The 72089-nt window shown below is 45.2% G+C and overlaps 2 protein-coding genes across 7 annotated transcripts; one reads left to right on the plus strand and one right to left on the minus strand.

Moving 5' to 3' along the window:
• The first annotated feature begins 5160 nt into the window (after nucleotides 1-5160).
• On the plus strand, nucleotides 5161-44436 carry epb41l2 (erythrocyte membrane protein band 4.1 like 2). Of its 6 annotated transcripts, none has more exons than XM_079291480.1 (23): nucleotides 5161-5284; nucleotides 15217-15434; nucleotides 15535-15720; nucleotides 16751-17008; nucleotides 19530-19634; nucleotides 19766-19808; nucleotides 22682-22757; nucleotides 23836-23932; nucleotides 24042-24166; nucleotides 24368-24455; nucleotides 25611-25763; nucleotides 25918-26015; nucleotides 26519-26691; nucleotides 27570-27646; nucleotides 32653-32712; nucleotides 34658-34825; nucleotides 36426-36494; nucleotides 36857-37462; nucleotides 38650-38778; nucleotides 39088-39186; nucleotides 39468-39548; nucleotides 40688-40802; nucleotides 41146-44436. In XM_079291480.1, exons 2-22 carry the CDS (start codon nucleotides 15231-15233, stop codon nucleotides 40790-40792), a joined length of 3000 nt encoding a protein of 999 aa, XP_079147606.1. In that variant the 5' UTR covers nucleotides 5161-5284; nucleotides 15217-15230; the 3' UTR covers nucleotides 40793-40802; nucleotides 41146-44436. The 6 variants fall into 6 exon arrangements, with proteins under 6 accessions (XP_079147606.1, XP_079147609.1, XP_079147611.1 ...); XM_079291483.1 differs by having other exon boundaries at nucleotides 32653-32685; XM_079291481.1 differs by lacking the exon at nucleotides 5161-5284 and adding an exon at nucleotides 12626-12744.
• Nucleotides 44437-49119: 4683 nt separating this feature from the next.
• Nucleotides 49120-55072, minus strand: LOC306793564 (uncharacterized protein; the record flags this gene model as incomplete). Its single annotated transcript, XM_079291217.1, has 3 exons — nucleotides 55033-55072; nucleotides 52956-54884; nucleotides 49120-49274 (listed from the first exon to the last, which is right to left on the minus strand). Exons 2-3 carry the CDS (start codon nucleotides 54694-54696, stop codon nucleotides 49120-49122), a joined length of 1896 nt encoding a protein of 631 aa, XP_079147343.1. The 5' UTR covers nucleotides 54697-54884; nucleotides 55033-55072.
• Nucleotides 55073-72089: the final 17017 nt, after the last annotated feature.

Genomic DNA, 72089 nt, shown 5'->3' on the forward strand with positions numbered 1-72089 from the left:
AACAGGGCCTTGAGATAAAGAAAGAAACTGGGACGAATCATTCCATTTTTAAAGCAAAAACAATCAGCATTAGACATTAAAACATACAGATGGCTACAGGCCTTCAATGTATCTGTTAAAACCTGACTCATACATCTTTGTAGATCATTTAATGATCACATTTTGCTGTAATAACGGGGTTGCTGTAAGTAATAACTACTTGCTCTTAGAACAACTGATACTGATACTCATTGTGTGATGGAGGGTCGAATGAGCTAAATACACAACTACCCAGACCCTGTAAAGATACTGGCACACTGCTATGTTCTTCATTTTAGGACGTATACCTTTCAATAAACTCATTATTATAAACTTACTTGACGCTTTGGCAATATTGTTTTTGTTACATTTGTGCCAATAAAGCACATATTCAATTGGATAGAGCAGGTGTAACAACTATTTTATACAAACACTAACACTAACCCCATTTTATGAAAATCATTGATGCATCAAGAATCATATTCCAATAATATTGTATGCATTGTTCCAAAATTGGCCATACGGCAAAATGAGCACTTGTATTTTTGATACTTTAAGTAAAGTGCGATGTTAAAACGTTTGTGCATTTACATACTACTGTTATACTACTGCATACTTGTAGATGATATGAGTACTACCTCTTCTGTTGTGGTGCATTCAGGTCACACCTGGTCACGAAGTTACGAGATAGAGAGACGTGGTTGATTTCATTTTAGTTGACGCTAAATGAATGTGTAATTATATGGTTGAAACTTAATATGCTCGTAATTACAGGCTTCTAATGCATGTTGATGCGGTAACACAGGACAACACGGAGCTTCTATTGAGAGGCAGCTCGTGGTTTGTTGGTTTGAGGTGCTGGACAGCTGCCATACTCAAACTTGTGATCGTGCAAAACAAACTAACTTTTGTGTATTTTTCTGCTTAACCTTTTCTTAAGTCAAGACACTCCTCTTACTGTTTACTCCATCACACAAACACACACAAACACACACACACACACACACACTTTCTTTTGTCACATAGGAGGACATAGAACGGCCTTATATTAATTATCTTAAGCGCCACTCTGAACCTGATTAATACAAGTACACACAAAAACACAGGTGTAGTGATGGTTGAAGAACAAGTTTCAGAGTAACATTTGACTGTACTACCCTGTCCCTGTTACCGCCAGCGATAAGGATGAGGTGCCACCCATGGTGCACCCTGCAAAAAGCTCCTTCTCTCCATTGCGTGCCCACTCTTCCCTCAACATCCTTTATCTTTCTGACCAGGTCGCTTCACTTTATTAATAAGGTCTTTCTCTCTCTTCCTTTGGCTGACACCTGATCCTGGAGTTTAGAGTTACAACAAACACAAAGACATGCAAGAGGAAGAGAGAGAGAGAGAGAGAGAGAGAGAGAGAGAGAGAGAGAGAGAGAGAGAGAGAGAGAGAGGGGGGGAAGGTAGTCATGGCTGACTTTACATAAAGCAAACAGGTGTGTATTGAAAGGGAAATATTTGTTCAGTGTCTTGTGTTATTTGCGCGACACACGAGAAGACAGAGCGAGTGAGGGGAGCGGAGTCATGCGAGGAAATGCTCAAACCAGTCAAGCAGCTTGTTCCAGCTGATTATAAAGTGATAATCAGGTAAACTAGAGTTTGATGTGTGTGTGTTGTATTCATATATGTTTTGAGCGCAGGGGTTGAAAGTGTGTGTGCATGTCTTCGGGCAGGGTGTGTAAATTTGTGTCTCTTTATATATGAAGACTGTAGGCAACAGTGCAATATGATATTTTCATATTTTAATAAGGGGGTTCAGATGAGAGCACAGGCAATAGGTATCATGAAAACTGAGGAATGTGGTGAGAGTTTTATTGTGCTTCTGTTGAAAATGATTATCCCGATATGTGTTTATTTGTGCATCATTTGTGCAGAGTAAAAATAAGCTTTTGGAACTTTCACAGTATTAATAGTAAAAGAAAATATATGTTTTTTCCTGTGATACACCGATTACAAAGTAAAAATTAGACTTCACTCAAGTGAACAGGCCAGTGGGCAGTGAGGGTGTGGTGGCATTAGCGGAGTGATCTAATGTTATTTGAATGAAGTCAGCAAACTTCTTATGGAGCATGTGAAATGTACTGGTTGCATGTTCACTTCAATAATGAAGTTTGTAAATGTGTTTGGTATCCAAACTGGAGAAACGTAACTTTATAATCCTCAATTATTCAACCAAAGTCTCTTTGATCTCGTATCACAAAGCTCAGACTGATTATGAATTACTATTTATATTCCCTTTGTGAATGATTTAGCTCCCACGTTTCTAAAAACCAGAGTACAGGGTTGAAGGATTTGGCTGTTCTCAGGTCAAGGTGGAAGAATGGCCGCGCAATATCTGCCTGTTTCCATCTGTGCACAGACTTGGCTCGATGGTGCAGTGAGCAATGTTTTGCTGTCCAGATGGCTGTGTCACGGTAATTCCCCTCAGAAGGGCTCGCCACTAATCCTCTGGAGAATCTGCGCTGGCTTGATCTCATGCCTGCATGAGAAAACCGCACAGCCGGCCCTGCTGTATAGCTCCCTGGCTGCAGGACACTGTCTATCTGACAGCCAAGCCTGTTACGCCTATCCACACCGTTGGTCAATCTGTTTGGTTGACGGCGAGGGTTTTAAATCAGCCCCACTCTGAGAGACCAGGCGTTCAGCGTGAGGCAAAGAGGCAACTGTTGTGTGTGCTGAAGGGCTTCTGTTGGGGCGACACAGGAGGTGGAGAGACATAGCTGAGAAGAAAGAGAGAGAGAGAGAGAGAGCAGCAGAGATCTTAGATAAGGCTGATTAGGTCAAGACTTAATCTCAGTGTGGGAACTATTTCTGCAATATGGGACTTTTGATCAGTTACACCTTTCTGCCTTTCTTTACTTACTTTCCGTACATCGTAGAGATCTGGAACAGCATGCGGTAGCTCTGTGGTGGCCGTATATTTCTGGCTTTTGTGTCTTCATTGTGACCTTATCGGTGTTCTAGATGTTACAGCTTGTGCCTGAAATAAAGTGCAAGACGACCAAGATGATGACGTCAGTGCTCTACAGTTAAATCTACGTGGTTGTGTGAAGTCACACTGATATAATCGGTCTGTTATCACGTATGTAGCAGATTTGACATTTTAATATGAGTCTTCTTGGTTCTCTTTAGAAACTGCTCTCACGTGTTTCACTGTTGATGAAGTGATGCACGCCTCCAGGCAGCCGGTGTTGATTTTGTCATGAAACTGACTGATGAAGGTCAAGCTGTTCTGTTGTGCTTCCTCCTCAGAAGGTTACAATTCAATTTAAGGACTTGTGAGGCCAAAAGGGTCGATGGCTTCAGGGACAGATGGAGGAGACCTTAATTCAATCAGCCCTGTGTTATTTGTGTGATTAAATCCACCAGTGTGGGTGTGTTTCCTTTCACCCTCCTAACATGTGGATCTTGTGTCAATAGCGTTAGACTGATACCTGGCGGTTTGTTGTCACGCCACAGAGGAGATGTGCCGCGTGTTTCTTTTCTTTCTTTTCTTCTCATGGCCGGTCTGGATGCTCAGACTCATAGGTCGACGGGAGTCAGATGCTTCATGCCTCATTCTGTTGAGAATGTGGGGATCATGTAACTGCAGCCAAACGGTTTGATCTCTGTAATGTAATTGTGGGAAATTATATCAAAACCCCGTCATTCGGTTTGCAACTGTAGCGGATGCCGCTCATAAAATAAACATTTAAATGTGTTCAGGGTTCAAATACACGTCTGATATTCTGTTTTCCTCTGTGTGTTTGTGTGTGTGCGCTCGCTCCATTGGCCGGCTGTGCTTCTCTGCTGGATCCATGCTGCTCTACTAATGGTGAGTCCACTGAAACACACGCTACCTGCTGCACAATGTGATTCTTTCAGCTTTCAATCAAATTTTCTGTTGCCAGCTTTTGTCTCAAAAGATTTTAATGAGTAAGTATTATTGGTGTTTCACTCACTCTGTTCGTGTTAGTCTATAGATGATGTTCCTATGCAGTTGTTTACTCCACCGCTTTTACATGTCAAATCTCCACACTGCTTTATATAAGCCAATTACTTGAGCTAATCTGGGTGGGGGTGTTACAGTATGTAAGAGGCGTGTGTGTGTGTGTGTGTGTGTGTGTGCGCAGTGGCAGAAGCCATGCTGTATGTTGTGCAATGGCAAGTGTGTCCTTTGCGTGTGAGTAAGGATGAGTTCAGAAGAGAAAGAATAAGTGTGGAAGAAGTAATTAACATAGTCAGGTAATGTGCCCATCGTCAAGTGTGCATTTAAAGAGATCAGTGCTCCAAACTTAAAATGTCTCCGTACTGTGTGACTTACAGAACACCTAACGGTTTCCAAAGGTAGCTACATCAAGGGGTCACGGCTGACAAACCGACCGTAAATATTCATGTCACTGCACTGCAGTGTTTCTCAAATGCTGGCTTGGCACCACGTTGGGATTAAACTGTTTGTGTTGCATATTAATCGCCAATGTGTCTCGCGTGACCGGTGTGAGAGGAATTGTAAGTTCTGAACTGGTTGAGAAAATATCGTTAGCAAAGTCAAAGCAGACAAAAACGAACAAACAAAGAAAAAAAACAGATGAGCTTAATCAACCTCTATTAATACTGAATGCAAGTAAAATATGAATGAAAAAAATAAATATATATTTGAAAAGTAGCCTGCAAACAGGAGACCAAACAGACACCTGGGAATTCTGTTAAACCATCATTTTGGATTTATTCTGGCAAGAAATAAATTAAAGGACACTGATTTTAAAAACTAAATGATAATAAAAAAATGTAACCTGCTCTTCAGATCACCAATTTCCTGTTAAAATTCCAGACTAAACGTGAGTAAACAAAATAAAACAGTAAACCACATCCTCACCACATTGCAGTGATGCCATACGTCCTCTAGGGGGAGCTACCTCGCCAACATAGCACTGCCACATCTGCCTCCAACGTGTATGGACAGCGCGGGCGACCAATCACATCTCAGGATATAATACAGTGTCCCCTCTGAGCCAATGAGCGAGCGCTAAAAGATGTTTTTAACTGTATGGGGGGCGGGTCTTAAGGATGATGGTCACGTCTGCTTTTGAGCCCTGGCCAGATTTCCCGTGTGTGGACTGTAGTGGGAGATTTTTTTGGAGGTTGAGATAGTGGGGCGTACGTTATTTTTTGGAGGAGAACGGAGTGAGAGGCCACGTTTGGAAAAGTTCCCCAAACGCGCATCGTTGAAAATCACAAACAGGTAACGTTTGATTTTTTTTACCACGTTTTAAATCACGTGTTTATATATTAGCGACTGCTTCAATGCCTTTCGGGATATTTAGCGTTTTCTAATGTGTATTTTGTTGCAGTAACGTTACATATGTCGGTGCTCAACCTGCACGAACAACCACGGTGATTTTTCGGAAATGGTCACGTTTACCAATGAAATCCGTTATCTGGAGTTGCAGTCATACCTTGAATGCAGCGTTATTGTAGCGTTATTGTAGCGTTACCGCTCTTCATGGCGGTTACCATCACCTAAACTACTCCCACGTCTGTGTTTCATGTGGTTTGCATCACAGCTTCAATGGAGACGCGTAGCTGGAGTTAAACCAGCGTGAACATGTTTTAAAAGGTCGGTTTTTCCGAGTTGCTGGTTGCATTTCCTGGTGTAAGTTCTAATCACGCAAACGTAATCGTTGCGTTTAAAGACTTATTCAAACGTCCGTCATTTTCATTTTAAGCAGTTTTTTGGATCGTTGTTGATGTGTGTGTGTGTGTCCCGTCCCCATGCAGCAACACTGGAACACGCTCGTTTTTTCACTGATATCAAAGGGTTTTGGTTTCATGCACAGGGTTCATTCTGGAAATTGGTTCACAAAGATGTCTGGGAAATGCAGTCCTGTTTGTTTGAGACGTGTGGTTACTGCATTGGGATTGGTCCCAGTTGTGACTGTGGCAGCCGAGATATTCAGAGCATGAAGGGTTGACCGTTTTTGTATTTTTGGAATAGCATTATCAAATAGCAATTCGTCTGAAATGTATCTTATTGATTATTGAAAGCTTGGGGACACAATACCAAGAGTCAAAGATGATAATGGTAAAAATAGCTTTTTTAAGAAGTTGCAGTTAGCCAATATTTGACCTGTAACTAGCAGATTACGTTAACCATACCATGCATGGCACATTTCTGCTGCCAATGATTGATTTAAATTGCTCTAAAATGTAGACTTTGTTTCAGTTTTGGTGCGTCTGCCCTCGACTGCACCACTGTTTATGTTTGAACGTGTCTTACTTTCTCACAACTATTTGTCCACCGACAACATGAGTGTGTATTTCCCAGGCAGAGTCATACTTTGTTTGACAGACGGCAAAGGTTCAACTAGTTCCCAGGCAGACAGACAGACCAACTGACACACTGGACTGAGCCGAGATTGTGCTGACGTGTAAAACCAAATCCGTGTCACTTTGCAAACGTATCTGTCACATCAACCTAATTCAATTTTGATGAATTAAATCGATGTCCGCATGGTGCCACAGTCAGCCTTCTCGTCTGTTGTCCTCTGAGGGAAAGAAAGAAAGGAAGGTAGGTGATAGGGAAATGGAGGACGTCCGGGTAGGCGCAATGTCATGGACTTTATTGGTGTATGTGGGACTCCAGAGATAGGAAGTACATATTTTCATGGTTTTATTGTATGCCATTGTAACAATTTAGATTTTTGGTTTCCGCGAATAATGAGCACAACGAAATCACCAAGTCAGTGCCATGTTCATTCTCAGACTCTCGGGATGCGCAGAACAGTGGCGGCTCTGTGGAACCCACTAATGAGAGGCCTTAATTGGTTGTTCTGGTGGGAGAATCTGCTCATTAAATGTAGCTGGAACTGACTCTCCGTTCGCCAGAATGAGTGCACGATTTCCTCCTCTCAATATCCCCGTTGTCGTACCATGCCAACCCATACGTTCCCAGCCATTTGAGGATCTGTGTGTTTTTATAAAATTATGTTTTTTGGATGTTTTTTGTGTTTCTTCCCAATTCCCGAGCGCTAGAGATTGATCAAATCTTGAACAACAAAGAAGTCCATGTAGCAGTAGTGATACTTTACAGCTGAAAACTGTATTGATAATCAAGAATGATCTCCTGGAGGGGTCTACACTAAAAGACTAGTTTGTCACTGTCTTAAGGAGACAGTAAAACGGACTCGGGCTTCTGTTATTTTCATATTCTATAACTTCTTTGCAGTTTTTTTATGTGTTTTCACTGCTGCGTTAGTTAAAGGAAAACGCAACGAATGCTTGTGTGCAGTGCCGCATTTGTACTTTTCTCTCTCACCTTGTAAAGGGTTTGAGAGACGCGACAAAAAATAAATACCGGTAAATAGAGGTGGAGTGACAAAATGAGAAAAGAAAAGAATACTGATGGACGCAGAGAGGAAGTGAGTAAGAGTCGGACACAAGAGGAGAAAGGAAGACTGAGTGAGGGCGACGGGGAGAGAGAGATATTGCTTAACCATTCGGAAAGGCTATGGGAACATCCGTGAGTGAGTGAGTGAGTGAGTGAGCGAGCGAGCATGTTTCTTCCTGAATATGTCCAGTTGGTTACAGTGTTCATCCTGTCTTTTTTTTTGTCTTCTAGCATATCAAAGTGTTTTTATACCAAATCAAAGCCTTCATCTCCCCCGCGATAGCAGCGGGTCAGTCCCGGCCATTGCTAAAGGTGGACATATTGTACAGTGCAGCAGTCGGCCGTGACCGGCGGCTATTAGCCTCCAGCTCTCAAGAGCTGCTCGGCCAGCGGGCGCCACAGGACTCTCATTCACGCAGGGAAGATCAGAGGGGCACGCATGAATGGAAACTGCAATGCAATGTTCAGCTTATTACAGCCACGGAGACAGTGAGGGGAGGAGGGAGAGGGTGAGGTGGGGAGAGTGAAGGGGGGAGGGGATAGAGATGTAGAGGACGTGTGTGATGGAGGGGACAGAAAGGGAGTGGGAGGTTCCTCTGGATAAGAGGGGTCAGCTAAATGCCCAAAAATGTAAATGTCAAGTACTGTTGACGTTAACTTAATTGCATTGTGGAGATTAGCATCGTAATATGTTTTTTTTGTTCAACAAGAGGGTCTTTTAGAGCAGATTTAGAAAACACTTGTGTTGAAAGGCAACATTTGACATCAGCGGGGGATAAAGAGAGGGCAGACTGCAAGTGTCCAGCTCTGAAAGAGGCGATAGAATAAAAAAACAGAGAGAGAGAGCATGGGCCCGTGGCTTTGGCAGGGGGCCAAGCCTAGTTAAAAACAGATTTATCAGCATCGGAGGGTCACATTCTCCCAGAGAGAGGCTGAGCGTGGCAGGTCGGGGCGCAGCCTTCATCTTTTAAAAAAGCCACATCTTAGGGAGCAACAGAGGTTCACATCAGCAGAATAAAGGATAATATTGTCCTATAAATACTCGTATCTGATCTCAGTGTGGTGATAAAGGTTGGTAAATACCGAGGTGAGATGGTCAGTTTTTCATCAAAACCTACCGTGACTGAAGGATTCATTCAGCTGCTTTGTGTGTTCGCTATTCATTCGTTCGTTTCGGGTCGCAGTGAAAGTCAGCAACGTGGGGAGCAGCGAGGAGGTGGGACAGCAGGCCAGAGCGATGAGGAGGAAGGGATGAGGAGAGGGGAAGGGAGAGGAGGCAAGAGGGGTTGAGAGGGACCAGCGAAGTGAACCTCGTTAGTAGCCTTTGAGAAGCTCTGAAGTCTGTGAAACATCTTGGAAAGAGTGTAAAGAAGAAGCCAGTGAAATGTGTGTCAATAGTCAGTGTTTCCCACAGGTCTAAACTATGAGTACCTGTGAAGTTGGAGGAGATCGTTGAACTGACGTGGAGTGGGTGGGGTCTTGTTTCAAACGTTCAGCGAGGGCGAGAATCAAAATCACCATTCTACGGGTGTTTTGCACTCTTGTCACTTCCTGTTTTTATGTTGACAGCAATGAGAGCGACACAGATGCTATGTGCGGCGAAAAATGAGAATTGACGATAAAGGGGGAGCTAAACCGGTTTGAAGTTTTGGCCACACTTCCCGTTTCCTGGTTAGGGGTCAGAGGTCACTGGTCTGCGTTTAGCTGATACGAAGGGCCGCTTAAAATAATCTGTCTGGTCATGTCGTTGACCTATTGAGAAGAGCCGGGTCGCTGCAATATAGTTCACATCAGTGTGTGTGTGTGTGTGTGTGTGTGTGTGTGTGTGTGTGTGTGTGTGTGTGTGTGTGTGTGTGTGAGACGCGTCCTCGCGGTAATAGAGAAAACAGAGTGATGTTCTGAAAATGAGGACATCTTATGGCGTCCACAAGGGGAATGTCTTCTTTTAGATTCAGGGGTTAAGGTTAATCGTTTAGTTAAATGTGTGTGTGTGTGTGTCTGTCTGTGCCAGCGGAGGAAGATGTTATTCCCCTCGTGTGCATCGACTCTCCTCACCAGGCCGCTGTCTTAATGAGCCTCCAACGCCCCATGAAGTCATTTGTTTTGCCACGGCACCTGTTGTCGCCAGCCTCTATGGGATGTGGGTTGCCATAGCAACACCACACCCAATGCGAGAGAGAGAGAGAGACACACAACGTAGGGCAGTGCTCTATCGCCACAAGTTAACTCGCTCTCTCTTTCTCTCGCCTCCCATCTAATGCCTGCTTTCCTCCTCTTTTCTTTCCCCCCCCCCCCCCCCCCCCCCCACACACACACACAGCAAACTGTATCTCATCTCATGTGCACTCGTGTGACCCACCCATACTTTAGCTCTTTGTCTCTCTCTCTCACACAGACCTACTCACACACACACACTCACACACACAGACACACACACACACACACACAGACAGGGGCACTTGCGCCTGACTGCTTTAATCGCTGAATAGGGGAGTTTAGCAGCTAACAATAGTAGTTATGAGCTAACCCATTCTTCTCACACACATGCACACACATGGAAAGAGAGAGAGAGACTAGTAACACTAGAAGGGTTCATCAAATATATATTCCTTTTTATGATAGTAAGTCGTTTTTGCTCTTTTTTAATGCATTTTCACCATCCTACATTTCCCACAATTCTTGTTTCTTACCAATAATGCAAAATGAGATTGGTTGACCATTTTCTCTGCTTTAAGTAAAATGGTAATATTAGTTGTAGCCTGAAGAGCTGATTTGAGCATGCTGGTGTTGAAGATAAAACTCAAATGGTTTTGCTGCCGTATAGTTTTGCAGCTGACAACAGCAGTTATGAGCTGACGGTAATAGCACGGTAATAAAAGTAATGACATGGTATCGGTCATTTAAGCATCCCTCATGAGCTGACCAGTCATTTAAGATGAGCTCAAACTGAGAGGCAGCAAAGAGGCGTGTGTCCCTTTAAAGCGTTGATATCAGGTGTAGCTGGGAGAGGAAGATGAAGGGATGAATGTGTAGACAGACAGGCAGACGGAGGAAGATGAAGGGATGAATGTGTAGACAGACAGGCAGGCGGAGGAAGATGAAGGGATGAATGGACAGACAGACAGACAGACATACACAGGGATTATCCTTTGTGTAATCCTCAGTGTGGGGGTCAGAGTGCAGTGTAAAAGGACGAGGCGTGTTCAAAATGTTCACACCAGTGTGTGTGTGTGTGTGTGTGAGTAAACGTGCGCATCTGTTTGTCGTGTGATTGACAGCACGATCCAGAGCTGGCGTGTTTTATAAGTGATTCTCTGATTATGAGCTTGTGTGTGTGTGTGTGTGTGTGTGTGTGTGTCATTGCGTGACAGATGGCCAGATCGTAGAAGAGAACAGCACAGATTAGGATTCTGCACTCTGTGTGTACGCGTGTCGGTTATTTCAAAACCAAACCGGGCTCAGTCACCGTTGGCTGTCGTTCCGCGGTGGAATAGTCAGAAGAGCTGTTGGCTCGTTGCGTCGCCGTTTGGGACGTCCCAGCGCGATCGGCTGGATTGGATTTTTAAATTAATTTGTCCCACCTGAATGCCGGCCGATTTATTTATTTCCATCCTTCATTTATTGGAACTCATTGCGCTCAGTGTACACCAGCTGTCAGAAACAACCTTTGCGGCTCAATTAAAAACACTACACTTGTAATCAAGTGAACCGTGAAGCATCACAAACAAACAGCAATTAATGATATCGACCGCAAGCAATGCAGTTTTCAGGATAAAGTCATTGTTTTGCATCTATTTCTGTAAAGTTTTACAGGAAGTACTTCCACTGTTGGTGAACAAGTGTGATTGAAGTTTGATAGAGTTTGCAGTTTTGGGGGTCTTTAATGTAGGCAGTGTGTGTGTGTATGACATGTGGTTGAAAGTAGAGCTAATTCACTTGTTCCACACTGTACATAACCAATGTACACACACACACACTCACACGCATCCCTTTGTAAAGATTTGTGATGTTATGGTATAAAAATACCTTTTACTACGTTCACACAAGGCTGGTTGGCCTGTTTCCAGACGTCTGAATCACCGCCAACACCTCACATTTTATCAAGCGGTGTCGAGGGTTGTGTTGAATGAATGGCTTCCTCATTTGGAAAAACATCATCCGGTCCCAATCTAAACAAGTAGGATGTTTTTCCTTGATTAAGGATCGAGTAAGATGGTTGGTTAATGGCTACTAGAATATCACTAATAGGTTGTAAGCCAAGGACCCTTTTCGAGTGGGTGTGGAGCATCATGGGTGAGAGGAGGGAGGGAAGGACTTCCTGCAGGTCCAGCACGTAATATCTGCTGTAAATCGGATGTGGTCTGAAATGGGTTTATGCACGCTCTAATCTCTATTGTCACTTCCACGCTCGTCCACTAATCTGTATTTTTTGCTGTGGTAATCTCTTGTCTCCATGGGGATTTATTGTTGCAGCCCATGCATGCTGAGCGTTGTCTTCTCTGCTTTATCAGATGGTAACAGAACACCAATAAAGCCCCCCCCCCCCCCCCCCCCCCCCCCACGGAATTGTATCCCTCGCGCACAGACCAGGTCAGGAAGTCGTCGTTGCTTTGCCGGCAACCCATAAAACTCAGACAGACGGCAATAAAGTTGTAAGCAAGAGAGTGTTTGTATCTGTGCAGTACGCTGTTTATGACAGTTTGAGGGGTTAACACAGTCTCGTACGGGGACTCTGGTCCGTAGAAGTGAATATAAAAGTCAGCACAGGGATTATTTAGTAATAATAAATGGGCGGAAAAGTCTGTGTTCAATTTGTATTTCTTCTGTAATGTTTTCTTTCCTTAAAAGAATGTAATTGCAGAATATCAAGACTGTGAGGTAATGGCTCGGTAGATCGTCCATGCTAGTGTCCATTAGTAATATGGCACAGTAGGTGTGGTCTTTCGCTCTCTCTCTCCTTTCTCCTTCATCCACCCATCTTTCACCTCTTCTCTTCCTCCAGCACTCTCCCTTTTGCCTCAGCTCTGCTCCTGTCTTTCACACACTCTTCTTCACCACCTCCTCCCTCCTCCTCCTCCTCCCTCTGTTTTCCTGCCCTCGTTTCTCCGAGCGATAGTCCCGAGGGAGGCAGACGCAGAGCTCCGAGGGAGGATGGAAGAGAGAAAATGGCAATGACTGTTTGTAGGGCAGGCATTTGCTAAGAGGCGGGAAGTGAAGAGAAAAGGCAGATAGAGTTAAAGAAACAGGAGGTGAGAAGAAGAGACCAAAGGAAAGGAGTTACAGGGAGAAAGAGAGAGCGACAGAAGCACCGACAGGTAAGGCCGTTAAGTTGTGTCCATCAGTTCTTTTCATAGTAACCGATGTTAAAACTGGATTTAATGTGTTGTGTAGTAATCTTCGCTGTGACCGTCATGTGCAACAGCTGTTCGTCGAATAATTGCAGCAGGTGTGAATTTGTGTCATCATCTGATTTGAGTTGAGCAGAGAATACCATCTTAAACTAAAATGAATGCTGATGAGCTGCTTTCAAGAGCCAACGAGCCAGCCAATATGTAAGAGTATAGTTAGTGATCAGATGAGGAAAGAAGTTGAGATATGCAAAGGGAAGGAAACGGATGGAGAGAAAGATAAGTGTTGTTGAAGCAGAAGAAAAGCAAACACAGAAACGCCTCCTCTGAAGCCACTGGTTGAACCAGCTGTGTGTTGTGTTTCTCTTGAATCTGCAGGCTTTGTTTAGCACATTCATATGAAATACTGTCACACAAGAATACTGTTCTGTTACGACTGCCAGCCCCATAACACGGACCTACATTAGATGTCACGCTGGCGATGTTACTGCCATTCAGTGTGCGGATGTGTATGTATGAAGAGAGGCTGTAATAATGTGTCTGGTATTGTTTATAAGGACTGTGGGAAGAAGAGAGGCAGAGGAGGGGTTTTAGGGGGACATAATGTGAGCGGACAAGTGGAGGAGGATTTAAAAGGGAGGCCCGGAAGAAAGGGATCGAGAGAGGAGAGAGATGAGTGCAGAGATTTAGTGGTCGGAAAAAGAGCCACCCGGGTTAGAGAGTAGAGAGAAAGAGATGGAGAGGGTGAGTTAGAAAGCTGTGAGAGAGGTAGAACAAGGTTCCCGGTGTGTAGAGAGAGAGAGAGAGAGAGAGACGGTTTAAAGCGGGCCTAAGAGGCCGTGACGAAACATCTCGCAAAAAGCTGCACTCTGATGCCAACTCCCACTGACACACACATAGATACACTGCTAGTCGACTGAGTGTCTCAGAGGAGTGGGCACTGCAATAAGTAGGTGGTTACAGGCCTGTTTTGATTCAGGGTCGGAAGAATGCATCACAGAAAGATGCTCACGTTGATTAAAAATGGATTTGGATTCCCGACACAGATGGCAGCCCGCTCACTTCCAAACATTTCCCAAATTCTCTGTTTAAGAGTGTCACCGTGCCTGCTTTACACACAGCTACACTTTGGCCAGGTGGTTCGACGTGGATTCAATTCACCAGAGTCATTAAGGTTTATCCTCTTTGAACCATGAATGTTGTACAGAAAAAGCCCTGCTGGTGGTACACGATGGAAATTAAGAGGATCACCAAAGTCATTAAAATTCATCCTTAGGGGATGTTTATAAATAACTGGCAAAATTCGTGGTAATCCAGCCAATAGAAAGATATTTCCATCCCTACAGCCACACCGGCAACAGTAAACGCATCCCTGACCTGAATACAAATGAACATCTTTGATTGGAACCAATGGGCTTGTGAGTGCTGTTTGTTGTGCAATGTCCCCGGGATTCCCTCCTGCTAAAATGTAAGTCGAATGTATTTGTTCTCCTTATCTGCACAAACACACACAGCATTCCATTTCCTCTCTGACATTCACCTACATGCACACCTCTCTCCATCCATCGCCCCTCCTCCTCCTCTCCTCTCCTCATTAGCCGATCATGCGTAAGGAGACCTGTTCTATTTTTACTCCCGCCCCCTCCCTACACCCCACTGCTGCAGTGTGTGCGTGTGCGCGTGTGTGTGCGCGTGCGTGTGCGTGTGCGGGTGGACCACAGCTGCGGGGTAAAAGCAATGACTCCGATAATAAGAATTTCCCCTCTTTCTGTGTGTGTGAGTGACTCCATGTAACCAGCTGTTGGCCCAGATGAAACTCGTTGTGTGACATGATGACATGCTAAACTCTTGTGTTTTTGTTGTGTACTTTGTGTAAAAGAGACTTGGACGACGCCAACCCGAGAGCTAATGTTTCAATCAGCCGTGAGCTCATTTGCGAACAGCTGCGAGCCAAATGGCCAGAATTAGATAGCTTATATAACACTAAATATACATAATATTTGTGTTTATATTCCCGACATGGCTTGACTAAAGGACCAAATTACTTTGTATTTCCAGAGATGTTTTCTTTGTCTAACATTGGTCGTTCTCAAAGAACATAACATGGGACCATGCGGCTCATTTATTAAAGATACTCCAGACTAAAACTCAAGTTGCGTGCCATGAAAGATTGATATCTGTGCACAATTCAGTGGGGCAGTCACATTTTTCTCCAGCTCTCGGTGGTACACCAGCAGCCCAAAGAAAATGCTGTCATTATCAATGTATGAAAACTGAATCTAATTTAAATTGTATGTTTTGGCGTACCCTCCAAAGGATCCAGGAGATAAACCTCTAATATCTATGTATCATATATATACATATGATAAGAATACTCGTTAATAATTGAGTCACCATGTGATCAAATCAAATCTAACGCTCTCCTCCATCGCTCGGCAGGTTGACGTGTCATCATGACAACAGAAGCGGGCTCTGAGACCGAGGTGAAGGAGAAAGCCGAGGAGTCGGCCGCTCAGCCGGACCAATCGGAGAAGTCCACTGAAGAGACCCGGGAAGTAGCCAACGCTGAGGGAGAGGAGAAGGAGAAAGAGAAGGAGGGGAAAGGAATCGCTCGCTACCTGCCAACATGGCTTAAGAAGCAGAAGTCTCAGAGCCAGGTGAAGTTCTTATTATACACTATTGTTTTATGTTGTAATCATAACTGTTAGGAATGAATATTTTGGTTGGGTTATTAATGTCTGTCCTTGACCCATGAAGACCTCCCCGACCAAGGAGGTGCCCCCCACAGAGGACGCCGTTAGCAAGGAGACACAGAAAGAGGACCAGTCTGCCTCGGAAGTGAACGGCCACACAGAGGAAGTGGAAGAGAAGGAGGCGGCAAAGTCGGAGCTGGTGAAGGCAAAAGAAGCAGAATCTCACTCCACCGCCAGCGCAGACACTGAGGTATTGGTCAGACGTCAGCGTATCAGCACTCGTGCTGGAAGACAAAGTAGACATTACACAAATAAGCTTTTATATGAGTTATTTAATGATGGGGAGAGGGAGACAGGCTACAAAAGAGTGCAAAAGAATGTGTGGTACTCTTTTTGGTTTGGTAATCTCCAGATTTATGGCGTCCACTGTCTGGTGCTAACAATAGCACCTCCCCTTAAAGCAGTAGCTCACCATTTTTGGAATGAACCTTCATGCTTGATCTGTGAATTCGTGAGAGTGAGATGAGAATATTGATGTCGCTCTCATATGTCCACTAGATACGAAGCTGCAGCCAGCAGAGGGTTAGCTTAGCTTAGCATAACGACTGAAAGCTGGGTGGAACAGCTAGCCTGGCTCTGTCCAAATGTAACAAAAACCAAGTGAATTTCCCAAAATGTTTGTAATCACAGAGGTGGAACTATAACACCCAGCCAAGTATTGTTGTGGATGCACAGACTTCATTAGGTGACTTGTTTTTATGTTCATAAGAAACCCAGGGATGAGATGTTGTCTGATAAATAGTCAGATAGCTTCTTTGACGATGCTCAAACAGTTTAAAGGTTCACAAAAATATTCACAGCAGCAGACGCCGACTGTTTGAAACTGCTGCTCAGCCGAGAGCGAGAGAGAGACACACACACACACACACAGAGCCATTCTCCCACACACACATGAACAAACTGTTCCATCCAGTGATCACATTAGGACACCCAGGCCCACCCAGTGACATCAGAATTTCAGTAATCAGGCCAAAAGAAACGCCTGAAGATTCTAAGAGAAAATCTCGGACTAGATGGGGAGTTACAAAAGGAGAGTGAGCGAGAGAACTTGGTCTTCCCTCTCGCTCAGTTTGGACAGTCGGATTTCAGGAGATTAACTTCATGCCACTGAAGAAGATTGTACATGATGGCCACACTGGGGAGCACTGTGTAGCTGTGCTTTGACATCATTTGTTCTCCTTTTTTATTTATTATTTTCTTCTCCTCGCGAACTCCGTCAGCCTGCCAAGGAGGAGAAGGTGGAAGGGAGCGCTGAGAAAAGTCCAGAGGAGACGCCGGTGACAGCAGAGGGAGAAGGAGCAGAGGATCAGCAGAAGGAGCAGGAAGGGGAGGCGGAAGGTGAAAAGGAGGGAGGCGGAGAAGGAGGCCAGACTTCTATTTCCCAGTCTCCTCTTCGCCTGGTGAGGAAGACCAAGATGAAGATGATGGTGTGTCACGTGACCCTCCTGGACGGGACCGACTTCGACTGCGAGGTGGAGGTAAGACGTCGGCGAGACTCTGAGGGTGTGGAGGAGAACGCCGGTTAAACAATGCATCACGTGGGATGGGAAAATCAGCAAGCCGTCGTCTTTTAGAAAGGGGGAGGTTTCATTTAGACAGACGCATTGTCCGTCTTATGTTCTCTTGCTGGTCATGTAGGTCACACGTGAGTGTCAATGATGTAATTGCTAATAGGATCAGATGTGTGTGTGTGAGCGTATGAGCGCGGGGTATTTAACTTTCTGACTCAAAGTGCAGTTATGGCAGAAGCAACCGCTCACATTGTTTGGGGCGGGGTTAAGGGGATAAATGCAGAGCACGCTACAGGGGCTTGTCTGGTGACCAGGACACACACACACACACACACAGACACACACACACACACACAGAAAAATGGCATTCCAGAATCACTCTAAACAATATTTAATAAGTGCACAGACGGACCAAAAGAGGAGTGGAAGGAATGACTTGCAGATGGAAGAGGGGGTGGATTTACACACACACACACACACACACACACACACAGAGAAACCTGGGAGATTATGAGGGTCTCACCAGATTAGTTTCCGGCATCTGCTACTCCCTATCAGGCACGTGTCCTAGAGCCCTCTACACACACTCAAACATATTCACACAGGTCCTCACAACGTCACATGTTCTCCATGCTGCTGTGACAGACTCTGTTTATTAAAAGTCATTCTCTTGTAGCTCCCTACAACCCACAAGTGTTTACATTTGGTATTTACTTAACCAGAAATTTAGAGATAAGAATAAATAATTTGAACAGAAAGGTCTCTGCACCGTTCCTTTTTATCCGATGGTCCTTCAACATGTGTTTTTCTCATTAATACCACAGTTATGGTTCAAGCACATTCAGTGGGAAGCAGCCCAGAATAGCCGCTGTCCAGGTCCACTTGAGCTGTTTACAGTTACATGCCCAGATCCAGGGTTTCCCCATTTGGCTTTTAGGGGGTTTTCAACCGGCAACTTTACCACGCCGAAACCCTTCTCCCCTCATCTACAGTATGCCAACGCCCAACAGCGCGCCTGTGAGTGTCTACGGTGGTTTGAACAGTAGCTGCTTTGTCTCGCAACAGAAAACGCTGATAGTGCGACAAACTGCTATTGTCCTGAAGTGCACGCACGCACACACACACACACACACACATCCATATCCATCTATCCCTCCCTCCACACATGGCACAGTTAGGTCGCGAGAGGGAGAGATGCACAATGCATTCCAGAGATTACATTTTCTGTTTTGCTGTTTCTAAGAATTCCATTGGTATTGGTTTCAGCAGGATTTTAGTGTCACACGGTTTAAGTTCCGCTTCATAGAATTTCATTCGGGTTTCAGGCATGAGTCAAGTAGTGTTTGCATACATCGGGGCATAGTGGCTTTGGGGTTGGATGCATGGAGCAGCAGTGCATTTACTGCCTCGTGTTTACCAGTGAGTCGTCTCTCGAGCCCTCATATGGTCATTATATGGTTTCACTCTTCCTTATGATGACATTTATATGATTCAATTCATCTCAACTTTGTAATTAGAACATTTAAGTACTTGTTGATGTTTTACAGTCATTTCTGATGCCGGGCATGCAAGCTGTGGGTGCAAACATCAAAAATCTAAATTGCTCTGTTTGCATTTCCTGTTCCATTGTTTGTTGACGCAGAAGCTGACAGGACGTAAACTTGGACCGAAGCTGTTGCCCTAGAAAAGGCGTATAGTGCAGAGTGGTAACTCTACGTAAATAGTCCCGATGCGGTGAACCATGCTCATGTGTGACAGTACTTCTCACGGCAGTGCCTTGCTTGGAGGCACGCCGGCCCAGACACAGACACCCTGAAAGGTCACATTCTCTGGGCGTTCAGAATGCAGCTGTACTGCGAGTGTGTGAATGCGGCGCATGTCTTTTGACCAAGTGTAGGAAAATACCGCAGATGTTTCCAGCTGTCCCAGGACGAGAAGAAAAATGCACTCTTTCATCCTCGTTCCTTCCACTTTCACCACGCTCCCTGCCCTGTCTGCAACTCTGTCTGTGAGGCCACTCTGTGTGTGTGTGTGTGTGTGTGTGTGTGTGTGTGTGTGTGCACGCTCGTGCACCGCATGAACGGATGTGTGCTAAATGTCATTGTCATAGTTGAGTGTGGAGGACTTTTATGGCTAAGGCCCCCATCGGGCCTATGAAGGAATGCGTTGCCAGGACACAGATGGAGGGACGGAGAGAATAATGGGACTGATGTAATGAAACAGAGATGCATTGATAGGGAGGATTGAACCGGAACTTTACTGCCATGCCATACATATTGCTGCGATTTCTCAAGCTTGAAAATTACATTTCAACTGGAAAAAATGATTTAGTGGCTCTTAAATATTTGGTTTTCCCATCAAAATGTACAGTAATGCACAAACTCCAACCTGTGTTTCTCTCTCTCTCTCTCTCTCTGTCTCTCTGTCTCTCTGTCTGTCTGTCTGTCTGTCTCTCTGTCTCTCTGTCTCTCTGTCTGTCTCTCTGCAGAAACGTGCCAAGGGCCAGCTCCTGTTCTTTAAGGTGTGTGAGCACCTCAACCTAATGGAGAAAGACTACTTTGGACTCTCACACACAGACATCCATGAACAGAAGGTATGCATAACAATAAGTCAGTAATGTGCACATTTAGAAACGTCTGTATCGTGTCTTGTGACACTGTTTCATGCTCGAGCTTAACTTTCTTCCGGCTCTGTGTCTCACTACCTCTCGCTCGCTCTCTCCAGTGTTGGTTGGATCCCACTAAGGAAATCAAGAGACAGATACGCAGTAAGTTTTATTTTTCAAATCACGCTTTTGCTTCCTTTCGTTTCCCATCCATCCCGGTCTCCCTCTGCCTGCCATAACAACTTGTTTCACACAATACAGGGGCCCCAACGTCTCAGCCAAAAAGGCAATGAATTAAATATGAATCCTGAATTAATAGAAGCGTTCGGGTCTCCTCATATTAAAGGAAAAACAAACGGGCATCACAACAAAGTCAGACAAACACACCAGAGACATTCGAAACCAAACGACAGCAGCCTTGCCAGAGCTGGCAGCGTGGAAGAAGTTACCAAAGTATGATCCCTCTGCTTCATTATTTATCAATCTCTTTATGAGCTGTTAGCGAGGCGAGGCATCTCATCCTTTGTTGATGGACGGCTATCGAGTGTGGAGCAGCCAGGCGTAGTTAAAGCTTTGTTTCTTCTTTGAATACACGTCTGTAACAATTAGAAAGGGATCCTCCGTGTGTGACGGCGTCCATGATACGCATGTTTGACATCGTTACAGAGTGCGGTGACAAACAGGATCTTGTTGGAATTAAGATTAGGGCCGAGCGATATGGCCTAAATCTTCTATTGCGATTAAGGTCATTTCATATGTCACGATACAGCGTCTATGCAATATCCAGATGTTTTTTTATTCCCTTGTTTGAATTAAACACATGGCTAATGAAAGGTATTTTCTTATTTAACAAACTTTACTGCAAAATAATTCGATTTTCTGGTTTTATTACTAATTTAGAAAACGTAATTGTGTGTCACGATATCTAGATATATGATTGTTTCACGATATGATTCCATTGAAAGACGATAAATTATATTGACTTATCGATTAGCCCTAATATAGATTAATCAGTTTGCTCTTTCTCCACTTTGGTATTTCGATTGTTGAGTATTTAATGAGAAGTTGTGCTATTTGCGGTTGGACTGTTTTATTTAAAATGTATTGTTTGTTGGTCTCCTACGTCATTATTTTCCGAGGACTTTTGAAGAATGTGCCAATAACTCTAGTTGACTGTCATGAAAGAGTCTTTCATTCCGGAAAAGCTTCACTTGTTTTCTTTTGCTGCTTCTTTCTCGTGTCTCCTTTTTACAGTATAAGTCCAAACGGGCTTTAAGTCACAGCCAAAAAGCTTCCCAATTTTCACTTTTTAGAGACAAAAAACATACCATTTTGGCTCATAAAGTGTTATTTTTGTGTGTGTGTGTGTGTGTGGTGGAGATGCATGCTTGTGTGTGTGTGTGTGTGTGTGTTTATAGAGAGAGAGAGAGAGGCTGTGTGATGTGAGTTGGATATTCCTGCCGCTGTGTGTACAGACATAGCACCACACAAATGACACCGTTGTGCTCTAAACTACTACACCGCTCTCCGTCACTACGTACTAAAAGTTTGTCACTAAAAGTTCACAGAGCTGGTGCAGTCACCTGTAAGACGACAACTCAGACAAACATTGACTCCGAATGAGACTTATCGGTTTTGCTCTACAGACTTCCTTGATGTTGTTGTTTAGTTTTGTGGTGAAGGTTCTGTCTAGACTCCTGCCCACAATGCAGCTCACTATGAACCGAAGCCGCGTGGGTGTGCCTGCGCTTTGTGTCCGTGGTATCATCATGGCTTTGCAAAAATGGCGGAAAAGAACATCTAAATCTGATCAGAATAAAGTGAGACTATGAGCCGCAGAGAGGGAAGTTGGAAGCTGGAATGCCAATAAACATGATGGCTGTATGCAATCAAAGGCGTTGTAAAAAAAGAGCACAAAAGAATCCGACCAGCCACGCTTTAATGAGCCGCTTCTGAGATGTCGATAACGAGAGCAAGATTTCGTCAGGCTGGATTTCTCTGGAAGCCAAGCAGAGAGACCGACGGGGTCTGGATCTAGTCCAGGCACTAAACCTCTCCGGTGCGTGCGGCTGTTGTTAATGTTTAACAGCAGCCGCACAAGCAAACTAACCTTTATGGTGTTGGATGTCTCGCCGTGCTGACACTGCCAAAGCACCGTCATGGTGCATCTGCAGCCAGCAAACAGCAGCTGCCTATGCTAAGGTATAGGATCATAAGGGCAACGTTTCAAATGTATGGTCAAACGCCTACATTTGTATTCAAGACTTCAATAAAAAATAACCTTTTTAAAGGAATATGCAAAAAAAAAGTGGTGATGTCAGCCTTTACCGTATGTAAATATCCAGATGACGTGATCTCCATCTTATATTGTGTGTGTGTGTGTGTACATGCTTGTGTGTGTGTGTACATGCATGTGTGTGTGTACATGCGTGTGTTGTGGCGCCGAGCAATACAGAAAGGGCGGCGATGGAGAAGGTGGCAGGCAGGGCTCGGTGGCCTCCTGCAGGGATGAGAATAGGAAATTGGAGCCAAATGGAGATTGGTAGGAAATCCAAAAGGAAACTACATTATGACGACACGATGAAGATATTATGGTGATGTTGCGTGTCTTTGTTTTCTGATGCTGATGAAACAAAGATTACTGTTTTGTATTTGATGAAGCCAGAGTGAGGTTACGCAATACCAGATCTGCTGCTGTGCTTGTGTGTTTGTTTGTGTGTGTGCGTGCGATGTACCAGGCTTAGTACTGTCGAAAATCTGTTCTGCATTAGTTGCGCTCACTCACAGCCACTTCTCTCTTTGTCTGTCAAACACACACACACACACACACACACACACACACACACACACACACACACACACACACACACACAGATGGGTAACATGGGTAGAGGGACGGATGGAATTGCAAAATACAACCCTGATCACAAAGCTCTTCCAGTTCTCATACATACCGGTGTTCCCCTGTATTTACTGTACATGTGAAATTGAATTGTGCTGTAAATCACTCTGAACAATAATCTCTCTTTCTCCAGATAACAACGGGCAGTTTGTGTTCAACGTCAAGTTCTATCCTCCTGATCCCTCACTGCTCACTGAAGACATTACCCGGTACACACACACACACACGCACACACACACATGTTAGAGGTGTACCAATGCTTACTTAAACCTACATTAATTGTTTTTTAATGGCCATTTCACTCTGATGTCTAAGGCCTACAAAACAAAACAAAAGTAAAAAACAAAACAAGCAGACACAGGTTGGCTTTGTGCACAGTGCTCATTCATTTAAACTTGTACGTATGCATGCACACACACACACACGGGCACGCATTTAAGTTGGAGTGTATGTCTAATGGGGCGAACAACTTCTCGGAGGGTTGTAGCTGAAGGCTAATCGACGACACACTCACTAACGCGCATACACTCGCGTAGTAAAGTGCCAACTGACGTGCATTGTGGGTCTCCAGTAACTATTTGTCCTGCAACACTACAGGTGTGTACTTTATTTGCCTGTTCCTCTTTTGTTAAGTTTCAATAGAAATACTCGGATTTCATATATAAATGGAAAGTAATTTCATTAAAAAACGTTTTTTTTTAAATGTTTCATTGTGTAATATTAACACGCCGAAATGCGTTATTGTGCTGGGGCAGTGAAGAGAAGCCCTGTAACTGGATGACTGGGGCTTAAGCCTCCATGTCATCACGTCCCACCAAAGTGACTTTCAATGACATGTTTTCAGCGGTCGGCCCTCTGAGGTGTCTGAATTAGACATTTCACACAGACGCTCCATTCACAAAATGAATTCTTCAGCAAGGATTTACAGCACGGGACACATTACACCGTCGTTAACCCACACAACCACTGGACACACACACACACACACACACACGCGCGTTATGCATCTGAGTTTGGGTATGTCGTGGTGAGGAGAAGGTCATCCCAACAAGCACACTAAGAAAACTGTTCAACAAACACAGCGGCAACAAAGACGTCTAATCCGCCCCAGCTGACCCTCGGGCCTCGCAGGAGGAAATTCGTCCGTTTGGGTCGCTTTATTATTATCACGAACAATGGAGCCGGTTTCAGTTCAAAGAAGAGCTTAGAACGGGTTTCGGTTGTTGTCGTGAGTAGACTTGGTTTCAGCTAAAGCCCAACCTGTTTCCCCTTGTCTCTCTCTTGTAGGTACCTGTTGTGTCTGCAGCTCCGTGAAGACGTGGCTTCTGGACGACTGCCTTGCTCGTTTGTCACTCACGCTCTGCTGGGGTCGTACACGTTGCAGGTACGTGTGGGTGTGCACCGTACGTCTGCTGCTCACGCGCAAGTGTGCAGTTTACACACGTGGCTTTTCCCGCTCACATCGGTGTTTGTGGGCTCCTTTTGGCTTACAGGCAGAATTTGGTGACCATGAACCCGAGCAGCCTCGGCCTCTGGACAACGTCGGTCAGCTGACCTTTGCGCCCAATCAGAACAAAGAGATGGAGGAGAAGGTTCTCGAACTCCACAAGTCTCACAGGTCGGAGGGAACGGGGTCATATAGTCAAAAGTAGTCGGGAACAACGAGTGTATATTTTCCTTTAGACATGTTCACGTAGCGTAAAGGGACCATGACTGTGTCTTTTTCATATACCGTATAATTCAGACATTTTTGATTAGTGCCACTATACTGTTCCAATCTCAGGGCGTTTTTAGTAATTAGCCTTTTGTGGGTGTTTAGGGGAATGACACCAGCACAGGCTGACGTCCAGTTTCTGGAAAATGCCAAGAAACTGTCCATGTACGGGGTGGACTTGCACCATGCAAAGGTATGAATAAATCATCTTCCTCTTCCTCTCCTCTTCCTCTCCTCTCATTTGCTGTTAACATCGGGGGAATTGCACAATATCTTTGATGTGGAAAGAGTGTCTGCATGTTTGTGTCAATGCATCTGTGTGTGTGTGTGTGTGTGTGTGTGTGTGTGTGTGTGTGTGTGTGTGTGTGTGTCTGTGTCAGCTGTACAAACACTCGGGGAGGCCGTTGCCATGGGAACAGCCAGTCTCTCACTGGGATAGCAGGTCATCATAAGTATTTCTGTGTGTCTTTGTGCAAGACAGCCAGGAGACAGAGAGAGAGAGAGACAGAGAGAGAGAGAGACAGAGAGAGAGAGAGACAGAGAGAGACATTAATTCGTCGTGCAAGTCGTCATGAACCCTTTCAAATACTGTAAGACGTACTAAATTATCCCAATCACACCATTCTATGTTTACTAGAAATAACATTTGAACCCTTCTGGCAAAATAAGATTTGAACGTGTCACTGTAAGAAAGGCACAGGTGTGAATAATTAAATGAGGGATTGCTCCATCGAGCAGCTTCACTCTCAGGGTCCTGGCACTATTGTGCATGCTGACGGAGTTGATGGGTTTATCTTGGCATCAAACACTGAAGATTCCTTGTTTACTCACAGAAACCACAAAAAAAAGCAAAGTCGTACATTTTTCCACTACTGCATCCGCTCCGTCTGTGCGTCCAAGCCAAAGCGCTACAATGTATCTCGACCGGGAGCGAGAGAGATCGATGAGCCGCCGGTAGCACGTCGAGGCCATGTGACATGTTTGTCCCAGTCAAACTGTCCATTATCCACACAGTGCATCCTCCATTAGCCCTACAGACTACTCCTGTGTAAAGTCACCAGCGTAATCAACACGCCTCCCATACCATTTCCAGATGGCCTTGGACTTAAAAGCTTTGTCAGTGAGTTAGTCTGTCAGCTAACCATGTTAGAGTTGGACTGAAATAGTGTGTGTGTGTGTGGTGATTGAGTTGTTGTTGTTGACCTTAAGCTGACTACTTTAAAAATCAATTGATGTAGAGTGTGATCGGATTAAGAAAAACGAGCAGCAAATACAGCTATTTTTCCAGAGATTAATGATTTAACGTCAATATATTTATTATTTTCTTTCACTCGTTTGACTGTCGCAGGACTCTGAGGGCGTGGACATCATGCTAGGTGTGTGCGCCAACGGGCTCCTGGTTTACAAAGACAGGCTCCGAATAAACCGCTTTGCTTGGCCCAAAATCCTCAAGATTTCGTACAAGAGGAACAACTTCTACATTAAGATCAGACCAGGAGAGGTATGTACCCATGAGATTTACTCAGCCCTACGCAAGAGAATGCAGCACTTGAAGTTATTCTCTGTCGTGGTGACGTAACAGAGTACTCATAACATACTGGACGTATATGGATAACATGTCCTTAACCGTTGCTGTTTATGTGTTTCTTTGACAGACGGAGCAGTTCGAGAGCACGGTGGGATTCAAACTCCAGAACCATCGGTCTGCCAAGAGGCTGTGGAAAGTCTGTGTGGAGAATCACAGTTTCTTTAGGTAGACATGCACACTATGAAGCAAGCGAGTCCAGCGGTCGCACCTGGATTTCAGAGATTTCCAGTGTGCAGTTTAGGGGGTTCTGATGCAGCTTGTTAAGTAACGTTCAATGGAGGAATGTGTGCTTTATCGTGCTCGACAAAAGGCTCAAAGAGTTCAGAGAGAGACAGAGTGTATCTTGTGGTTGTTTAACCAGTATGGGGCCCGGGCCAATACTTACACACAAAAGATGAACCAGGTGCTCATCATTGTTGCGTTTGTATTTGCCGCCAGTGTGTGTGTGTGTGTGTGTGTGTAAGAGAAGAGAGGACTAAGCTTCAATATCCTGTTGAGGGAAGAGCTGCCTGGAAACGTTTTGTCTCTCTTGCACAGCCATCTCGATGTGACCGTTATTAAACGATATTGCCAAAGTAAAAAGGTTTTAAGATTCACGCTCCTCTCCCCCGTTTCAACATCTGTCTCCCTCCCTGTCCCTCCCTCTACCTCGGTCTCTTGTCACGTAGGTTAACGGTACCAGAACAACCCACCAAGGCCCGCTTCTTGACTCTGGGCTCCAAGTTCCGTTACAGCGGGCGAACCCAGGCCCAGACCCGCACGGCCAGCTCCCTCATAGACCGACCGGCACCCAACTTTGAACGCACCTCATCCAAACGCATCAGCCGCAGTCTGGATGGAGGTAACGCACACACTCACGCACACACACACACTTTTCTCACAAAGACACACAGAAAGATGTGCGACGGACAAAATGAGGAATGGAAGGAATGCGGGGCAGATGGAAGCGGTGTCGTGGGTGGAGGGTTTACATGTGGTCGTGTGTGTGTTTTTCTGTGTGTGTTCGGATGTGAAACGCGAGTGACCGACCAGATACAGGAAATAGCTACAGCATGTGTTTCCTGTCACATGGTGAGAGACGGAGAAAGGGGTGGAAAGAAAGCAAGAATGTCATGTGTAGTTAGGAAGAAAAAAGTCCTCCACAATAAAAGAATCTCAGCATGATACAGAACATAGAGTCGCTCTCAGGTCACTGCAGGGAGACAGATGGCTCAGCATAATAATTTAACTTGGGCTAACATCTTCTTATTTCCTGATTCTAAAGATTGTTAAATAATAGTTTTAAATAAGGCATTATCACATCAAATGCATATCGTTTCGTGTAAAACAGCACACAGCGTTTTGTTTGTGGTTTTCTGGGTTACAGGCCCCACTTCATGCAGCTGTGCACTGCTGTTTCACATGTCAGGATATTCCACTGGCTTGCAATGCCCCCTGCTGGACATATTATTCCACTGCAAGCCAACAACCTTTATTAGAGAATAGTTGGGATTATTTTAAGTATGAGGTACTTGTCCATCGGCGGTGTATTACCTGCAGTAGATGACGGTTACAGACACAGGAGCACGGCAATGCACTGCTGTGGACGGAGGCTGGAGAAAGTAAATCCAGTATCAAACTGCAGGTGCAAGAATTACGGTTTCATTGTGTGTTGACTTACAGAGAAGTTGAAAGTTATTTTTTTGTCAATTTATTTTGTCTGCGTTTCTCATTTCTTAGCACCAAGGATCAGCATAACTGAAGCTACATCTGAGAACGGCCGCGAGCCACACCTGGAGCTCCACTCTGACTCTAAGGTGTGTGTGAGTGTGAGTGTGAGTGTGAGAGTGAGTGAAGACATGCAATATGTGTGATCCGAAAAAGAAACGTAATTCATATATAGACAGCAAGTCTTTTTGTTTCTTTGCTGTTGTCAATATATTGCCGAGAGGCCATATTGTCCCACAGGAACTGTTTACGCGTTGGTGTATCAAAGAGACACATCATGCTCGTGGTTGACGTTTTTTGGCTCGTCCTAGTGTGTATACACAAGCATCACTTTTGGTTTGTAGCTTACATTTGTGTTGGAACAATGAAATGGTAACAGACGTGGAAGGAATAGCTGACTGCATTAGACCACTATGGGACCATGCATAGCTACGGGGGGTTTTGGGAGGTTTAAAGGTCTTTACACACCGGGGGCGAGACGAATAAATCACACAGAAATGGGAAACACTGGCCTGCGAATGTTGCCCAGAGCAGCGGCGTCTGGCAGTCTGTCTGAGGTGAATTGTCGCATAGCCTAACCTACTGTGAGCTGTTTTATTGAGTCTCCTTTCAGCGGAATGGGCTGAGTGAATTTGAGTTCCCTCTGGTAAACAGTTACGCAGTCTAAATGTCTATGGCTTTTATTGTGAAAGAATAGAATGGAGGCGGTGGATCTGGTGTGCGCTGCCCCCCCCCCCCCCCCCCCGGTGTGTAAATGTCTTCATAGTGCTTTATCTAGTCACTACTTAGACTTAAAATCACCTCTTTGTTTATATTTATTTTTACGCTAATGTCATTTCTGTTCACAGGATGTTTTAGACACTTTACTAAACCTCCTCGAGGACCGGGAGGCTTCCTCACTTTTATCCCCTTAAGTTGCGAATATGTGTGTAAAGAGGGTACACAGACCGACAAGACTGACAATGTTAACCAGATATTATCATCATTTTAATGGTTTGCCTTTGATCATAACGTAACATATTTAGAGCTGCCAGGCAGATGTACGCAATTTGACACTTCAGACCCCGAGAGTGTCCTGTACCTGAGCAGGGATCTATGTCCACTGGTGGGACACTACTTAGTATATACAGTATATATATATATATATATATACTGTATATATAGTATATTACTGTATGTTGTGCCTGCCTCCTGTTTCTCCTCCCTCTCCCCACTTTCCCTTTTCTCCTCTCTCCCCTCGCTCACACACCCGGCTCTGTGGAATTGACCTCCTGTCTTTAGCCTTTGGTCCAGCGGTGGCTCCCCGTCGACACACATCTGTACTCTGCACACATCTGTACTCTGCACTGTGCTCCACCCTGCTGTGCTCACGTTTAACCTGTGTTTGGTGTGTTGTTCACTGACTAATGTTATGTCTCTTTCCCCTCTCTCTCTTTTCATTCACACACGTCCTGTTTGATTTTATTTATTTTTTTGCTTCTATCACTTCCCTGCGTGCCGTCATCATTTCATGAAAAAAAAAAAATGAAATTATGTTTTTAATGCACATTGCTTCGGTTGTTGTTGTTTGACTTCTTTGCTGCCTCACTTTGTGGATATGTGTGCACGGGTCGCTCCCATCCCTCTTCCTCTCTCCCCCGTGTGCGTTTGTTTCTCCTGCAATCTACCTCCCATCAGTCAATCTTCATGTTCCCTCTCTCCTTCTCCTCCTCATCCTCCCTCTCCTCCCTCCCCCCTTCCCTCGACACCATCTCTGAGCTCGACCACGGCCTGTCGGACATTTCCGAAGACGGCGACCTCGTAGACGCCGCCGCCGCCGCCTCGCACACACTGTGGGCCCTTCCCTCTCACACCATCTCTCTTTTCTCCGACCAGCAGTCGGCCGATCTCGAACACCTCGCACAAAACCCTCCGGCCTCCCCCCCAATCGCTAGCTCCCAAACATGCAGTGCAGAGGTTTTCGAAGCCGAGGAGGGCGGCCAGGCTGAAACCGGAGCATCAGCTGGATTACCAAATTGGTGGAGCTGGTTCTCTCTGAGGGGTGTGGTTAAATATGTTTCGTTCATCCTGTGTTTCCTCTCCGTTTGGGGGAAGAATGGAAGCAGGTGTCCGACCACTAAGCTGTTTTCAGGATTAACAAAGAAACTACGGTTTTTTACTCAGAAGCTCACTTTCCAGTCCGCGGCTCCAATCAGGGCCCCCAAATGTATCGTCGCACCCAGATTACGTCATCTTTTTAACAGTCTGGCATTGAGATTGACTCGTTTGGTGGCATTTATCACGAGCTACCTGCCTGCTAAACTCATGAGTTTGGTTCCTGCTGTTCTTTGGCACCCGACACGACTACGGCTTCCCGCGATTTCTTCTCTTACCTGTCCTCCAATCGTCGCTTCCTTTTCCTCTCTCGCTTCTCTGCCCTCCTATTTCTTTTCCGTCCCGTCTCGCCCCTCTCTCTCCTCCCTCTCTCGCTCCCACCCGACCCCGTCCATACACCGCTACCTCCTAAATCCCTCCCCTCTGTTCCTGCCCTGCCTCTTAGTCGTCTTCCTGTTGGCCGTGATGCTGACGGCGAGCCGGTCCTTGGTCTTGGCCCTGATATTAGCCACGCCCCTCGGCCTGACCCTGTGCTACATAGAGAACGTGGTCTCCTGTCAACGGAAGGCAGTTCTGCCAACGTGTATCTGTAAGACGCCAGACGCTCAGTCGGAGGATCGGCTAAGCTCTCCGCTCACACCGGCACACACGCCTCCACGCGTCAGGCACCACGCTCACACCAGCGCTACCTGGACGCAAGAGATGTGCGATCCTGCCGCATAAATACACCGCACACACCTCTACCGCTCCCCTTTACTTTATCCCTCCTCTGTTTAAACTGTATGTCCGTACATTCAGCCCCGCCTCCACCTTCCTTGCCTGATATTTTCTGCTTCCCTTCGATCCCTGCACCCTGCCTACCCCACTGTATTGTTTGTGATAAAGAACAAATATTAGAAAAAGTAGGATTAAATAAACTATTAAGACTCAGAGTTTTGGATAAATAGAGAAAATATTATTACGCTTTTAATGTCGAGGAAAAAGAAAGGTATATTTAGAGATTTAAATACTGTACAGAGACTTTAAGGGCCGGATGAAAATACAACATTTAGTGACGGGCAGAACACATTTTGAGAGTCGCTTACACAACTTGGTGTGTTTTAAATCTTTTATAATGAGCCGTTATTAGTAGCAATAACCCGCACATTAATGTCACTCTCACCAAACGAAGCGGTGTAATGGTATCAATCGATAGTATGTAAGATAAATAAGAAACTCATTTTATTTTTGCCTACGTCTTCAGTTGCTCTATTTTGCCTTTGTAGTGCAGAGAAAGATTAGTTGTTTGTTCGATGTTATAACTGTACATGCAGATAGATGCAGTAAGCGCCCCAAACCTGTAGCACAGAAAGCTGGTTTGCATATTATTGCTCATGAATGTTAAGAGTAAACAGTGTTACACTTCCCCTCAGCGTCTCACTGTTTTAAGTAAAACTATGACTTCATTTTTATGGTGGGCTTTTGGCGTTGTCCGTGGTCGAATGAAGCTGCTGGTGCAGATCGAACAGACGTGATCAAAACACAAGACTCGTTGGAAAGAACACTGAAATAGTCTGCTCATTGCCAGAATAACGTTTTTATAATTAAAAGTCTACTGAGGCGATAGCTGGCCTCTGGTGGAAAACATCGTAGCACCAAGACAGCAGTTAAATCATCGTCCCCGTCGCGTTTGTGTCCTTTAAAAACCTACACGGGAACTACGGTAGTGGTGGCATTTTTACTCGTTGTAGACACCGCGGATGGGACTTCTCTGTACATAAACAGTTGTTTCGGAGAACCATAACATACGTGTCGTGTAGTAGAAATACACTTCGACACAGACTGAGGCGAGCGGCCCGTAGCAGCTGATGCCTCCCTTTATTGGCCATCTCACACTCCGTCCATGTTACTGCTCCTGCGGGCACACGACCAGCAGCGCTCCCTGACCCTGAGGTTGCTGGGGGAAAGAAACCAGCTTTTCCCATCTTCCATTTCACACTTTTGTTTTTTGTCTTCGCGCCCCTACCCTCCTCATTTTTGTCATTACGACGTTGAAGGTTAAGGAGGTGGACTTGAGCCCCGGTGATGCGGAAGCCACGCCCACCCAGGTCTGTAGGGTCCGTCTTTACCCAGCATGCTTTGCAAATTATCTTGCCAAGAGCTAGAGTGAAGGTGTTTTTTTTAATGGGTTGTAATGGTGGAGCGGAGCACACATGCAGTGAACCTAACCTGTCCTCACTCTCTCCCTGATTTCGCCCCGTCAGCAGTCACAGGGAGCCAGTGAGCTCGCCCTCTCTCAGGTTCACACACGATTATTACTGCTTTGATTGTTTTGACTTGGTCTGTCAATCATTCGCTCGGTACGGTTTGGTTTGTTGGTTTGGTTCACATCTCTTTTCGGGTGAAGTTGCCCCAACATGACGACACAGAATCAGTTTTTGTTATTTCTCAGCTACCGAAAACAAATTCTGAATATTTACATCGACAGCTGATGATATGAAGTTTTACATTTGTCTATAATAATGCTGCTTGTTTTCAGATTGGTTCTGAGTGTAAAAACTGATCCTGAACGGGCACTTTCACCCAAAATCCTCACTTTTGCAGTTGCTCTGCTGTGGCTTCTGGTTCTCAGTTTCAGTTTGGTTTCGGGTTCATGTCCGTGTTTCATTCTTGTTTTTGGGGTTTTGCTGAAAGCACATTGGGGGTTTTTGGGGTCTGTTGGTTTTGCTTTGGAGTTTTTTATGTGTCAACATGGGTATAAGTACTAGCATCATAACATTCAATGAATGAACCCAAATGTTGTTAACTTGTGCTTGTACCCATCTTCCAGCCTTCACAGTTTGAGACGTTTTGGCCGTGTCACTGCCTCAATTCTTTGTTTTTTTATTTCTTTGTTTACGCTCTCAATTATTAATTTGATTGTTCCAAATTTTACTTTATTTTGTAGAGGTAAAACAAAGTACATCACTTTTTTTTAATACATTTTCTCCATTTCATTTTCCACTGTGTGTCTGCCTTCCAGAGTCCAATGAGAGTGCATGGGGACAATATTTATGTGAGGCACAGTAATTTAATGTTGGAGGTTGGTACTGGCGTCGTCTGATGGCTGAATATGAGAACTACATGTTTCTGTGTACTCCTGACGCCATCAGAACTACAACTCCCTCTGAACTGTACTACACTGTACAAGACTGCTGCCCTCTCGCACTCTCAGGCTCTGTTGCATGCCTGCGTGTGGATGATTGAATATCGAGTTTACGCTCCGCTGTTTCCTTTTTGTTTTATATCGTATGAAAATGTTTTGGTACCAAATGGCTTCAGTGCTAATTGTCCTGTTTCACATCGCAGCCGTTTTGAACACAGGCTTAAAAACACTGCTCAGAATGTTGCCATAAATGATGTTCATAACAAATGTTTTATCATCCGTTCATTAAAGGGTCGTGTTACTTTGACAGGAGTCGCTCACAGCGACACACCCACAGAGTTATTCTACACTTCCCATGAGCTCGACGAAGCGTTTTAGCATCTTTTAGCTCATTGTTTTGGTTTTAATGGCCCGATTAGAGGTTCTGCTACAGTTCCTAGATCAGCAGCAATCCTGCTGGATCGGATCGGATCAGGTACGTTAACTGGAGGTGATCCCCGAAGAATCCCCATCCCGAGTGCACCGCAAGGGAACTAAGATGTTTTCAGTGTTGAATCTATGAACTGCAAAAAATATGTATTGGATGTGTCTCTTGCTACACAACAGTACAGTCGAGACTTTCTCTTCCAAGAAGCTTCCCAAGCTCAGTGTTCACAATAGCTGCTTTGTGAATCGGGTCAGCGGTGTGTCAACGTGACTGTGTTGCATGCTCTGTGCATGGTGAATGCTGTTTTTTGGAAATCTTGTGACAGTCCTTGATTGACGAGAGTCTGATTATTGGCAGGCGGCTGCGTCTAACCTGACTAACCCTGCCTCACTAACTCCCACGAGGAGCTCGTCTCCTGTTTCCTGGTGATTGGCTGCCAGCGTTGAGTGATGCACTTGACAACTTACTAAAACAACAACTTTTTATGCGACGTGGGACTGATGGTGATGATCTGTAGTCTACAGTGTGTAGTATTATACACTGAGGGATTGGAAGACAAAAAAAATATGTCTTTTCTTAACGACGTACAGAAGAGTACGTTTCAAGAAGGAAAATGATTTTCATTTATGGTCCAATCAGTCGATATCTGAGGAAAATGTTGATCATCTCCTCCAATAATAGATCATTGTCTCTGATTGAATCCTGTATTCTAAAAAAAATAGATGCAATGGAAATGGAGGGAAAGAAAATGGCAGAGGATAAGGAGATAAAAAGAACAGGACTGTGACTGATTTAAATCATGAATCAGTCACATGGGAAAGCAGTGAAGGAGGGAGATGGACCACGATCAGCTCCATGTTGTGCAGTCTGCACTGCTGCTCCCGGCCTGATTTAAAGGAAAAAACTCCTCAACAAGATGGAGAGACCCTGTTTCACTGCAGCCTGCTTATAAATACACACACACACACACACACACACACACACACACACACACACACACACACGTGTGAACAAAACACGGGTGATAAAAGCTAAATTTCAGAGGCTCCAGTGAGGCATGGCGTCCATCTTGTCTTCCTCCTGATTGACAGACTAATGTTCCTGTTTTGAACCCAATTTTCCCCTCCCCACATCCCTCCCTCCTTTTATCCGCCTTCCTCCCTCTCTCCTTCCCTTCCTCCCGTCTCCTTTCCTCATTCCTTCTCCCATCACATTTCTCTTCATCTGGCTATCTCTCCTTTCAACCCCTCTCTTTACTCCGGCCTTTACTTGTCCCTCTATTGTCATTAATTTCTTCTGTTTCTCTCTCTTTCCTCTCCCTCTCCCCTCATCTATCCCACGTTCCTACCCTTCCCACCTCTGCCCCACATCCCAAATCTTATCCCACCGCCCATCATCCCTCATTTATCCGCACTCATTTCATTTACTCTCCTCCCCCCTCCCCTCCCTCATCAGGACCACGATAAGACCCAAGAAGACGTTCTGAAACACCAAGCTAGCATTAGCCAGCTAAAACGCTCCTTTATGGAGGCGCCGCCTCCCTCTCCTCCGCAGCCCAACCAGTGGGAGAATCGCCTCACCTCCTCCCCCGCAACGATACGTATTCAACAGCAACAGCAAGTGGTACGTCTGTCTGGATGTGTCTGTGTCAGAGGAGATGCGTGAGGCATTTCACTTCAGGTGAAATGTTCTCCGTTTGTTGCAACAATGTGGTTTTTATTAGAAAGAAGTACACATCTCATGCTTTTGCACCTGATTTCAAACTCTAAGTCGTCTCCTCTCTCGATCTTAAGTGGGCGTTTTCGTTTGATGCTTTCTCCATGGTGGGGGGTTTATAGCTCATCACTTCATGGACTTTATGGGTTTTCTTCCTTCTTCTGTAGAAACTGTTGCACTGCTTCAATTCTTTATTTCTTTTCAGCTGGTCTCACTTCACATTTTACGTCTTTTTTTTCCTGCTGGACAAGTTTTTTTCAGTTTCATATTCTGCTGTTTTCTGATCTAAACAAATGTGTTCCATTCTGTTCTGGTTTATACGACCATTACAGAGACGTGAAGCTTGGCTGCTCTCTCTCTGTGTGCGTATTTGTTTTCGTGTCTCTTGCTGTGTTTGGGGATTTCTTTTCTGTCTGTCGTCTCTCAAACCTTTTTCTTCTCTCTTCCTCTCTGCGTTCTGTGTTTGTGTTTTGCTGTAGAGCCTTGAAGAGGAGATAGCTTCTGTGCTTCTCAGTAGACACTCTGGCTTTTGTTCAGCTCCATCCGCCTGAGCCGACTCTAGATGGCGATATAACCACATCTGCTGCTTCACATGTCACTGCTGTCTGCAGCGCCGCTGCTCCACTCGCTGCCACTGAGGTGGTGCTGCTGAACATTGTAGGAGTCGGGCTGTACTTTCAGTCCAGTCGCTGAAAGTACATTCAGACCTCCTGTAGTGCCTCAGTGAATTAAAGATGCTTTCCAGATGTGTTCACAAACTGCACCAAAGAGACGCGAGCGGTCCACAACGCCTGCTGTGGACGCTGGATGAATGGTAGTTATTAGTATCGGGGACCATTCATCCTGAATAATGGTAAATCTAAACTAAAGCGACGAACAGCTGGGAATGCCGTGGATGTTAGGATGTCCTCTTGTTAGTTTTGTGCTGTTGATTGAATGGCGTTTTTAAAAGAAAACCTGTTCTTTACCAGCTCCTTTAGGGGGACATTTCTCTAAAAAGCAGCAGGTCTCGAAGCAGCAGCTTGTTTCACTACATACGCTTTTAAAATGGCACACGGGACATTTCAAAGTCCAAACTAAATTCATGACGGCATGCCATGTTTTCTGTGGTCATCCACATGAAGAAACTGCTGCCTTCACCACCACGCTCCTTTTATCGTTTCATCTTTTAAGATAAGCTTCTGTGTTCACTGATGGGGATCTCGTCTTTAATCCATCTTCCATGGATCTTCTTATTCTTCTTTTGAAACTCTTTCATCCCGTCTCTTTGTTCCGCCTGCTGCGATTAACTTGATGCTATATGGACATCAATTTGATTGTGCATGAAAGACTCCAGGGAAGATGGAAGGATGGAGGATCCATGCAACACATCCAACCCTGTCCTCTGTGCCGCCGTAACGAGCACCGCAGTGTCACCTCGGTGACGTTAAGTGCTAACAATGATGATGTCGTCACTGCTTTGTGTGTGTGTGTGATTGATTGTCTCGGTAACTTTTCTGTCACACAGGACAATGAGCCCCAAGCGGAAGCAGCTGCTGCCGATAACGCGATCTCTGATACCAAAGAACCGGCGAAGGTGGATCTAACTTCCTTCTATTACTCCATGCAGCCTTCCATTTGTGACGCTTCCACCGTTTCCTTCATGCCTCCATTTTCCTCTGGCAGCTTGAAATGCCGAAAGCTCCCACTGCAGCCGTCCATTCTGTGACTCCTCACTCGTACATCTTTGTGCCTCTTTGTCCACAGTTGGACGTCTTCATCTTCACTTTTCAGTTCAGATTTTTGTTGTGTATTATATTGATTTTCATTTATTTATGTTAAATGATCATGTTCTGTTTTTGTTTTTTTTCTGTCCCCATGCGTTTGCTGTGTATGTGTGTGCACCTCATTGCGTGTGTCTGTGTACGTACGTGTGTGTGTGTGTGTGTGTGTGTATAGACAACCGAAGTTGAAATCGAAGAAACCGTTGTCGTCCAAGAGGTTTCCGTAGCACCCAAACCCGGACTTGTCACGGTTATGACCAGCTCCCCTGCTGGCCCACCTGCAGAGCAGGAAACACTAGAGCAGGAAGTGACAGTTGAAGCGGAAGTAGCGGTAGTGAATGAAGCGAAAGCGGGAAAGCAGGAGAGCGTTTCCTCTGAGAGCGAAGAAGAAACGGAGTACCATCCAAACGTCTCCATCTGCCATACACAAATACCAGAAGAGGAGGAAGAGCAGGAGGAGGAGGAAGAAGAGGATAAGACGGCGGAGCAGGACGTGTCAGCTCCAGACGCTCCTTCCCTTCCAGCTGAAGTCGGTCAACCTGTAGAGGCGACCAGTCGAGAGGAAGAGGAGTCCAGGAAGGAGGACGCAGAGGAGAAGAATGCCGAGGAGGAGAGGGACTCGAAGGAGAGCGCCGACGATCCAGAGATGACACCCGACAAAGCCCTGAACGGTCACACCCTGCCGGAGGACAGCGTGACCGCAGAGGAAGAGCCCAAAATGAACGGAGAAGCCTCTCTGGCCGAAGCAGAACACCGGCCACAGGTTATTTGTTGCTCTGAGGTAAAGTCTTCACTGGGCCGACTACGGAGCTTCCCACCGGGCTTTGATCCCTCCCACCAGCTGTAGAAACACCCAGATTCATTTTGTTTCCTCCTTCCTGCTTTCCGCAGTGCCGGTTTCCTTCCTGCTTGCGTGAATATTTAAGCTCCATGTACATCCTCACACTCACGTTTGCTCTGTGGAAACTCCTTTAAGCCTAAACTGAAAGAAGTCCAGTTAAAAACAGACTCATGAAATGAAATCATCACCAGTGTTTTGGTGTCAAGTTACCATCTCCTACACAGTTTTTCACCATACTCGTATATATGTATTTTAAGTTCTGTGTTATCCACTATCCTCATGCTTCATATCGTGCCTCGTTCTCTCCTGCTGCACATAGTGTGGTGTGTTGCTGTTACTGCCTCCTGCTCTGCCTCCTGTATCAGTGTTGTGAAGTAAATGGGGCCTAAGTGGAGGATGCATGATGCTCTGCATGCCGCATCTCAGCGTTGGTGTGTGTGTGTGAGAGTGTGTGCTTACAGTGTTTGTGTCATCAGTGTGTGTCCACCACGTGTTTGGCAGTGATGCTTCCGTTTGGCGTTATTTTAATTGGCCCCATCACGGTCGCCATGGTAACGGCATTGTGGAAATCATCATTGCCAAGCACTTGGGGAAAATGCCACCCAGCCATCTGCACGTCATCGCCGCATGCTCGTTTACATATCAACCGCCGCCTTTGTTTTGAGCGCCGCTTGTTTCGGGGGCTCGCGTGTCGTGCGTGTTCGTGCATGTTCGTGCATGTTCGTGCATGTTCGTGCTGTGTCGTACTTTTGAGTCGCACGTTGACACCAAAGATGTTTTTCCGTAGTCGTGCTGCTGTTGCCGCTTGTGCATCGCTGGAAGTAGTCGTTGTCGTGTTCTGCGTCTCGTGATGTGTACTTGCATGAGTTTGGAAGCTCTTTGACTTTTTTTGCATGGGTTTTGTTGCATTTACTCGCAAATATTGTGTTTTCCACATCTACTGCTACTGCTATGTCGACCACTTTTGATGATATACAAGCAGACATTTTCATATTGACTTTGAAGTGAATTCCAAAGCTGGTGCGTAGAGACCAACGTGTTTCCTTAACTGTCTCAGGTCTGATGTATTAACCCTCTCTGTATTCATCCTCCCCCCCTCCTCACTTCTCTCTCTCGTCCCTCCCCAGCCACCTGTGGTAAAGACAGAAATGGTGACTATATCAGACACGTTTGCGGCCCAGAAAACTGAGATAGCTACAAAGGAAGTGCCCATCGTACACACGGAAACCAAGACCATCACATACGAAGCCGCACAGGTGCACGCTTAAGAAACACGGGGAGCCTGTCTTCATCTTGTCCTTTTCCTGTGTCAGCATTCATATTGTATTTGTGTGAAATATTTAGATGTCATCATTATATTAAGGCTTATTCATTTTGAAAGCATGTCCCAAAAAAAATCTTCTTTCCTGGAAACAATGCATGCCGGCGTTCTATAATTCCTTCCTCCTCAGGGAAATCATTTATTAGTTTGGGAGAAGAGTTTATTTTGAACGTCAAACATCCGACGGGGAAACTCTAATGCCGATGCACGGCTAATGATCTCCCGTCGTCTCCTCTGTTGCCAGCTGGATGGTAATGGCGATGGCGAGCCTGGAGTGTTGATGACTGCTCAGACAATCACCTCTGAATCTCTGTGTACCACCACAACCACACACATTACCAAGGTACACACACACACACACACACACACACACACTTCTTCTCTTCTTCTGCCCTGATGCGTTATGACGTTACATCACTTTCATCAGACACATTGAAATATATACACCGTGTTTGTACTCTTCTGTCATTTCACTTTGTTTTGACAGTTTCTCTCCTGTTTTGTGATATTTCTGTCTTATCTGCTCCGACATGTTATCACCACTACCCGGGCGGCTCTTAATCGTTCATAATGATCCCATCACGACGGGCGTCAAAGCATTGTTGTGGTACGTTTTTGTTGCAGACGTTAAAGGGCGGCCTATCGGAGACGAGGATCGAGAAGCGCATCGTCATTACTGGTGACTGTGACATCGACCACGACCAGGTCAGTATCCCACTCAGCGCATACCCACGCCGAATTATACAACCCTTTTTAGGGATATGCTGAAGCTCGACTGCCAGCCAAATCTTTCTGGTTTCTTAAGTGAATACCTTACACTCATGTTGCCCGCAGTCTGAATGCACACTGGGATGTATGAACCATGAAGACATGCCATTAGTCCCACTCAGATTCCACTCATCCGTCTCTTCACTTATTCATCCATGCATCCAGAGTTTTGCCTCGTGCCGTCTCATTTTGCTGCTCGTCTTTGTCTTTGACTGTCAGATTTCTACATGTTGTCCTAGATGTGAGGAGTGCTACATCACATCTGGGTTAGTGCGGTCCACGTGCATTTGGTCAATGACACCGACATTTGTTCTGTTCACGAGCATATTGGATTTTAAAATATAACTATGAGCTTGAAGTGCAGATTTCAGCTTTAATTTGAGGATCTTCCCCCAACAGCAACCAACATCAGTCTCTGTCCCCTTATTGTAGACGTAACTGGGCCAATGTGCAAGGCCAGTTCTGCAACCATCGACACTTATGCATAGAAATTGGGAGAGAACTGTAAAATTGGGTACGCTGTTCTCCCAATATGGTTGCGAACACTCAGAACAATATCAATGTTTCGTTGTCCATATACATGCAGACTGCTCTGATTAAAAAAAGATTTTATAAACCTGGGCAAGTTAGTTTGACAGTTCAGATGTTTGAAATATGGGACCCTCTGCTGATCCTCTCTTATGGGTGCATGCAGCGCCCTCAAGACATCTCAAATATTTGACAAAGAAAGAAATGTATTGTAGTTGTGGATCTTTGTGCACGATCCCTCGTCCACTGGTTTGTTTCAGTTGCCCGTCTTGTTTGATTTGCTGGATTTACATTGAGTTTTCCTCTTGATGCGTCTGAAGGTATTTTACTTCATCCAGTCCCCCCCCCCCCATTATTAAACATCCAGTTAACCCAAAGAAGTAAAATAGCACGAGTCACATCGATCGTAAATCCAGCATTCTTTGTCATTTTTCTTCATGCCTCTTATTTTATTTTTCATTTAACTCCACCATTTTCCCTCCCTCCACCTCCTCCACTGCCCGCTGCGCTCGGTGCTGCCACTGTGTGGCTGCCCCTCGGTACTGCAGGCACTGGCCCAGGCCATTAAGGAGGCCAAAGAGCAACACCCTGACATGTCTGTTACCAGAGTGGTGGTTCATAAAGAAACCGAACTGGCTGAGGAGGAGGATTGACTGAACTCAGGTAATATTAACAATAGTAACCCTTTTATTATTATTATTATTCGGAATATTGGAGGTCTTTATTAACAGCGGGGGTGCATACAGTGGTTTATTAACTGGCGAACTGAAAAGCAATGAGCTGGAACAAAACAAACCCACACACGAAGCTGCTAAAACCATCAGCCGCCATCACAATGTGAAAGAGTTGAAGGGAGAGAAAGGAATGTTCCATGTAGGAAGGTAGGCAGTGGCTGATGGAGGTCTGTGTGTGGAGGACAAAAGGAAACATTTCAAGTAGGAACACTGACGTTGAGTGCCAATCATCACGCCACTCAGGCTGACTGCCTTCACCTCTATTTCCCCAGAGTTGAAGGGCCCATCAAGACAGTTCTCTCTGACGCTGACCGACCTCCATCAACCTACGACAACCAACCTTGACTGACTGAAGAGGAGGAGGAGGAGGAGGAGGAAGAGGAGAAGGGGGAGACAAATGGGAGAGAAGTTGCCAATCTCTTCCCAGTCGGTCTTTCTTGCATGTCTGTGGTGCGTCTAAACACCCTCACTCCAAAAACCAAGAAAAACAAAAAAATAATAACACCCCCTCTCTCTCCGAGGGAACAAAAAAGAACCACTTCGTCAGCTTAATATTTCTAGCGTGTTTCTATTTTTTAATCGTGCTTTTTTTTTTTTACTGTTTTACAAGTTGAGATGTGTGTCCGTCATGTTCAAAGCTGCAGGAATGCACCGGTGACCAATCCTGATGAGATATCAGACTTTGTCTCTATCAGAGATTCTTGTATCATTGTACGGATTATTTCCCAGTAACAGTAACTTCAATAACTCATTCACTCAAAAGTCAAAGCAAATTTAACTTTTCTTCATCTATAAAAAGATGGCGATCTGAAATAGAGAAAGCTTTATAATCGGCATTATTTTGGTCAGAATGTGATTGATTTGACGTTTTTGTTGCCTTTTGTTCCGTATCAGCAAAGTGGTATTGGTACATTCCTAAAAAAAAAAAAAGTTAAATTCCAGCTCCCTCCCTCCCTCACGTTCACGATGTTGTAAATGGAGAGTAACATAATATAACACGGTGTTTTTAAACTTGTTAAAGTAACAATTAGGACTTCAGGAAACACAAAGACACAACCTGATTTTTTTTTTTAACTTTTTCAAAGTGTAACTGAATCAATTAAAAGCTCAATGGGAGAACACTATCACACTTTATTACTAACAATTACAGGAGACGGGGAGCTGTAACTTCAAATATTGCCGTAAAAACCAATCAACCAGTTTTTAGAATTTTCGTGATTCTGTCTTGTTTTTCGTTTTTTTTTCTGTACGTTTCGTTCTTATTCATCCACATTCCGTGTGCGTTGACCAGCGGTTTAGTGAGTTCATCTTCAGTTCAGTTCACTTTTTACTCCAAGAATAGAAGACATTTTACCATTTACAGTAGGGAATGCACAATGACATTTATTAAGATCGAGAAGCCAAATGATGCAGGTGGAATTAATTCCTTGTGATGTATTTGTGAGTTTTACTGTATTTTCGAGTTAATTTTTACTAAATGGACTGAAAATGAACTGACTTTAGAGCTGGTGTGTACAACTGTCTGTACAGTGAAAATAAAGGTTTTTAGATGGGAGCAGTAACGCAGCTTTTTCAGTCTCTAAACGCTCTCCCTGGGCCCGCCCACATTACGACACGAGCCATTCCCATTGGGCCCCAGGGGAGCGAGGGAGCGGTACACTGACTTGTGATTGGGAGAGAGGACCAGTAAGTCGAAGCATAACTGGGAGATAGAGGCTTAGATGTTGCATGTTACGCTCTGAATGTCACTCCCAGTTTCCTTACACACTACACTAGATAATGGCAACGAACCCCTTCTAGATACAATGACACCTGGGAGTGAATTCAGCATGTCGTCACACATGTTTTTATCGTGAGCGAGTCTGGATAGGAGGCCACGTGTTGATTTGGATTGAGTGTGTAGATAACAGACTCGGCTCATACAGTACGTCGACATGAGATTGTCTTCGCCCTGACGCCCGGCTGTGTTGTAACCGTTTTCACCGCAAACCAAATGTTCTTCAGCTTTGAAGTGGTTTTATGTTGTTGACCTGTTTTCAAAGATGACATTCGGTTGTATTTTTTTTTTTTTGACATTATTTGAACGCACACAAAAAGCACAACGCTCTGAGTCTGCCGGTGCACTACGAACAGACACGGTCACAGCATCACAGTGAAGCGCAGCTCAAAGGGAAGTGGAGCCGAGGGGTTTGAAGCGCTCTCTCTCCAAAACCCCCTAAAAGGAATCGCGTGATGTTTTATTCATTTCCGGCGTCCTTTTACCCAAATGTTCCACACACACGTGACTTTGTGTGAATATCGGTGGCATTAAATGAGTTAGAACGAGGTGCTCGAAAAAACACATTTACCTGAAATTGAAACAGCTTGTAAGCAAAGAAGTGGCCACAGATCGACACGAGGACATTCCACCTGCACCTGCCTAGATCTGTCTCAACCCTCCAGTCACGCTGGACACAGAGGCATTTATATCTAACACACTAATAAATACTAACGCACATTCTCCACATTTTGAAATAGCACGTACCTCGTATGTCAGCCCCAGTTTAAGGCTTTCTCTCTGGACTGGACCAGGCTTTCTATTGGGGAACACTGGTCTGACCTCGACTATGCAGTGAAATCACATTCCAGACGAGGGGGCAGCTTTAACCTCTGACCCTCTTGTAAAGAGACAAAGCAGCAGAAACGCATTCAAAAATAAAACCGTGCAACATGAGGCAGCTTTGGAAGCTTTTGCTGTTCCAAAACAAAACGACAACTTTAAAAATAGCATCGGTTATATCACAACTATATTTGTAGACTCTCTGATAATTCGTTGTCTTTTCTCTGTGATCTAGTTGCGGTAAGGTGGGATGTATTGTGCGCCCGCTTGGATGTTTTATTTTTGGACTTTAAAGGAACACCACTTCAAATGAAAATGTTGTCCACCATTTCATTTTTATTTATTTTTTTGTACCGTTAGCTCCGGGTTTGACCTGTTTCGGGGGTCCGGGCTCTGTTTTAACCAATCTCAGGAGCTTTGAGAGCGGCAAGGGGTTGGCTTTTCAAAATGTAGAATTTCACATGAAAGTCATTTTTATTTAGACAAAAAAAAGACAGCGCCGGCAGATGGTGATGATTCTACGCCAGCTGATTTATAAACTGTCAGGGATCTCAGCGTGGGAACATGTCTGGGGTCAGTGTTGCGTGTAAAATAACACAATGAATTGCTCTTAGATGGGATCGAATTAATAACGCTTCTTTCGGTATGATGCTTTAAAAGGCGAATGATAATTGGACTACCGTCTTCTTTACAGTTACATCTCAGGCGTTGTGCCACGGATGAAGCAGTGTCAGTTGATACCAGCATCATTTTGTATTTCAGCTGCTTATAACTCCCAGAAAAAACAACTTTGTACATGAACACGTTTTGGAAAACCAACCACCGCTGCCTCACCGTTTCCTCTCCAGCCAGCCGATGATCGGCGGTAGGGTTTGTCTATCTAGCAGCTTGATTGTCTTGTGTCTCCCCACGCACAGCCACTCCTCCCCTGTGTAACACTGTTTAAATAAAGGATTGTTATACTCTGAAACCTGTTGATCGGATCATTTATTCATCCATTCATGGCTTCATTTATTGACATAAACTTAAGTCCTGCTTGTTAATGTTCATAAAACTATCCGGTGTCTCGTATCTTCAGCTCAGGTTGACTGTAATAATGAAACGTAAGGGTGCAGTTATACAACAATGATCATTTCAGGGTGACAGTTTCTCAAACTTTGTCCCGAGCTTTAACAAGAGGGTAAAAATAAATACAGCTCTAGACAATAGACAATTTCTTGATAACTTCCAGATTTACCTGAGAGTTTTAAAAACAACATAATTCCATATCTTTGACAATGATTTTCTTTCCAGCGTTCATCTTTTTTTAAAAGCACCTTCACGGTGTCCCTCCCTGCTTGGGAGAGACATGCGACTGTTAACAACAGTCACATGTCTCTGTGGAGCTCCTCCAGGACTTTACTTCAGCAGGTTGTAGGCGTCCGGTCTGTTGATGAAGTGCGTGTCTCCTGTCAGGTGTGAGTGCGCGAGCCGACACTCCTTGTCCTCCGGTGTGTACTTCTGTATGTCTGCCTGTAGATGGCCCTTCTGTCTTGCGGACACCACGACGGATCAGCCTCTACTGTGGTGGACGAAAGGAAGAAACAAGTCTATGAGCTGAGGAAGGAGAACCAGCTGGAGGAGGAAATCCCACTGGAGGCTTTAAATTGACTGCTCATCTTATTGATGACATCGTCCCCAAATCAATATTGTAGTATTTTTTTTTATCACGAATTGAGGCTAATCTAAAGAAGGTCGATGTTAAAGTACTTTTCACTTTCATACATCCAGCAGTAGTGGGAGCAGATGATGAAAGTGAAGTCATAATCATAATCTTGGATGTGTCCATGACTGAGTGTGTCAGTATTTTATGTCAAAGCACATTACAGAGGTGAGGTTCACCCATCAAAACACATGTTATCGGAGCACACACACACACACACACAGACGGATGAAAGAAAAGCAATTTTCTCCAATGTCTTCATGATTCGAGGGCACTAAAATCTGCAGTAGCCCCCGTTAACACACATTAATGTACGAACACACACACAAACCAGGCCAGTATAACTCATCGTCTCAGTGATCAGTGTCTTCACAGTCAAAGTTAGTTTCATCCTGAAAACGTCACTTTGCCAAGTTTTTTGTTTTGTTTTTTTGGAGCCTATTTCGGATGCTTTTCATTATTTATAGAGCGTAGCTTGGTTTCGGGGCCCCCGAGACATTTCTTCTGCCTGCAGGAGCAACATGAGCTGTCAGGTGTTGTTCAAAAGACGACGTGAATATGAGACTTCTACAAGACATGGTTGGATGTCTGTGTGGCTGCAGATACAATGGCACACTCCATGTTTTTTCTGTGGATGTTGACACGGCACGACAATATTTCCTTGACCGTGGCATGGTGTGTAGCCACAGCAATTGGTGGCATGCAATATTCATCTCCCCTTTTGGAGTACATTTTTCTGCATCCTGACAGTGTGGTGATGCGTGCATGTATTTATAGTATGGCCCTGGAGGGAGACGTGTCCCTTTGGTGTCCTTCAGCTGCACAGCACCATGAATGTAACACAGCAAGAGGTCGTGGATCATGTGCTAGACATGTAAAGGTAATGACGCGCCCAGTGCCTACCCTGTCTGAGCTTCCAGCTGAGGTAGATAATCAGCTGCAGCAGCAGCAGACAGACGCACAGGAACAGCAGCAGGCCAACCAGCCAGAGAGGAAGAAAGCTGTCCGTCTCTCCGTCTGTCTGTCGAAGGAGCAGAGCCAAGTCGGCCCAGGGGCCACTCAGCACCTCCATGCTGCTCCTGCATGGGAGGAAGCAAGCGGAGGAGAGAGGAAGTCAGGATTATGTTCATGATGCGATACCCGAGGCACCATCAGGTAACACTTCATCTAGCGACGCAGAGGTCAAAAGACATCGAGGCAAATACACTCGTTTAAATATCATATCGGTGACTTAATGTGAAGCAGGTCCTATCTACATGTTGGGTTTGGTAGGGTGGGAATAAACCCTGCAAAGGTACTTGAGCAAAATACACAGATGCAAAGTATTTCTAAGAATAAACTGCAGTGAGATGTCACTAAATATAACAAAAGTAAATGCAATTGACTACTTTTAATGGAACAAAGATTGCTAAATAAGGAATAGAGTAAGAGCGTAGCGCACATGTTCCTTTGAACGATTTACCGTTCAAGCTGAGCCGGGGGACATAATGTAGCTGTAGTCGTTTCACATTGTTGTACGATTAAGTGTAGAGATCGAGGCGTCGTCGTTATTATGTTGATCTGAACTAAAGAGATTTATTAATGGTGACTCCAGGGAGGAAAAGTGAAGAACATAATCAGATTATTGGCTTTCAGTGGTGACGCCATGTATTTTATGTCATTTAAACTGACGTGGTTGAAGACATTTTAACGACTTCATTTTCATTTTTGTTGAAGTCACCAAACATCAGAAAGCAGTTCATATTCACCATATTACCCAACCTTAATAAAAAAGCTAATTTTGAGAACAAAGCACTGTAGCGGTGGTGGTTGTAGTTTTTGTTAATGGTGAAGTCCTTTGTGTCATTTCCTTTGATGTTTGAAGGATCAGAAATAGAAAACAACAAACGCATTCATGCTGGTGCAGGGTCAGAGTGTCCGAAAACAAGGCAGGTGTCGCCATCTTGATCTATTAAAAGGCACAGCAGCTGGTGCAGTTCAAAACATCTACTCACAGTTGTCAGGTTCCCCAAAGAAGGCAGGTCGAACCAATGAATGGATGTTGGTGGAAACGTCTGGCAGATGGCTGCCAAATATCACCAGTGAGCTAATGCATAGTTGTCCCGACAGTTTCCCCTGCTGATGTGAAGTTGTCTTCAGTAGCCGAGAATTGAGTAAAGGGGGTCAAAGGTGACATTTTTGCAATGGGAGTCAGTTGTTGTCGGTGACGAGATGAACTTTGCTCTGTTCCAACAGTCAAACCTTGTGATCGCTAAGAAGATTAGCACTACTGGACAGGTCTGCGTGCGTGCGTGCGTGTGTGTGCGTGCGCGTGTGTGTGTGTGTGTGTGAGATACAGAGATATATGTGTGAGTGCAGTGCTGGGGCCTTACTGCAGGTTTCAGTGTCCTCAAAACAGGAACATGTGGAAAAAACGAATACTTTTTTGTCCTTTGTGTGGATTGGGGCCTCAAGTAATGTTTCATTGAGCATTAGACCTTTGTGCTCACTGTGTCATAAAACACACACACATACACACATACACACACATTGTTTCCTTTCTAATTTCTACTATCTTCCTCCATCTTTTCTTCTGTCTATTCTCTCTCCTTCTCTGTCTTCCTTTGTCTTTATTTTCACCAACAGACACTGATACCTTTCTGATCTGATCATCATTTGATCACCCATTGGTGCAGCATTGATTCATTTAAGACAGGAACTGATGGCATCAACCTTGACTGCATTGTTGCAACACAATGGTCAACGTAAGTGCAATCGTTCCTCTCCTGTTAGCTCTGTTTTGGTCTCCACCAGCTCCTGAGAGAAAGATATGCCTCCTTAGCTGAATGCTCCAAAATGTTCACCAGCTGCTTGAAAACTTTGTATGTCTGATAAATATTAAAATTATTGATTGGAGCAACTTTAATCTAAGTACATTTTGTCAACATGTTGTGTCAAATCCAGCTGTATTTTATTTATTTGTAATATTTTACAGAGCTCATAAGTTTTCTTTCAATGCACATTTGCCTTTTACTTCATTTTTTGTTTTGCTTACACTACCGTTTTTTGAGAAACTACAAATTAATATCAACGATTCATCAGGTATTGAAAGGTAATTGAGGTTTATTTTCAATTCTACCTTTGATAATTGCAGACTTTTCATCATTTCCTGTCAGCGCTGCTTTATATCATGGCGATCCATCAGTCTGATGGATCTAGTTCAAAGACCATGCCATTGTCACACAAGCATAAAGTTATGCAGTATTTATGTTACCACTAATGACTGACTTTATCAAACAACTGATAGAACAAGATCTTTTTTTGATGTGGGTGTAGTTATAAATAAACAGTTAAGAATATCTGAGGAGACAGATTTAGGTTACTTTATGTCAACTTTACCCAGCTGTCAAACTAATAGGCAAACCGTCTCAATGTTAAGATGTTTCTAGATACTGACGCACTACGGGTCACACCAGATATCTCATCTGCAGTTTTAACTGACAACATTGTAAGACAAAAAATATAGTTTTTTCATTCACTGGTCAGAGATTTCAGGCTACTTTGCGACTAGTGGAAAGAAAACATCCAAAATACAGTTTATTTTACGACATTTTGTCTATTAAATTCAGTTTGTCTTCTAAATTCAGCAAAAAATAGCATTAGATAATGCCTCATTTGCTTATTTTAACATAGAAGTTCAGTAAACTGACTTTAGTCTCATGGTGATATCTGTTAAAATGTTACCCTTATACACCTGGGGCTGTCTCTCCTCAGCAACATAACAAGCTGGCAGTAAACCAGAAGCAGGTTGTGTTTCCTGTAAGAGTCCTCTGGAACGACTGTGTTATATTTGCAGCGAACACGTCTTTGTTCTCACTTGGAAGAGCAGAAAGTATCCCTGCTCTCGCTGTAGCTCGACACTCGCTCACTCAGATCTCAGCATCGGTGCTCTTGTCACGTGGAGACTCATCGCACCGGTAATCTCTTCTCAGGGGAGAAGAAGCCGGCTTCAGGTGATACAAAGTCACAAGCTTCATCTGGCTGCGGCTGGTGAGAAGCGCTGGCAAAGTGATTGACGCTGTCATCGGCGTCAATAGAAGTGATCAGCTTTGTTGTTTCCCCTGATTGATCAGGACATAATGGGTTCATTCTTGGAGAAGGTGTGTGTGTGTGTGTGTGTGTGTGTGTGTGTGTGTGTGTGTGTGTGTGTGTGTGTGTGTGTGTGTGTGTGTGTGTGTGTGTGTGTGTGTGTGTGTGTGTGTGTGTGTGTGTGTGTGTGTGTTTCAGTCTTTTTTTGTGTCTATGTCCTTGTTTTCTAATTGACTGGTGCACGATGGAGCTGTTTCTGGAGAACACCTCTCTGTGTGTGTTTCTGCTCTATGTTCAAAGAAATAATTAGCCAGGGATCAATATTCTTGTGTGTGTGTGTGTGTGTGTGTGTGTTCGTGTTCGTGTTCGCTCTCTTATTGATCCATTTGTGGAGGCTTGTGGGAGAAAGCTGGTGGTGGTGGTGATGTTGTGTGTTGTTTGACAAGATTTTTAATCTCATTTCATTTCATTTGTATTCCAAAATGGCATGTTTAATGAAATCAATAGACTGGCAAAGTAAAATAGATCCAAATGAATAACAAGCACACAATAGAGGCAAATGTTCATTTTTTATTAAACGTGGCTGGTGAAATATTTACGTGTCTCTTGCTGGAAGAGGAAGTGAAACTCCAGTTTAAAATCTCTTGGAAAATCTCCTCTGAGCAGCAGTGACTCTGGGTGAACGTTTCCTCCGGATCAGATTAGACTGCTCCCCTGATGCCCGGGAGCAATTTTGGATCATTTAGCAAGCTTGTCTGGGACAAAGAAGAGAAAGAAATGTGTCTTGTTTTGGGGTTCTGTGCAGCACCACTGTTTTTATCAGGCTAACGAGCCCATTTGTTTGCTTTCGCTCTCGTTATCTCTCGTTTTCTCATGCTGTCGCTGCCAAAGCACTCACGGATGATGAGCCTCAATTCCACTGCATGGTTCAGATCGTCTCGACTCGACCCCAGCTCACTTTCGGCACCACCTACTTTCCTCGATTTAGTTTCACAGACAGTGCCCCCTCGGTGTGACATCATCTTCAACGCGACACTCGCTGAACCCTTTGATTTGAACAACTCCACCTTCTGGTATCGGCTCAGCTCGCTTGGACCCTCGGCCGAGGTGGTACCAAAAACTCAAGCTCGTGAAAAAAACAAAAGAGCGAGCTGAGTGCAGAAGTGCCGTGCCATGCAGTGGAGATGTGGCATTAGGAAGATTTGACGGAAATAGACCATGCTTATCATTTAACTGATGAACTTGTGCAGAACAAAGGAAGCTGCTGCACCAGGGTTGTGTCAGTGAAGTTGTGGGATAGTGATGGAGATCATACTTTGATGTCAACCTCCTGTACTCTTACATTCCGCCTCATCCCTCTGTGTGTGTGTGTGTGTGTGTGTGTGTGTGTGTGTGTGTGTGTGTGTGTGTCTGCTGGCATGGTTACCAGGCAGCATCCACTTTGATAAGCGTTGTTGTGTTTGTGTGTGTGTTTGCGTGGGTGGGTGCTTGTCTGTGTGCGTCCTCAGTGCTGTGGGAACGGATCGTGTTTCATTGATTGTACGGTGAGATGAAACGACCTCTCTGTCTCTTTCTCACGATACCAACGCTGTCTAATTGATGGGAAACAAGTAAAGAGAAATCTCCTTTGTGGTCATCACAGCTGTAGATTGTTGCACATGCATATAAGATGGGGCAATTCATAAGCCTTTCTGACTTGGGTTATGTGAGATGCTTGTTTGATTGATTTTTGTTTGTGATATGCCGCTTCCAAAACCACGAATGCACATAATTACTCCAAACACAATTAGTTTAATAATGATTTCTAGAACGCTGTTTAATCATCTCTCACTGGACGTACACGGTAAACCCTGTTAGCTCCTGTCTTCAAAGTGTATTCTGTATTACATAAGAGACAGTGCAGACTTCTCTGTACTCGATGAAAAGCCTATTTATACTCAAAATGTTGACAAAATGTCATACAATTGTTTTCTTTAAGGGGGCAGATAACAGTGTTGCAAGTCGGAAGATAGAAATCACAGTTACAGTTTTTGGGGCTCAGCACATGTACACGATATACATGTGCATGTGTTTTCTCCACACAGATTATGCAGAAATGTTATTTGTTCCTTTTGCAGACTCGTAATTGACTTGCAGAGTGCAACAATACGCTGCAGGGAGCTTTAAAGTGCAAATGAGTCCCATGCTTAGTAGCTGAAGTAATGTAGTTCATGCCCCGGCTGTTGTTCCAATGAATAGTGTAGTTATTTAGATTTCCTTTTACGAATCAAGTATTTATTTGTCCGAAGTGAGGTGGCTGTCTGTCTCATCGAATCGAACTATTTACCGTAACTGTTGAGCTGAAACAAGGAGTTGATCAGTCGATTAATCTGAATATATATATATATATATATATATATATGTATATATATACACGTACACACACACACATATATATATATATATATATATATGTGTGTGTGTGTACGTGTATACATATGTGTGTGTGTGTGTGTATATATATATGTGTGTGTGTATACGTGTATCTCTATATATATATATATATTGTGACAGCCCCCGGGGTGGACAGGGGGTTTCACGACAACACTGACCAATAAACACAACCAGTCGGCAGATAAACGGTTCAAGTGAGGTTTTTACTGAAGGTAGAGAGGGGAAAGAGGTAGGATAGACACTCAAGAACACAATGTCCGCTTTCCAGAGGGAGGGTCGGGGTCCAATTCCACGGGTCGGTGCACAACGGGTATTCCTCAGACGGTCCAGGGCGCGGGCAGGAGCAGGGTAGTCGGACAGGCAGGGGTCGTGAGCCGGGCGGGTAGTCAGACGTTCCAGGGTGATCCAGGGGTAAGGCAGTCTTCTCCAAGGGTTTCTCTGATTAGCTACTTCTTCTGCTTCCTCTTCTACTCCTACTCTCTCCCGGTTTCCTGTTGCCTGGGCCCTTTTGTAGTCCCCTCCTCCTCCTCTGATAGGGTGTGGTCGCTCCCTCGTCTCTCCTCCTCAGGTGTTGCTTGTTGGGCTGATGGTGGTTTGGCGCTCTTTTCCCTTCCCTGACATGGGGGCTCCGCCTCCATGTCAGGCAATATCGTCCCTCTATCACTGCCCCTCTGGGGTTGCCCCTCCGGCTGCCACATACCCCCCCCCTTAAATCCGACCTGGGGGGAGGACTGCTCCAGGAACCTAGGGCGTCCCGTCTTGACAGGGCGTCCGCGTTTCCATGAGCGGCCCCGGATCTGTGGACAACAGAGAAAGCATACGGCTGAAGGGATAAAAACCAGCGGGTGACCCTGGCGTTATTGTCTTTCGCTCGGGACATCCATACCAGGGGGCGTGGTCCGTGACCAGGGTAAAGTGCCGTCCCAGCAGATAGTACTTCAGTTCCCCCAGAGCCCATTTGATGGCCAAACATTCCTTCTCGACCGTGGCGTATTTTGTTTCTCTAGGTAATAGTTTTCTGCTTACGTACGTGATTGGGTGCTCCTCTCCATCCCTCAGCTGGGACAGGACGGCACCCACCCCGGTCTCGGAGGCATCCGTCTGTACCACCAACGGTTGGGTAAAGTCCGGGGTCACCAGCACTGGTTCGGAACACAGTGCTTCCTTCAGCTTCTCGAAGGCGTCCTCGGTCTCTGCCGTCCAGACGATCCGATCTGGCAGCCGGTTTTTGGTTAGGTCCGTCAGGGGCGCTGCAAGGGCAGAGAACTGGGGAACAAAACGTCGGTAGTAGCTAGCTAGCCCAATAAAGGCTCGTACCTGTTTCTTTGTGCGGGGGCGGGGCCACTCCCGGATCGCGTCGACTTTTCCTACCTGGGGCTTGACGCAGCCGCGGCCGATGGTGTACCCCAGGTAGTCAGCTTCCCGGAGGCCGAGGCGACATTTCTTGGGGTTGGCTGTCAGCCCCGCCCCTCGCAGAGCTTTCAGGACTGCGTCCAGTCTTTGGAGGTGAGCCCCCCATTCCTCCCCGTGTACGACGATGTCGTCCAGATAGGCTGCCGCGTATTCTCGATGGGGACGAAGTACCTGGTCCATCAGTCTCTGGTACGTGGGGGGGGCTCCGTGGAGACCGAACGGCAGCCTCTTATAGTGGTACAGGCCCATGGGAGTAGTGAAGGCCGTTTTTTCCCTGTCTTCGGGGGCCACTGCCACTTGCCAGTAGCCTTTAGTCAAGTCGAGGGTGGTTATGTATCTGGCCCTCCCGATGCGCTCTATCATTTCGTCCACCCTGGGCATCGGGTAGGCATCAAATTTTGAGATGGCGTTGAGCTGTCTAAAATCATTGCAGAATCTGACTGAGCCATCTGGTTTCGGAACCAACACTATAGGGCTGCACCACTCGCTAGTCGAGGGTTCGATGATGTCGGCCTCCAGCATACTCTGTACCTCTCTCTCTATCGCCCCCCGGCGGGCTTCGGGGATGCGGTACGGCCTTAGTTTTACCTTCTTCCCGGGCTCGGTGATTATCCGGTGTTGCACCAGTGTGGTGTATCCGGGGTCCGGGGAGAACACGTCTCGGAACCGATCCACCATTTCCCGGACGTCCTGCTTCTGCCGGGGGGTCAACTCTTCTCCCACGGGTACCTCGACGGGCTCCGTTTTTCCTGGGGTTGTAGAGAGAGAGAAACAGAGCATGGCATCCCTACTCACCCATTTCTTGAGAAGGTTAACATGATAGATCTTCGTCGGGTGCCTTCGACCTGGTTGCCTGACTCGGTAGTTTACCGGCCCCAATCTTTCCATAATTTCATACGGTCCCCTCCATCGGGCTAAAAACTTACATTCCGCCGTGGGCACCAGGACCAACACCCGATCCCCTGGGTTAAACACTCGGGGTTGTGTTCCCCGGTTGTACACGCGGGCTTGGGCCGCCTGTGCCTCGGCCATGTGTTCTCGGACTATGGGCCAGAGTGATGCCATCCTCACCCTCATCTCCTCGACGTGGTCCACCATGGTGCGGTAGGGGGAGGGTTGGTGTTCCCAGGCTTCCTTGGCCAGGTCGAGTAGTCCCCGGGGTCGTCGACCGTACAGGAGCTCGAAGGGCGAGAATCCTGTAGACGCCTGGGGCACCTCTCTAATGGAGAACATAAGGAATGGCAGCAGTTGGTCCCAATTCTTACCGTCCTGGTCCATGGTCTTTTTCAGCATTTTTTTCAGTGTCTGGTTGAATCTCTCTACTAGGCCGTCCGTTTGGGGGTGATACACCGACGTCCTCAGTTGTGTCACCTTCAGCATGCCACACAGGTCCTTCATGATCCTAGACATGAACGGGGTCCCTTGGTCGGTGAGAATCTCCTCCGGTATTCCGACCCTGGAAAACAACATCACAAGCTCCCTGGCTATGCCCTTGGTGGCCATGGAGCGTAGGGGGATGGCTTCGGGATACCGGGTGGCGTAATCAACAATAACCAGGATGTACCTGTGTCCCCTGTTGGTCTTGGGTAGGGGCCCCACTAGGTCCATCCCGATCCTGCTGAAGGGGACGGTGATGATCGGCAGGGGCACCAGCGGGTTTCTGTGATGGGGTTGTGGGGCCACTTGTTGACATTCGGGGCAGCTCCGGCAGTAATCTTCGATGGCCTTTTTTATTCCGGGCCAGTGGAACCTGGCCCTCACCCTTTCCAGGGTTTTCTCCACTCCTAGATGGGCACCTAGGAGATGGGAGTGGGCTAACTGTAGGACAGAGGGTATAAAAGGACGTGGCACCAGTAACAACCTGAGGGGGGCCCCGTCCCTCATTACTACCTGGTATAGGAGCCCGTTATATATGGCGAAATGTGTGGGAGGGAGGTCTCTTACCCCGTCCAGTGGTCGTCCGTCTACGGCGGCCACCTGCCGAAGGGCGTTGGCTAGGTTGGGGTCCTCCAACTGGGCCGTCCCAAACCTCCCGGTGAGGGGCCCGGGTAAGATGGGCTCCTCCGGGTCCTGGGGAAACAGCCCGGCCAGCTCCTCTTCGTCGAGGGAGGGGGTATCTGCTTCCTCGGGGATGGGCGGCGCCTCTCCTTCGGGCTCACTGGGGCTGGAGGGTCCGTCGTTCTCGATGGCTGTGGCATAGACGTCCTCGGGGTTGGGATGGGTGGCCTCCACCAACGCCCGGGCCACGGCACTGGCGACTCCTTCCGATAGGGGAGAGGTGGAGATCTCCTCCCCCAGCCCACAGATGGCTTTCTTTTTGTACTTTCGGGGAGGGGTCGTACCTTGTTTCACCACCAGGCTGCGCCAAAGCTCCTGGAACACGGGCAGGTCTCGGCCGACGAGCACCTCTACGGGGAGTCCTTCCACGACTCCTGCAGTGCCGATGTATCTACCCCTCGTCGTGTAGATCTCTAGGGCGGTGGTGGGGTATTCGCGGGTCTCCCCATGGATGCACGTGACCGCTCGGGTGCCTGTTAGGAGCGGGTACTGAGCATACGTGGGTCTCACCAATGTAATGGCGCTCCCGGAGTCCACCATCGCTGAGGCGTCGCGGCCGTTGACTTTGACAGGGGTGAGGGGCATGTGGTCCTCGTGAGTGGCCCAGCATCCTGTAATCAAACCGCATGGGCGACTCCCCTCACTGGCCGTGGGCATGGGCGCGTCCTGGCGGTGAGGGCATCCCCAGGCGATGTGCCCGATCTCGCCGCAGTGGTAGCACCTCCTCTCTTCCTGTCCAAACGCCGGCCGACGTCGGGGAAAGCCTGGGGGGAAGGAGGGAGACACATATTTATTTTCCTCCGTTTTAATTTTTTCTTTGCGGGTGGGCCCCTCTAATGTCTGGTTTCTTCCCCCACGCACTAAAGCTTGTGCGGCTTGGTAACCCTCCATTATTTCCACCAGGTCCTCGATGTTTCGGGGGTTTCTCTGGCCTGCCAATTTTTTTGCCTCATACGGGAGTGATCTGATGTATTTGTCCATGACCACGCGATCGGTGGGCGACACCTCGGTTGGCTCTGCGTGTAGCCAGGCCGTCGTGATCCTTTTTATCTCATGCATCTGGGCTCGCGGAGAAAGTGAGGCGTCATATGACCAGTCATGAAATCGTTGGGCCTTTAAGAACAGCGTGACCCCGCATCGCTGTAACGCTTCCGCTTTCAAAACCCGGAAGTCAACTTTTCCAGCGCGCTCTAAGTCCTGATACGTTACCTGCGTTTCATTGATCAAAAAGGGGGCTATTAACTCTGCCCAGTGATCTTCTGGCCATTTCTCGCGGAGTGCCGTTGTCTGGAATATTTGGAAAAAAACTTCAACATCGTCCGCTGCCGTTTGTTTGAGCAGGAAGCGCGCTGGATTGGCTCTCTCCACGGTATGTTGCTCCTGTTGGTTCTGTAACATGCCCTTGATTTCGCTTTGCATGGCCTCCGCGCGTTCTGTTTGCAATTCCATATATTTCTCCATTTGGCTTTGCTGTTGGTATTGTTGTTGCTGCTGGGATTGGAGGATTTGCATTTGTATTTGCATGGCTTGTTCGTGGCGCTTTTGGGTTTCTTGGTTGCTAGCGATTAGCCCCGCTAGCAGCTCTTGAAATGGCACCGGGGTGGCCATGCTTACTGGGTCGGTTGGTCTATCGGTCAGCGTTGCCAGAACCGGGTAGTGCCCACGTTCTCCACCAAGTTGTGACAGCCCCCGGGGTGGACAGGGGGTTTCACGACAACACTGACCAATAAACACAACCAGTCGGCAGATAAACGGTTCAAGTGAGGTTTTTACTGAAGGTAGAGAGGGGAAAGAGGTAGGATAGACACTCAAGAACACAATGTCCGCTTTCCAGAGGGAGGGTCGGGGTCCAATTCCACGGGTCGGTGCACAACGGGTATTCCTCAGACGGTCCAGGGCGCGGGCAGGAGCAGGGTAGTCGGACAGGCAGGGGTCGTGAGCCGGGCGGGTAGTCAGACGTTCCAGGGTGATCCAGGGGTAAGGCAGTCTTCTCCAAGGGTTTCTCTGATTAGCTACTTCTTCTGCTTCCTCTTCTACTCCTACTCTCTCCCGGTTTCCTGTTGCCTGGGCCCTTTTGTAGTCCCCTCCTCCTCCTCTGATAGGGTGTGGTCGCTCCCTCGTCTCTCCTCCTCAGGTGTTGCTTGTTGGGCTGATGGTGGTTTGGCGCTCTTTTCCCTTCCCTGACATGGGGGCTCCGCCTCCATGTCAGGCAATATCGTCCCTCTATCACTGCCCCTCTGGGGTTGCCCCTCCGGCTGCCACAATATATATATATGTGTGTGTGTGTACGTGTATACATATGTGTGTGTGTGTGTGTGTATATATATATGTGTGTGTGTATACGTGTATCTCTATATATATATATATATATATATATATATATATATATATATATATATATATATATATATATATATATATATATATATATATATATATATATATATATATATATATATATATATATATATATATATATATATGTGTGTGTGTATACATGTTTCTCAAGGTACGTGAAACCAGCTCCAACTTTCTCTCTCTCTCTCTCTCTCGCTCTCTCTCTCTCTCTCTCTCTCTCTCTCTCTCGTTTTCCTTCCAGTTGTCATAGCAGCCGCTTGGCCTTTTTAGCATAAGTTCATGTTCATGGGATTTGCTGCTTCCGGCGTTATGTGAAATGTGTGACATTTACCTATAATCGCAGACACTCTGCTGGCGTGTGCATTCACTAAGATAATAACCTGCAGTAGCTGCTGTCAGTGAAGGCCTCAGGGATTTAAGGTGGATTATCTCTCTCTTTCTGGAGCAACAATTCATTTTGGTTCAGGGAAATACCTATGTATGTATGTATGTATGTACTCTTTAGCATTGCGCCATAAAGTGACGATATACTCTGTGACGATAGACTGTTACTCCTTCTGGCAGTGAGAGTAACCACAAAAACACTGTTTAAAAGGGCTTTGCTTGGATCACATATTATGAATCTAAATGGTTCATTTCTCACCTGAAAAACGGTTGAAACTTTTTATAAAGCTTCATATAAAGCTTTTTATGAAGCTTGAAAACTGTTTCTTTGGCAAGTAAAGGACGATAAGCAATCGCACTAGTTCAGGCAGACAGTACGGTGAATTGCTCCATGTTGTCAACTTTCTTACTTTACCGGAAACATTTAGAAAAGAAAACGAACGGCTCACACTGAATGGTGTCTCCATGAGCTATCTCGGTGTTACAGTGATTACATTTTTGAGGAAGTGAACATGAGCTCCAGTCGAACCAAAGAGCCTCAAATTGCTTCTGCGTCATACAGAGACCGATAGTGAAGCCATTACAGCCGGAAAATGTCATGAGCCTTGTTTTTCTTGCTGTCAAGACATCAAATTACATGAAAGAAAGTAGATTTCATTTCAACACCTGGAGATGATATATTCTATATATATATATGTAGATACATGTTAGACATATCTGTTAATCTTGACGGTAATTACCAGCTCACTGAGAAAAATAAGATGTTTATCGTTGCGTTGTTTCGCCAATGTTGTTGCAACTCTTCCTGGTTGCTTAAAGGCCACGTAGGTTCCTAAATGAAGTGATCTCGAGAGAGTCGTTCATCTTTTGATCTCCTGGTATTTGCTGTAGCTTTGCTCTTTTTTTTATTCCGGCTTTGATCAAAAGTTTCTCTCATCCCAAACTTGTTACATTTCCAAGTAGGTGCTGCAAACAGATGAACGTTTAGGGTAGTATTCAGTGATCAGAATTAATAAATCTGTTTTTTTTGCACCTGTTGCTGTCATGGTCTGTAGTACAGCATCTCTTTGTCTCACTTTTCACACGATACTTGTCTGGGCTGTTGCTGCCTGTTTTCTGCAGAGCGTAAATAAGGAAAGAGCAGAGGCGAGATGGCGAATTTCAGAAAAATGGAAAACAACATTGAGGAGAGTGAGAGTAAAATCAGTCAGTTCTTCTGAGATGTTCTTGGAGGTTTTCCTCCCAACGAGCACTCGCACATTCAGTACAGTACATACAGTTCATTACCGCTCTGCTGCTCTTTCTCTCTCTGACAGGCATCCACATCCTGCTGCTGGAATTGTAAAGCTGAATCATGGAGGACAGTGACAAGAGACAGTGAGATCATGACAGTCAGTGAGATATGAGATCGACAGGTCTGAGGGTGAGGGGAAAGAGGAATGTGACATAAAGGGCGGAAGAAAATCAGGAAATCGACATTAATGCGTTCATAATTGGTCATGGTACAGAAGGATGAGAAAGTGTGCTTCGGGAGAGTAGAGCTGCTGAGAGACTAATAGCAAGATGAATAAATGAGAAAGGATGGTGGGTGGAAGTGTGAGACAGAGGGAGAGGAAAAAGTGATGAAACGTATTAATTGAACGTATCACATTGTCAGTCAGGGAGATTTGGAGGAACTGACAGGGACAGAGGGGGGGGGGGGTGCAGCAGAAACTGTTAAAATTATAATTAACCGTCAATTAAGATGTTGTCCAAAGAGAGATGGATTGACAGGGACGAGTCAGCTGAGGAGATCGAGGAAAGAGATGACGGGGAAACATAAGCAGTTGAGGGACCTGGTGGGCGTGAGAGAGAGAGAGAGAGAGAGAGAGAGAGAGAGAGAGAGAGAGAGAGAGAGAGAGAGAGAGAGAGAGAGAGAGAGAGAGAGAGAGAGAGAGAGAGAGAGAGAGAGAGAGAGAGAGAGAGAGAGAGAGAGAGAGAGAGAGAGAGAGAGAGAGAGAGAGAGAGAGCAGCTGGAAGTCAGGAATGTGGACCAGAGGGGAAGAGAAAAAGGGAGATAGTGCACCTGTACATCTCCTGTGTAATTTAATTTCACCAAAGCCAGTTTATATTCAACTGAAGAGAGCCGGAAGACAAGGTGAGGATAATGAAGCAGATGGAGAGGCCGACGCACAGAGGGGGGGGGGGGCTTTGCGGCAGCTATTTCTGTTGCCATGCCAACGATTTAGCATCAGGGCTGTTGCATAAGAGTGGCCAGTAGCATCCTTTATTATGTTTACACACACAGACATGCAAACAGCGAGGGGCCTCATCAGCCAGTGCGTGTGTGTGTATTGAAACACAGTGTACACACACACACACACACACACACACACACACACACACACACACACACACACACCCTCCCAGCAGAGATGAAGTTAACATTTCATAACACAGGTTTCAGCCTCTAATCTCCAGTTCCTGGTCACAGATCTACGGCTGTAATCCCCGTGATTAATTACAGTCGTGGTGGAGATACACAGCATTAATATTCCAGCTGGAAATGCGAAAACATTTGAGGTTCACAGTATCGCCCTCGGCAGAGCAGAAGCCGGTGTCTTAAATGGATGAAAAACAATGAGCTGATATGAGAAACAGAGATTTGATTTGAAATGACTTTGTCTGAAAGCCTGTTGATGAGATGATGCAGGGCAGTAAGCATCTATATGAATATCTGCAGAGTATTTACCCGCTGTCTGACGTTTCTTTATCGTTGACAAGTCCTTTATTCATGACGCCCCAGAAAAGTCTCACAGTCTACATATAATTATTGGCTACATGGGCCATTGTCAATGGATTTTAATGTACTATTTGGAAAAAAAGGAGGCGGATCACTTGCTCCGTCGAGGAAAAGATCTATCTGATGATTAGGAGTGGGTTGGATACGATTAGTTATCAGTAGATGTCATTTTTATGCCGCTGCGTCAGCAATATGTTGTCAGGTTGTCCCTCTCTCCGTCCGTCTGTCCCTCCCTCCCTCCGTCCATCCGTCCGTCCGTCCGTCCTGTTCTCGTCAACATCTCAGGAACGTCTGGAGAGAAATTTCTTCAAATTTGGCACAAACGTCCACTTAGACTCCAGGATGAACTGACTCGATCATGTTCACTGTGACACATTGTTGATGATAACTGATGATGATAAATAATTTGCTGTTGCTGTGATGAAGCGATGGCATTTTGAGGGGACATACGTGATGTGAACTTGAACTTGACTAGTTGGCGGAGGCGTACAAATGCGAGGCGGTAACTCCAGTTGATGATGTTACTGATTATGAGTCCATTTTTCAATTCAACAGAGAAAGGATTTACAGATAAAAAACCAGATGGGACTTTGTATTGGTGGGTAATCCAGTGGATTAAATACCTAACCTCATCACATTGATGCAACAAATCTAATGTTGTAAAAAAGAAACATTAAAATGGTAGAAACTGTGGATGTCCGTTCGGGACACTGCACACACAACTCTTACTCACCCTCGGGAGCTGAACCAACGGTCCAGCAGAACGACCACAGTCTTGTACTGCTGCCCAGAGACCAGCAGATGATGAGCCCCAACAAGGATCGCATTCATTCAAAATATGTTTTCTGACACAAGCACTTTGCGGAGGCACCTTGAGAAAGCTCTTTAAGAAATCTCTTTAAGGAGGAGAGGGGGTGAACGCAGGGAAGAGATATGAAGGATAAAAGCTTTTACACACAAGTTTAATTCAATATTCATAAATATTAGTTTGTCTCAGAGAGAAGGAGAGCAGTGACATGAAAGGGTGGCTTGTAATTGAAGTCTCCTATTAGTTACTTTGAAATTTGAGTCACATATTCACACACAGGCAAGCAGGGACTGGAGAGACTCAGGGAGAAGAGAGAGGGAGGCAGAGATACACAAAGGGAGGATGTGGGTGTGTGTGAGATTAAAAGGATGGACTCAAAGGTTATCTAATCCTCCGGTGATGCTCTTCTACTGAGTGGGGTCAGACAAAAGAGGGGAGTGGGGAGTGTTCAGAGAGAGGGGGAGAAATGGGAGAAGCTGAGGAGGTTACAGTGAAAGAGAGATAACGAGGATGAGGAAGATGGAAAATGGGTTTAACTCTCGCCTGTCTCAGTTTCACTCGTCCATTTCCCTCTCCCTCTTTTCTTACTCACATTCTGAGTCCTCTCCCTGTTTTGTCCTTTTATCTCCCAAGTCGACATTACACTTTGATTTTTAAACTGTCAAGCCGATTGCATGAGTTGTTATGGAAGCTCTAATGTCAAGTTACAGCTACAATAGACAACAATACCATTATGTATGTACTGCCACGCAAGCGTCTCTTTGAGGCTGTATTTATGTGCAGAAGTGCTTTGTGCTAAATGCGAAGATCGACATGCTGATTCTCCCAAGAAAACAACTCCATAGTCTGTTTCATCTCAAATAATCTGCGCCCATCCAACATTACAGAAAACAGTTGGTATCGCTGGTACTCGCTTCGCAGCTGTTTTCCACAGCTGGAGACGTACCATCAAACAGATAGAAGACTCTAAAATGATTCCTAATAATTGCATTAAACCTTTTTCTCTGCATTTGTCTGTTCAGTCAGCTTTCACAGTGAAATAATGCGTTGTAATTCGTAGATATCCCACAAAATAAGTTTGTATGCTATCCATGTAATCATCAACGAGGAAGGATATAAAGACAGTAAAAGCCCACACAGGGCGGGAGGGAGTGGAGGTGGATGGGTCCAACAGCCAGCGATTCTTCAGCCAGGAGAATGCTGTTTGTTCCTCGTGGGAAACAAGAAGTCAACGTTGATTTATTTGTCACAAAACTTGCATACTTCTTTTAACCCAAACAAACTAGTAGTTTTATCGCCTAAACTTAACAGAGGTGTTTCCTGTGTTGAGGGAAGTTTACTGAAAAAGACTGTCTGCACGTAACGAGCGGAAATTGACACGTGTTGCTGGCTTTCGCTGGAAAACACACAAACAATGTTCTAAAGTTATCATACAAACTGTTGTATGAGAATGGAACGGTTTGTACGGTTTGCCTCAACTACAAGACAGTGAAACAACCACTCAAAAGCAAAAATGTCAACCTCACGGTGATGCTAGAAAGATGTCAGCAGACCACTAAAGTCAGGATAGGATTCATCCTCTGGGGAGCATGAATGTCCAAACTAAATTTTAGAGCAATCCGTGCAACAGTTGTTGAGACAACTAAGTCATGTAATTAAGTACATGTTGTACTTAAGTATCATGAAACTGTGCACATGCACAAGCCATAAATAGATGTTAGTGCCCGTTTAACCTTATTTGGATTAAACTAGATGTTGTTGTGGTTTGATGCCGGTGACGAATCCTAACAGCACTAAAGCAGTTTCTTTATTTCGCAATGACACTGTAAAGGTAAAGCCTCCAAATATAATGGCTGCCAACTTCACACGGCGAGGCTTTATTCTAATAGATAAAAAGTGTCTGTTTGGAAAGTTTTGTGTGTGTGTGCGCGCACTGTACGTCATCTTTCCAGTTCATCTTTTGCCTCTCTCCTCCCTTTAGTATCTTTAAATCATCACAGACTAGGCAGTTTTCCAAGCAGATATTTCTTGCTGCTTTGTGGAGCAGTGTTTGTGCAGATTTACAGCAAACAGTTACTTGCCAGTGATGAGGGTAGATAATTACTTTGAATTTAGGCCACCAGGCACAAACACACAGACATATGCACTGACTAATTCACAGGTGTCCTCCGATTCTTTGCTTGCATTTAGCTTCTCATGATATGAAGGTATCCCTATAATGAATGGGATACCGTCTGTTAAGAGACGTGCGATTGCTTTAAGAATAAATTGAGGCTAAGAGGATCACAGCGTCTCTAATCCTCTTTTTTGTTTATTGGTGATTTGGGAGAGGACTTACAGAGGCGTGATGGAGGATTTTTAGGAAGGAAAGAGATGAGAGAGAGAAGGAAGGAGGGATGAATGCAGAGAGGAGAGGAGCAGACCGAGAAGGAAGGAGATGAAGTGTAAAAAGGAGATAAGCAAGCACAGGAAAATGTCTTGAGTTCAGGGGCAGACATGACGGATAGAGTGGGGACAGCAGAGGACAGATGAAGGAAGAAATGTAGGGGGGGCGGACATGAGGACATTTAATATGAAATGATTCACTTTCAAGACAAAATGAACATTTCCTAGTCGCATTATACTGTACTTAACACTTTGTATTAGCTCTCAGCTCAGCCCGAGGGATGGCAATATCGATCAGTACTATTTTCCTCTGTGTCTGGTTGTTATCATGTTTACATCCCATTGTAAACGCTTTAGATGAACTGAATTTTCTCCTGTAGATAATCTTGTAACTGTGGCAACTAATGCAGCTAAATGTTTAAACACTCTCTCTGTGTGTATATATGAGAAGAATGTTTCAGAAAGCTGCAGTGAGTGCTGCTTTCAACCTGAGGACAAATCTATGAACATTTAGAGGCACTTGTGTGTGTGTGTGTGTGTGTGTGTGTGTGTGTGTGTGTGTGTGTGTGTGTGTGTGTGTGTGTGTGTGTGTAGCAGTGGGTGAAGAGTCATTGCCCCAAGTGAACCAATTATGGCAGACAGCTGGAGACATGATGGCACTGATATGTTTCTCTCTCTCTGTCTTTCCCATTGTCGATGCTAATTGAGAGAATTTCAACCCAGTCCTGTCCTCTAGCTCGTCCCGCCTTTTTCTGTCAGCGCAAAGACAAACTGGGCCTCAGCTCTACATCCCTTCTAAATCGAATCAAATATTCATTGTTTATATTTCCACGCGTCACACTCTAGTCGGGTTATGTTGAACTTCCCTCTGATCTTTGTAAGAAAAGAACAATTTAGTGTATTTGGGACAGCTCGCTTGCCTCTGACATTCTAATTCTGGTGAAGAAGAGGGCGACAAACCCTGAAATATTTAAAGCTTATCCTTGTTTTTCTTTTTACTGAAACAGCATTGCAAAAAGCCAAACGCTTTCCCATTTAGTCCGATCCAAACACAGCATCCACATGTTTAGAATCCTGATCTTTGTCACGACAACATCATTATTTATGAAGATTATAACATCATTTTGTGGACAAGTGAGAAAAAAGACAGATCCAGAGGCGATAGGACAATAAGCTGGCATCACATGACCCATGTTTAGTTCCATCAAGCAGTTATATGACAGTAATTATATGACAGTCTCAGGCTTGTACCTGAGTCATTGTGTCTTGCTTGCTGTACCTTGTTTAGAAAGTGCCACATTTTAAATAAAGAGCATATCCATTGCCTAGATATGTAGATATGTAGGTAGATTAATCCCAAACGGTCCACTATGTCTCAGACACGGCCTTACAAGATCCGGGCTGATTTAAAACAGTAGATGATGTTTTGAGCCCGTTTTCAATCATGAAATGCAGATATTTGAAAGAATTGGTAAGAGATGTCAATATTAACACCAGCATTGATGCTTAAAAACATGTGTAGGTATGCAGCTACTCCTTAATGTTCTGGATGTTGAACAGAGAACATTTAAAACACAGACCCAGTGGGTCTGAGGAGCAGCGCAGCCGCTAGGATTCCCCCTTGAGGGTTTCAGACTGGTCCTGTTTAAATATATATGGTGGCCCCCTCTCAGATCTGGAGCACAGCATTTGATCTGAATACCGAGTGACGCAATCAGATGTTGTGTGATCTTTTCCCATTGAAATCCAGGCCACGAGAACTACTTTGTTCAGATTTTGGTGGCACACGTTTCAAAGATCACGTCCATGTTCCTCTCCTTAAGTGGTCCGTTGACATCTAACTAGGACACTGCTGAAGCTCCTGTCATGTTCCTTCACATCTGCAATCAACTTAAGTTACACTTTGGCATCCAAATGATGCTGTCATTCCTATCGTGTGTCAGTAAAACCCCATTTTACACCAATGCACCGTCTCCAGCAGCTTGTCCTGTCGACACGATTCATGGTGGAATCATAGATTTATGCTATTTATGCCAATTTCTCAACCCACTACCAGCATGTTAGACCAGAAAAACAGAGTTGTGATGACCGCGTCTTCGTCGTTGTCTCGTTATCTTCTTCTTAGCGTATCTGGCTTGGTCTTCTGCTGTTGTCCATCTGCTTCTACGTGTGAAGAGTTGTTTGTTTCGATGCTCTGCCCCACGTCACGGTTTCTACAGAGAGATGTTGTTCGCAGATTTGTTCCCCACCTGTTGGGTGGAAAACACCGTTCTCCTAATCTCCCTCATTATGAAAGTGTGTGTTTTGCCCTCATGGTGGCATAACTGGATGTTTACTGGCTCTTTGCACGGTTGTTGGTGAACACCGGGCATTGTAGTCTACGAGCAAATGACGTAAAAAAGTAAAATAACTTCTTGACCCAGAGCAGGGTGTACCCACTAATATGCAGTGGCCACCTAATGTACTGCACGTGTGGTATATACACAAGCAGAGGTCGAGATGCAGCACTTTAGAAAACCTGTGTGTGCGTTTGTGTCTCTTATTGTCAATCTATAACACAACTCTATAACGAGGCGGATGACCGAGGAGCCCAATTAAGCTGGTCAAAGCCAGAATGGATGAAGGACACGACGGCAGAATAGCTTGAGAGGAAAAGAGAGAAACGTCTGGTGAGACAGGGAGAGACGAGAAGAAAGACAGACCGCAAGGGAGCCGCAGATGGGAAGATGATAAGACAGAGTGAATAACAATTAAAGAGAGAAAGAAGAAGAGAGGCGCAGAAGGAGGAGGGGGGCTAGCGCCCTGAGGGCGCTCCTTTCAGCAGCACTAATTTAATTGGCTCGTTAAGAGGGCTGTGGGATGCTTCCTCTTGATTGGTTGAGTAGGCAGATGATGAAACCTGCAGAGACAGGAAATACAGGAGGGGGCGTTTAAACTTTTAACACACACACACACAGACACGCATATGCACACTCTTGTTGTCCGTAATAGAGCTACATTTGCTCCACATTTGCACACACGCAAGTCCATATTCACACGCGTGAATGTGTGTATGTGTGTGTGAGGTATTATAGTTAGTACACACATCGATTTGACACAATGAAGACAAACAAGCGGGCACAACATCAGACAGACGCGGAGTACACACACAGATGTTTTATTTTTAGCTCTCTTTTACACACACACACACACACACACACACACACACACACACAGAGAGAGAGCGATTAGCTCATTCATGCATGCGCTGTAGTTTATTCATGAGGACAGAGACCAAACGTCTTCCTGCAGCGACTATAGCATCAACTATGAGTGTATGTTTGTGTGTGTGTGCTGCATGCCACAGCGTAAAGTACTTGTACAGTGTGTGTGCTGAAGAAATGCAGACATTGAGGTGTGTGTGTGTGGTGTGAAAAAGCTTTTAGTTTGCTGACTCTTAAGAGTCAGATAAGTCACACCCAGAGACCACAAACCCACACACAAAGCAAAACACACACACACACACACACACAGCTAGTTGTGTGACCTCTCTGTCGATCTCGCCACGCTCACACGATCTCGACTCATGGATGAATCCGTCTACGAACATCCAGAAGGTCTTAATTTCCCACGAGTCTCTCCTCCTCTGTGTCTCTCTGCTCCTCCTGTCCTTTCATTGTTTGAACTTCGTATCCAATCACACGAACAGCTATTGTAAATTTGTACACAAACTCCTGGGAGACGTCGTAGTAGAAATTATATTTGTAGAGGTCACTTCATTGCACCTAAACATTTGTCGAGCAAAAAAATCCCATTCAAAAGACACTATATGCTTCCTTGTGTGTGTCGGATGATGTCTTTGACGCGTTATTCTAGGACGAGAAAGATTGATGGAAGAAGAGCTTTGTTGTGTTCATGTTAATCTGTCCTCATGTGTCATTCATACCTGGTATTAACATGTGCAATATGTATCTGTGCATGTTAAATGGATCCGATGTCGCCACGTAATCATGGGCCTTAGAATTAACATTTACAATTGACATTTATTATAAATAAGCTTTTTTTGTTGTCTTGATTATGCCAATTAGGTCGGCAGACTGTCCCAGGTCAAGTGGAAAACATTCTGCTGGATGTGTTTTGTTTTTAATTGCGAAGGAAAGAGATCTGTGTGGATTTTTGTCAGAATGGTCGGAGGAGGTGGATTTTAGTGACCATTCAACTCGTTGGCCAGGAATGGTTTGACATTTTGGACCAAAAAAAAAAGTCCAGCACACTTTACACAAATTCCTCTAGAAGAGGGAGTTGTTGTTGTTACAAGCTTTAACGTGTTATTTATTGAGCTTTAGAGGTGTTTGTTGGTGGATATGGTTGCTGTTGGGCAGAGCTATTCAGATGTTTGCAGTCTATATCTCTATATCTCTTAAAGGCAAAATGCCAATGAAGCTGAAAAACAACCATAATTCATCAGGGTTATCTCAGATCAGATTTTGAGACGACAAATCTGTAACAGAAAGAGTGTGTTACAAACTGGAGGGTGTTTGAAAGATATGAGCATTTACCAGGTCAAAGGTCAAAGGAAAGACTCTTGAGACGCATTATAGTAGTTTAACCAGTACTGGAGACTGAAAGTCAGGACATCATTCTCAGCCTTTAACACGCTCACAGATAACTTGTGCGAACAGCTGGGAGCGCACGGACACGTGCACAGGGCCCCTTGTACAATGATTCGGGGCTTATTACTCAGGCATCACTGTCACTGAACTGACGAAGCACACGGAGGCGAACGCAAGCGCAGCAGTTTTAACAGCTTTTGACCTTTTAATTAAGGGATGTTGCTGATGTGCATGCGTGTTGTTAGGTCGCTTCCTGCACACATTTCACGACCAGCTGATGAATTTCTATGTTTAGCCTCTGAAATCATGCTAAACCGCAACAGAGTCCAGTTGGGAGCGAGATCCACCTTTTCACAGGGTTTTGTTTTTGTTTTTCTGGTTCCACACCGGGTTTTTCCTTTTGACCACTTTCACACTTGGCCAAACGATTCGGACTAACCGAGCAAACAGACCTGAGTTTGTTTTATTTTTCTGTGTGAAAGCAACCGACATTATACTCTATATAAAACCCCTTCAACGGCCCTTTTTTATTTTCCAGATAAGATATCCACATACAACTCTGTTAAGAGCAGGCGTAAATGGGATCTGTAATGTGATCGACGATATAATTTTAAAGACAGGAAATAATAGAGGAAGAGAGGAGACGGGATAATGAAGTGATGGCAGAGCGTGGGGAAAGCGTGAAGAAAAGAAACGGATGGGTGGAGAAACAGAAAGACAGCGACTGTATTTACAAAGTAATATGGAGCAGATGCAAAGCCCTCCGGTGACTCGCCTGGTGCTGGCACTGCACGTGTGTCTAATGAGCATCGCTGCGGAGGCCTTGGGCTTTCTACGAAGCACCGTGAAAGCATTTTTACACATCCTTATTTCATAGTCAAATTAGTTTGATACCACTGCTGTAAAAGAAAATACTGTCAAACAGCAGTCTCCACCTCACTCCAGCGGTATGATCTCACATATTTCAGACCTGATGCAAAGACAATATCTGCTTTCATGATTTTATTTCTTTCACTTGTTCCAGCCTCTGTCATCTCTAAAGGTTTTGGCTTTGTTGCACATTGTGATGAGCGGCCCTTTTCCTCTTTTTCAACATGAAGCAATCCACGACAGTCATCCGGGTCGTAGATAAGAAGTGCATCCTTCTCAATGTATTCAAAAACTAACAAACATTGGAAATTGCAGTAAAATTATCAGATTATGATCGATACACAAAGCAATATTAATTAATTGATAAATAAAAGAACACTCCAGCAATTTAGTGGTGCACTTCTGTTGAGTTTGGTGACTTACAAAAGACACATTTATAAATAAAAAAGGGAGGGAGGTTCCAATTGATGTAGCAGAGGCAGACGAGTTCATACAACAGGTTCATTTCAGGTCTTTTTAAGATTTGACACATCAAAGTCTGATGACCGGTCTTGGGGGGGACCTGAAATATTGTTTACAACGTGGTCTTGAAGAGGAAGATGAAAAGGCCAAAGCCAGCTTTAGAACTTGAGAGCGGTGGAATACAACAGGCTTATTTTAAAATGCTAGTATCACTGAGTGCATGTTGCTCTTGCTTCCACCATCACGGCACCACGCTGCCAGTGGAAGGAGTCTCCAGGCTTACAGCCTGTACTATCGTTACATGACTCCAGCCTGCACTGTCTCCTTCTTTACTCCTGTAGCTTTTTCAGCACAGTTCCTCTCGAGACTGATGGCTTACAGCAAAGCAGCAGTCAAGGGCCTCCTCATATAGAACACAATACACGATATTCATACAGTACTCATCGTTTTTGCTCCCCACCAGCGGACACTGGACAAATCCAGGTCAAGTGCATCAGATAAATTACGCTGACCTTACCTGATCTGTCCATTATCTATGTGGGAGCAGCAGCCAATTGGATTAACTCCAGGATTACAGCTCAATTCTTTTCTCCTTCTCAAAGTGCCCAGCTGTTACAGCATGGGTTATGTTGTTTATAAAATCTCAGTGTATGCGTGTGAGTGAGTTTACTCTTCAGGCAGGGCTCCAGAGCACATCTCGGGCTGCTATAGCAACAAGGCTGGCACCCCGACTGCTGCCTGATGGCAAGTGCACGAACGCACGGATAGATGCACGGACACACACTATCGCCACAAGGCTCCTTCAGTGACACACACTGCAGGGACACTCAGTTTTCCCCCTAAATGACTCCGGATTCAGTGCAAGATGGATGAGGACAGACTTGGAGAGGGGTCAACATGACGTAGAGACAACGTGGCAGTGAGGTGACTTTAAACACAATGACGGCGTCTGAAGTCGTCTGAAAGTGATTTGAACATTCTGGAAAGTAAAAAGAAATCCGGGGTGAGAAAACAAACATTTGCGATTCCTTTCCTTGTCAGATAATATGAATAATGGAGCGCTCATCGCTCTAGAAACCAATATATTACAGACTGTGACTCACTTCCGTTACTAATTCAGCACTGCTCGCCCCAAACCACGATGCGTTGCTATTATCCGTGGCAGCTGTGCTAATGCAGTTCGCTCTCCTCTGCTTAATCTACAAACCATTCAATTTACCCTCCAGATGTGCCATCGTAATGAGTCTGTTTATTAGCAGATGAATCAGTTAACTGCCCACATATCTGCGGTTATTACTGGCAAAAACACAAGGGCGGAACATGCACACTTGCAATGTTGTCGTCCCTGTTTTTCCACACTCTACAAACGCTCGAGCATAAAAGAAACCCTGTTATTATCACGAGAGAAGAACGAACTGGACCAATGAATGAAAATCCTCTTTCTGTGAACAGGGCGAGCTCACCTGTGCCTCGGGCCTTCAAAGTCATTCTTTATTGATGTGGATATAAATATGTAATGATGGTCCTTTTCATCTGTGTGCCCGTGCGTATGCATCCTGGTCCGCACATGTGCAAGCCACAGTGGTGTGTTTATCACAGTCTTGGAGTCCAGATTGGCCGGTTCTTTGCGAGGCAGCAGACTGCGTTTCTGTAGCTGGCACCCTGTTCTTTGTCTGTGCAGCCGTGGTAGCTTTCACTGGTCAGTGTACTATCCGGTTCTTATTCGGTTGATTCCAGACTGCTGCTCTGTGATTTGTGAAACGCCTCACGCTCTGCACATGTTTTCTTGGAGAAAGCGACTCAAAAGCAGGCGTCTAGAACAGCAAATGTCAGCGCTTTCATGACATAAGTACAGGTTGAATAAGTCATCCTTTGCAAGTGAAAGGATCAGGCTGTTTGTCTATATTTTTCATGTTGCCACAAACCTTATAAAGACACCAAAATCTACAATTTGTTACTCTATCCCCTGCATACTTTCCATACCCCGTCTTTGGCATTCAGCTACAAGCTCATTCGTCCCTACGGAAGACATAAAACTTCACACAAATATACAGTTTCATTTGCTAGCAGAAGACCTCGAGGGATGGCAATGCCAGGTTTGGTACAGATATCCACGGAGCCCAGAGGATGGATCTCACTGACTCTGGAGATTCTCTGACATTTACTCGAATGCCATCAACATGTCAAAGTTTTCACTGATGTGGTTATTTGGTCCATTGGTCCAGCGCTTCACTAAATTATCTGCTTGATTGACACACAATTTCTTACAGGCGTTCAAGGTCCCCAGACGATGGATCCTAGT

The sequence above is a fragment of the Melanostigma gelatinosum genome (assembly GCF_949748355.1).
Source record: "Melanostigma gelatinosum genome assembly, chromosome: 19".
Taxonomy (NCBI): domain Eukaryota; kingdom Metazoa; phylum Chordata; class Actinopteri; order Perciformes; family Zoarcidae; genus Melanostigma; species Melanostigma gelatinosum.

Bases quoted from the DNA above. Each gene is read 5' to 3' on its own strand.
- epb41l2 (XM_079291480.1), top strand. From the start codon at position 15,231: ATGACAACAGAAGCGGGCTCTGAGACCGAGGTGAAGGAGAAAGCCGAG. The intron at 24,167-24,367 runs GTCGGAGGGAAC...GTGGGTGTTTAG, and splicing joins GAACTCCACAAGTCTCACAG to GGGAATGACACCAGCACAGG. The intron at 26,016-26,518 runs GTAGACATGCAC...CTTGTCACGTAG, and splicing joins GAGAATCACAGTTTCTTTAG to GTTAACGGTACCAGAACAAC.